This window comes from Malaclemys terrapin, chromosome 13, assembly GCF_027887155.1.
Source record: "Malaclemys terrapin pileata isolate rMalTer1 chromosome 13, rMalTer1.hap1, whole genome shotgun sequence".
Taxonomy (NCBI): Eukaryota; Metazoa; Chordata; order Testudines; family Emydidae; genus Malaclemys; species Malaclemys terrapin.
Genome location: NC_071517.1, coordinates 36,100,303 through 36,172,391, shown reverse-complemented (window position 1 = coordinate 36,172,391; position 72,089 = coordinate 36,100,303). Strand labels below are relative to the sequence as shown.

The 72,089-nt window shown below is 43.9% G+C and overlaps 5 protein-coding genes across 5 annotated transcripts; all 5 read right to left on the bottom strand.

The window, feature by feature from the left end:
* Positions 1 to 4,209: 4,209 nt before the first annotated feature.
* On the bottom strand, positions 4,210 to 7,098 carry LOC128848076 (olfactory receptor 5V1-like). The gene is made up of 2 exons (XM_054047835.1): positions 6,226 to 7,098; positions 4,210 to 4,275 (listed from the first exon to the last, which is right to left on the bottom strand). Exons 1-2 carry the CDS (start codon positions 7,096 to 7,098, stop codon positions 4,210 to 4,212), a joined length of 939 nt encoding a protein of 312 aa, XP_053903810.1.
* Positions 7,099 to 35,106: 28,008 nt separating this feature from the next.
* Positions 35,107 to 36,036, bottom strand: LOC128848214 (olfactory receptor 5V1-like). Its single transcript, XM_054048031.1, has one exon. It carries the CDS (start codon positions 36,034 to 36,036, stop codon positions 35,107 to 35,109), a length of 930 nt encoding a protein of 309 aa, XP_053904006.1.
* Positions 36,037 to 44,229: 8,193 nt separating this feature from the next.
* On the bottom strand, positions 44,230 to 45,195 carry LOC128847192 (olfactory receptor 10A7-like). The gene has a single exon (XM_054046554.1). The coding sequence runs from the start codon at positions 45,193 to 45,195 to the stop codon at positions 44,230 to 44,232; it is 966 nt and encodes a 321-aa protein (XP_053902529.1).
* Positions 45,196 to 49,997: 4,802 nt separating this feature from the next.
* LOC128848023 (olfactory receptor 49-like) lies at positions 49,998 to 50,930 on the bottom strand. The gene has a single exon (XM_054047731.1). The coding sequence runs from the start codon at positions 50,928 to 50,930 to the stop codon at positions 49,998 to 50,000; it is 933 nt and encodes a 310-aa protein (XP_053903706.1).
* A 16,846-nt stretch (positions 50,931 to 67,776) lies between these two features.
* On the bottom strand, positions 67,777 to 68,706 carry LOC128848142 (olfactory receptor 5V1-like). The gene has a single exon (XM_054047941.1). The coding sequence runs from the start codon at positions 68,704 to 68,706 to the stop codon at positions 67,777 to 67,779; it is 930 nt and encodes a 309-aa protein (XP_053903916.1).
* Between the last annotated feature and the right edge of the window lie 3,383 nt (positions 68,707 to 72,089).

Below are 72,089 nucleotides of genomic sequence, written 5' to 3'. Positions count from 1 at the left end.
TCTCAGCCTGCATATATATAGGTAGATGGTTGGATATCAACAGGGTGAGTGGATTGGTAGCTTGGCCTACCAGGAGGGTATAAAATGGTGTAAGTTAAAGTAGGCTGCTACCTATTTATTGTTCACCTTTTATGGCTCGTAAGATCTATGCTATGTCCCAACTTTTAAACAGTCCCTTGGAGAAACCCCTTCAGTGTGCCAGACCCCCAGAGGGTCCCACATTTCTTTAAGTCTTTGTGGCCTTTAACACCCTGAGCTCTGCACAGTGAGTCCTTGTGTTGGTATCGAGAAGCACAGCCTGCAGTCCATCCTGTTCCAGCCAGAGCGCCACCAAGCCGAGCTGCCGTGGAATCCATTTTTGTCTCTCTCCCTCAATGAGTCCTAGGTGAGGGCTGCTGAGCTGCCCTTAACCCAGCCACCTGACACCTCTTGGCCCATTCTCCTCCTCCTCCTACAGGCGCATGCTGAGTTCACATATTCCGCCTGATGGAGTTGCCAATGGGCAGGTGTCAATTGTTCAATCCCTGGGGCTCCCATTGTCTATCTGGATCCTCCATTGAAATGGGTCAGTTCCAGATGGTCCTTAATTACCCATTCCTTCCCCCATATGCAATGTGACACATACATACACACACACCATGTGTCCTACTCAGCCCCAAGACCATTTTAACCCTTCTGCATCCACTGGGTAGCAATCCCTAGTCACATAGTCACTGCCTTGCATGTCATTCATTACATTATTACAGAAAATTACCACTTCATCATACAAACTCTGACTGGACCCTATAGAATACACCCAAATCACTCTACACAACTTGTCCAGTGTAGCCTGATCTATAGGTTATGTATTAATTATATTGATCACTTGAGAATTTCTAGTTCTCTCTTTGAGGGTTGATAGGTTCTTGTCCCAAAACCAGTAGTATTACAATTACTATATGGTTGGGAACCCTGATGTGCAGAGTTTCAACAGTCACACTATAGGAAATCTTCTATATTTACAAATAGTTCATTATTACATTTAGCAAAGTCACAAACACTCTAATTTAGTAAGGTAGATAGAGAGACTACAGAATGTACATCTGAACATCCATATACTCACACAATCCCTTGCAGAACAACTTGAAATATTAGCCATTATCTTCAGTCTCATCAGCAGTGGCCATCATAGTGGCCCCTCCCAAGGGATAGATCTCTCTCTCCTACCATCCACAGACTGGAATACAACTTCTATAATATGTTATGCCAGAGGTTCTGAAACTGGGGGTCGTGACCCCCTCATACCCTAGGGTTTCATGTGGCTATTACATATGTCACAAGCAGACAGCCTCCACCCTCAAATGCCACTCCACCTCCAGGATTTATATTCATGTTAAATATTTATTTTTAAATGTGTTTTTAATTTATAAGGGGGGGGGTCATACTAAGAGACTTGCTGTGTGAAAGGGATCACCAATACAGAAGTTTAAGAACCACTCTGTTACACTGACACCACTATATATAATGCATATTCAGTAGGGTTCCCCACCCCCCTTTCCCTTATTTGTATTTCCTCATCCTACTAATATTGAGATGTCTTTCCTCTATAGGTTAGTATATTAATACATGTAACTACCATTTCAGCTCATGATCAAACCCATCACCCCTTGCTTAAGCGGATTTGCAGTGATTACTTCCACGTTCCTTGTGGCAACACTTACTGGAACATTCTAACTCCTGCCACTGAGCAAGCTCTTCTCAGTTCCCAAAATCTAAAGGTAAGGGTTGATCTGTGCCAAGGGTTACAGCCTACTTAACCACACATATGCTAACTAAAGCTTCAGCTAATATCTTATAGGATACAGGCCTGTAGGTTTCTTGCATTACAACTGAATATCATGAAAGTACTAAATATAATGAAGGCACTGAATATAGTAAAGGTAAGCTAGCCCTATGAGCAACACCGGTCCCATGGGATATTTGGAAGACTATCAATATCAGGACCTAAAAAAGGGGAGTCAGGGCCAAGGGGCAAAGCAGGGGCAAACCTGAGTCTAGGAGTAGCCAAGGAGCTCATAGTCAGTTCCAGGCCAGGGTCAATACCAAGTGTCAGAGTCTAAGTCAGGTTTCAGGGTCCGAGTCAGGAGGTAAAATCCAAAACAAGGCAAAGTCCAAAACAGTCAAACCAGGAGTTCAAGAACATAGAGCCAGAATAGTCATAGTAGCTACAGAAGATCCATACTGCTGCCTGGACACTTCCCAGAGCACCCCTTGGGTTTATATAGGGCAGGGAGCCAATCGGGAGCCATGGGGCTGCTGCCTATCAAACCCTTGGGGTAGAACTTCCCATGGCCTGTCTCCACAGCAGTCATGGGAAGTGGAGTGCAGGCTGGCTACAGCTGTTGCTGTCTAGCATTTTGGAGTGGTTAAGTGCCTAATACCTCTGCTGATCTGGATTCTGGATCCATGGGGTCTTAACCTTCAAATACATAGAAATAAGAATCTTGATCTGGTTCATGGTTTTAAAGTCAATGGGTGAATTAATGGGATATGGGCACCTCCCTTACAATCCTTTCAAATCCCAAACTTGATCTCTCTAACAACCAGGGTAAATCTTCATTGCTCACGTAGGCTGAACTGAGTGTTTTCAGTGCAAATTGGTTTTGTGTTTTCAGAAAACCTAAAAAGCCAACAAAAACCCCACACATGTATACAATAAAAGTCTATGGATGTGACCTATTACTCCGCAATCACCTCATTTGGGACCTCAGGACTGCAAAACCTAGGTAGGCTGTTTTTGCTAGAGTAGGAGTAACAGGCTAAGCTGGGGATGGTGGTCAGAGTGGGGGTGTGACCGTGTGGCCATTTTACACTTGATTCTAACCAACATGGAGAAAGTGGTTGCAAATCTGAAGGTGGAAGGCAATTTTGGGAGAAAGTGCTTGTGAAATGACAGATTTCATGACTGTAAGGAAAAGAAGGAGTTCTGCAATTTCATATCTGAGTTTCTTCAGGACTCTTGGATGAATGCCATCTGGTCCTCATGACTAATTACTGTTTAATTTATCAATTTGATCCCAAACCTCCTCTATCGACAGCTCAATATGGGACAATTCCTCTAATTTATCACCTAAGGTGAAGGGATCTCCCTCCCATCCTCTGCAGTGAAGATTAATGCAAATAATTCATTTAGCTTCTCCACAACAGCAATGTCTTTCCTGAGTGCTCCTTTAGCATCTTGATTGTCTGATGGCCCCACTGATTGTTTGTCTGGCTTCCTGCTTCTGATGTACTTGAAAAAAAAGTGTGGTTAGTTTTTGTGTCCTTAGCTAATTGTCAATCAGTTAGTCCCTGACTATGTGAGCAAGAACAACATAGGCAAACATCTGAGAGAGAAAACTTAGTACCACCTCAGAGACCTGGCCCATCCCATCCAAGATCTTATCTCCAACTGTGGCCATCCCTGATGCTTCAGAGGAAGGAGACCAAAAAAAAAAAAAAACCCTCCTAGACTACATTGGTGGGAGGAAGAAGCATTCCTTCATGAACCGTGGTGTCCGGCTGAAACCCTGAAGTATGACCTTTAGGAACATAAGACATAAACCAGAAGTGAGGCCCAGGGTTGCTGAACCCTGCCCCACACCATCACACCACCATAAATTTATCCAACACTTTTTAAAACTATTAAGTTGTGCATCCCTACAGCTCCTTTTAGAAGGTTGATCCAGAAACTCACCCTTCTGAGGGTGAGAAAGCTTTCTGTAATTTCCAGCCGGAATTTGTTCATGGTCAGTTATATCCATTTGATTTTGCACAAAAAAGAAGACAGAATTAGGAAGAGGAGCTCCAGCATAACTTTTATCCCAGTGGTTATGGTACTCATCTCAAATGTGAGGCTACAGGTGTCTGAGGAGGAGAAATGATTGAAACAGAGATCTGTCCCCTCCCAAGTGCATGCCTTGGCCACTGTGTTATGGGATCTCTCTCAATTTCTCCTGTTCAGGACCATTTGTGAGTCTAACTCCAGCACCCATTGGTTCCAATGGAGCTTTGCTGATTTACACATGCTGGGGATCTGGCCACTTGACTTCAATGGATCCGCACTGACTTAGACCAGTGGAGGATTTGGCTCAAAGTGTCAGTCTGTTATCTGAGCTGAGAATGTCCCAAACACTAGTTACCCACCAATCTATGCTTTCTGACTTAAAAAAAAAAAAGGGAGAATCAACACTAATTGAGAAACCTGAATTTCCCAAATATACTCCTTAGAGCTGTTTTCATCTCCTTGTTTTTCAGTGTGATGGTGTTGGGACTCACCACCTGGTGCCTCCTACTGGTTGTCTCAGGAATTAGCTCTGTCCAGTGGAGCGCTCCCTCCTGGTGGTGTCCCGTCCATCATCTCGCCCTCAGTTGGCGTCTGAGCCCACGTCGCTGTCCAGATTGCGGAGCCCTCTTCTGGACCACTGCCCTCCGGCAGTGCCCCTTAGTCCAGCCACACCCCCTTCTGGGGGGGGAGGGGGGTGTTTGATCAGCAGTCCTCTGTGCCCCAGCCACCATGTACAACCACACCCCAAAGTCTAATTCCTCTTGTCAGGGATCTGGTGTAGTCCTTGATGGACACTTCCTACAGCCGATGGCTGCGTGTACTGCAAGGGGAGAAAGGGGGGGATCCAGGCTCGCCTACTACTCTGGGTCCCAACCCAGGGACCCTATAGTGGCAGCCATCCTGCCTTCCTTCTCTCCCTCAGTCTGTCCACGTCCCTGGGCCGCTTCCCCTTTGGCCCCTCGCACCGGCTAGGCCCTTCCCCTCAGGGCCTGCAGCCTCGCAGACACTGGGCTGGAGTTCTTTTCTGCTCCCCCAAGGCCTGCCCAGCACTGCACTGTCCCAGGTGCTAATCTAGCACCCTGGAGATAGACCTTCTCCTGTCGAAGGCTTGGGACAGACTCCCTGCTCCTGTCCTGAGCAGCCTTTTTATAGGGCTGAGCCTGGCCCTGATTGGCTCCCTCCAGCACTCTTTCTTTAGATGTCCCTGCTCCCCACAGACACAACAAGCTGGGGGCCCCCCTGTTACTCTCACAGAGGGGCCTTTTCTGGGTGGGGCCTCTCTGCCCTCTCCCAGTAGGGACACTCCCTCCTGAAGTGGCCCTTTCGCCCACAGGTGAAACATTTCTTGAGCCCAGGCCCTGGCCTCTCGCCTTTGGCGCCTGGTCTCCTATACAGTCTGGGTGCCCACTCCCGCAGCAGCAGAGCACCTCCCTCTGCTGCTCGGCGAGCTGAGCCACTGAGGCCCTCCATTACAAGTCTTTCTTCTCCATCATCTCGCCTCAGTCTCTTAGTCTCTCAATGTGGCACAATCTGCCTAGTCCTCACTGTGCCCCTTGTGTCAGGGGTGGACCGCTCATGCCCACATTCTCCACCACGTTTAACGGGGTGTTGGGACTCATCACCTGGTGCCTCCTATTGGTTTTCTCAGGAATTAGCTCTGTCCAGTGGAGTACCCCCTCCTGGTGGTGTCCCGTCCATCATCTCGCCCTCGGTTGGCGTCTGAGCCAATGTCACTGGCCAGCTGGCGGAGCCCTCTTCTGGATCACTGCTCTCCGGGAGTGCCCCTTAGTCCAGCCACACCGCCTTCTGGGGGGGAGGAGGGTTGATCAGCAGTCCTCTGCATCCCAGCCACCATGTACAACCACACCCCAAAGTCTCATCCCTCTTGTCAGGGATCCAGGGTAATCATTGATGGCCACTCCCTATGGCCGATGGCTTGGTGTACTGCAAGGGGGGAGGAAGGGGGATTCAGGCCAGCTCACTACTCTGGGTCCCAACCCAGGGACCCTCTAGTGGCAGCCGTCCTGCCCTCCTTCTCTCCCTCAGTCTGTCCACGTCCCTGGGCCTCTTCCCCTTCAGCCCCTCGCACCGGCTAGGCCCTTCCTCTCAGGGCCTGCAGCCTGGCAGGCTGGAGTTCCTTTCTGCTTCACCAGGCCTGCCCAGAACTGCGCTGTCCCAGGTGCTAATCTCCCACCCTGGAGATAGACCTTTTCCTGTCGAAGGCCTGGGACAGACTCCCTGCTACTGTCCTGAGCAGCCTTTTTATAGGGCTGAGTCTGGCCCTGATTAGCTCCCTCCAATTTGGGCCCTCATTGGCTCCCTATAAGGCCTCTTCTGATTGGCTACCAATCTGCGCAGGCCCACTGGCCTGCTGCAGCCTAAATTCTCCTGGAGTGGGGCAGCAGCCCCACTACATTCAGGCTGTAGACAATGGGGTTTAACATGGGGGTCAAGATGCTGTACTGGATGGAAAACATTTCATCCAGAACCACAGAGGAAACTGAGCTGGGTTTTGTGTACTGGAGAAAACCTATCACGTACAACAAGCCAACAACAATAAGGTGGGAGCTGAACATGGAGAAGGCTTTATGCCTGCCCTCCACAAAGCATATCCTCGGGATGGTGGAGATGATATGAATGTAGGAGATTAGGGTGAGGAGGAAGGAGCTCAACCCAAAGACCACAGCAGAATTAAGAAGCATGACTTGATTGGTGAGGGTCTCAGTGCAGGACAGTTGTAACAGAGGAGGGAGCTCACAGCTGAAATGGCTGATTTGATTGGGCCCACAGAAATGCAACTTGAGAGCAAAAATGGTGTTAAGAAGGGCATAGAAGAAGCCCATGATACATGCACCACTCACCAGCTGAATACAGATCCCTTTCCTCATTGTCTGCACATAATGCAATGGGTCACAGATGGCAGCATAGCGGTCATAAGCTATGGCTAAGAGAATGAAAATGTCAGCACCAACCGAGAGGATAAAAAGGAACATCTGTGCAATGCAGCTATTGACAGAAATAGTTTTGTGCTTTGCTAGGAAGTTCATCAGCATATTAGGCACCATGACTGAGGAATAGCAGATATCAACAAAGGATAAATGGAAGAGAAAGAAGTACATAGGGGTGTGAAGGTGAGAATCAGCTCTTATCACCACCATGATCACTATGTTACCACTCAAAGTGATTAGGTATACAACTAAAACCACAAGGAAGAGGAAAAGCTGCATCTGTGGGTCACTGGAAAGTCCCAGGAGGATAAATTCGGTCACTGTGGTTTGATTTTTCATTGTCATTTAATCAGGAAAAATATGACCTAGAGACCAGAAAACAAATGAAATTAACACTTATCATAAAAATAAATTGAAACAGTATGTGCAGATCATCTGTTCCATAGGATGAATGTAAAGAGAGTCCTATTCCATTCTGTAAAACGTGTGTTTTGAGTAGACTAAATTTAGAGAGAGAGAGAGAGAGAGACGCAAAATGTTATTTGTGTGTTTTAAATAGACAAATTAGGCTGGATACACAAAAGGACTTGGGCACCTAACTGCCACTTTAGACGCCTAAATCCCAGAATCAGATCCTATTGGTATTCACAAATACCCTGTTCAGCTCTGACTAAGAGATAGTCTGATGCGAGGCTCCCTCAGTCTCTCTGTTTCTAAATCATAAAAGAGGCAGTGCAGGGTTACTGGATACTTGGTCTTCTGCATCCGGGGTGAGTGTTCAGCCACCAGGCTATAGAGGAATTTATTCTCTCTCTCTCTCTCTCTCTCTGTAATCTGGCCTTACGACTTCAATAGAGCTACAGCTGCATTACACCAGAATGGAATCTGGCAGATTGGGTGAAATGAAACTATGGCCAATTTACACTAGCTGAACATCTGGACAAATCTATAAAAATAATCTCCTTCTCTAGTACAGTCTGTCAGTTATTCTACACTATTTGTTGAAAACACAGATTAATATTTGTAGTATATAATTGGATTCTTACCTATTGAAATCATTAGGATTTTTCAAGAAGAAGAAGAATCACAGAACTGGAAGGGACCTCGACAGGTCATCTAGTCCATTCCCCTGCACTCAAGGCAGGACTAAGCATTATCTAGATCATCCCTGGCAGCTTTGTCCAACCTGTTCTCTAAAAATCTCCAAAGATGGAGATTCCACAACATCCCTAGGCAATTTATTCCAGTGCTTAACCACTCTGGCAATTAGGAAGTTTTTCCTAATATTCAACCTAAACCGCCCTTGTTGCAATTTAAGCCCATTGTCCTATCCTCAGAGGTTAAGAAGAACAATTTTTCTCCCTCCTCCTTGAAACAACCTTTTATGTACTTGAAAACTGTTATCATGTCTCCTCTCAGTCTTCTCTTCTCCAGACTAAAGGAACCCATTTCTTCAATCTTCCCTCATAGGTCATATTTTCTAGACCTTTAATCATTTTTGTTGCTCTTCTCTGGACTTTTTCCAGTTTGTCCACATCTTCCCTGAAATGTGGCACCCAGAACTGGACACAATACTCCAGCTGAGGCCTAATCAGCATGGAATAGAGTGGAAGAATTACTTCTCGTGTCTTGCTTACATCACTGCTGCTAATACATTCCAGAATTATGCTTTTTTTCGCAGCAGTGTTACACTGTTGACTCATATTTAGCTTTTGATACACTATGACCCCCCAGATCCCATTTCACAGTACTCCTTCCTAAGCAGTCATTTCCCATTTTGTATGTGTGTAACTGATTGTTCCTTCCTAAGTTTAGTACTTTGCATTTGTCCTTATTTTATTTCATCCTATTTACTTCAGAACATTTCTTTTGTTTGTCCAGATCATTTTGAATTATAATCCTATCCTCCAATTCACTTCCAACCCCTCCCAGCTTGGTATCATCCTCAAACTTTATAAGTGTATTCTCTGTGCCATTATCTAAATAATTGATGAAGATATTTAACAGAACCGGACCAAGAACCAATTCCTGAGGTACCCCATTTGTTATGCCCTGCCAACATGACTGTGAACCACTGATAACTACTCTCTGGGAACTGTTTTCCAGCCAGCTATGCACCCACTGTATGGTAGCTCCATCTAGGTTGTATTTCTCTAATTTGTTTATGAGAAAGTCATGAGAGACACTGTCAAGAAGAAATTAATTTGACCAGTAAACATTATCTCGACACAGTGACATAATTTTGAAAAGAGGGGCTTGATAGAAAATCAATTGGACTTTTGCTCCTAAGTCATTTAAACTCCAACTCAATGGGATTCTTGACGCAATTTTCAGCATGTCTGAATATCAGGCTGTACATACAGTAGAGAAATTATCCTGCACTCCTGGAAGTGAATGGCTATTTTTACATCAGTTATTAATAGAAAAGGGAATGAAATCAATGTTCTGTCCAATGTCAAAATTATGTTTGTCCCCATAGAACCCTAGAGAGAACCTTAACCTTTCCTCCATTATCAGGTCATGAGACAAATGCATAAGCAAAGAGATGAACCTCGTACTTGAACCTGAATGTCAACACAGGTGGATTTTGTGCACTGGGAAATTCAACTCCCAGTGCATTTTTCAGACAATGCCCTTCCCCTGACTCCCCCTGCCACACATACACCTACCCTGCTCTCAGCTATCTCAGTCATGCCTTGAGAAAGAGAGAACTGGGTAATTCAGGTAAATCAGTTTCGCCCAGCATGGTCTCTGTGCTGTAGCTGAGTCTGTGTGAGCAGACCGCTGCAGCCAGGCAGAAGTCAATGGGACTGAAAAGACTCACCCCTAGAAAAGAGGGGCAGAATCTGGTCCTTTGAAATTGTCATAACTATAAAGGGAAGGGTAATAGCTGTCCTGTGTACAGTACTATACAACCCCTCCTGGCCAGAGACTCCAAAATCCTTTTCCCTGTAAAGGGTTAAGAAGCTCAGGTAACCTGGCTGGCATCTGACCTAAAGGACCAATAAGGGGACAAGATACTTTCAAATCTTGGGGGGGGGGGGAGGCTGATGTTTGTGTCCTTTGTTTGGGAGTGCGTTCGTTCTCGGGACTGAGAGGGACCAGACATCAATCCAGGTTCTCCACATCTTTCTAAACAAGTCTCTCCTATTTCAAACTTGTAAGTAAATAGCCAGGCAAGGCGTGTTAGTTTTCCTTTGTTTTCTCAACTTGTAAATGTACCTTTTACTAGAGTGTTTATCTTTGTTTGCTGTACTTTGAACCTGAGACTAGAGGGGAGTCCTCTGAGCTCTTTAAGTTTGATTACCCTGTAAGGTTATTTTCCATACTGATTTTACAGAGATGATTTTTACCTTTTTCTTTAATTAAAAACCTTCTTTTTAAGAACCTGATTGATTTTTCCTTGTTTTAAGATCCAAGGGGTTTGGATCTTGATTCACCAGGAGTTGGTGGGAGGAAGGAGGGGAATGGTTAATTTCCCCTTGTTTTAAGATCCAAGGGGTTTGGATCTGTTTTCACCAGGGATTTGGTGAAGGTTTTTCAAGGTTTCCCAGGAATGGAATCTATTGAAATGGTGGCAGCCGAACCAGAGCTAAGCTGGTAGTTCAGCTTAGAAGTTTTCATGCAGGCCCCTATATTTGTACCCTAAAGTTCAAAGTGGGGATCCAGCCTTGACATGGTGGCAGAGGTGGGATCATTTTAAACCCAAAAGCCAGTGAGATTTTTTTTTTCCTTCTAGCTGCTTGGAAAGCCGAGTTGGAAGTAGATAGATGCATATCTTATCTCTCCTTGCCTGAAGGCAGAGGTGTTAAGTTTTTTTAACAGGTCCTTTGTTAAGAGAAGGGTTCAATTAGCAAATGACTGGTAAAAGGAACTTACAAGCTGAATTGTGTTTTTTTTTTTCTTTTTACATCCTCGGGAGTAGCTAGTTAGAAAGTCTCTGTTAACTCAGCAGCAGCCAGAGCTGAGAGCTTCCCAGTTTCAGTCAACTGCAGAGGGGGTGACCCAGCACAAGAAAACAGGAAAATGACTACCAAAGAAGTAGCTAAAAAAATAGAACTGGCCAAACTAGAAGCAGAAGAAAATGAAAGAAAACATCAGAGACTGCTTCAATTAACAAAACTCGAGACAGAACAGAGAGCAAGAGAAGAAAAAGCCAAAAAGAAGGCCCATAAAAGAGAGATGGAGCTGGAAAAAGCCAAAGAGGAGGCTCACAAGAGAACTATGGAGCTGAAAGAAAAAGAGATGGAGCTGAAAGAGAAAGAGATGGAGGAGAGAGAAAAAGAAAGGAAACATGAACTGGAACTAGCAAAGGTTAAGCAAGCTTTCACCCCCATCCCTGTTCCTGAGCCGTCCACCAGGGACCCGTCTGTGTTACCGGAGACTCAGACAAAGGTGGTGGAACTGGATCCCCTGCCAACGACTGCAACAGCCGTAGTGAATCCAATCCCAGAGACCCAGCCAAAGCCAGTCCCAGAACCGGAACTGGCAACGCAACCAGCACCAGAACCATTGCCAGCACTGAGTCCAGCGCTTGCAAACCCGTCTACAACTCCAATGCCAGAGGGCACCAGCGAGCCTGACCTGGCAGAAGCAGCAGATAACCCTACCCAAGGGGCTCAGCCAGAGCCTCAGATACCACATAGTGCACCAGCGGACAGCGGTTCACAGTCAATGGAAACAGCCCCAGCAACTGCATTGCTTTCAGAGGGACCAAGCCCCAGTCCACAGTCCAAGGAGGAACTGATGTCTCCAACATCAAGGGAACAGTTCCAGGCCAAGCAGGAAGCAGATGACAGCCTTCAGAAAGCTTGGGCGGCGGCGCGGAGCACCCCACCGCCTCTCAGCTCTTCTAACCGATCCCGGTTTGTTGTAAAACAAGGACTTTTATACAAGGAGACTCTTTCTGGGGGGCACCAGGAAGACTGGCATCCTCAAAGACAGTTGGTAGTTCCCACTAAGTATCGTGTAAAGCTCTTGAGCTTAGCCCATGATCATCCCAGTGGCCATTCTGGGGTGAACAGAACCAAAGACCGGTTGGGGAAGTCCTTCCACTGGGAGGGAATGGGCAAGGACGTTGCTAATTATGTCCGGTCTTGTGAGGTGTCCAACGAGTGGGAAAGCCCCAAGACCAGGTTAAAGCCCCTCTCCAGCCACTACCCATAATTGAGGTCCCATTTCAGCGAGTAGCTGTGGCTATTCGGGGTCCTTTCCCAAAGAAGACACCCAGAGGAAAGCAGTACGAACTGACTTTCATGAATTTTGCTACCCGATGGCCGGAAGCAGTACCCTTAAGCAACACCAGGGCTAAACGTGTGTGCCAGGCATTAACAGACATTTTTGCCAGGGTAGGTTGGCCCTCCGACATCCTTACAAATTCGGGAACTAATTTCCTGGCAGGGACCATGGAAAACCTGTGGGAAGTTCATGGGGTGAATCACTTGGTTGCTACCCCTTACCACCATGAAACCAATGGCCTGGTGGAGAGGTTTAATGGAACTTTGGGGGCCATAATACGTAAATTCATAAATGAACACTCCAATGATTGGGATCTAGTGTTGCAGCAGTTACTTTTTGCCTACAGGGCTGTACCACATCCCAGTTTAGGGTTTTCACCATTTGAACTTGTGTATGGCCGCGAGGTTAAGGGGCCATTACAGTTGGTGAAGCAGCTATGGGAGGGGTTTACGCCTTCTCCAGGAACTAACATTCTAGACTTTGTAAGCAACCTACAAAGCACCCTCCGACACTCTTTAGCCCTTGCTAAAGAAAACCTAAACAATGCTCAGGAAGAGCAAAAGGCCTGGTGTGATAAACATTCCAGAGAACGGTCCTTCAAAGTAGGAGACCAAGTCATGGTCTTAAAGGCGCTCCAGGCCCACAAAATGGAAGCATCGTGGGAAGGACCATTCACGGTCCAGGAGCGCCTAGGAGCTGTTAACTATCTCATAGCCTCCCCCACCTCCAACATAAAGCCTAAGGTATACCATGTTAATTCTCCTAAACCCTTTTATTCCAGAGAATTAAACGTTTGCCAGTTTACAGCCCAGGAAACAGATGACGCGGAGTGGCCTGAAGGTGTCTACTACGAAGGAAAAAAGGATGGTGGCGTGGAAGAGGTGAACCTCTCCACGACCCTTGGACGTCTGCAGCGACAGCAGATCAAGGAGCTGTGCACAAGCTTTGCACCAATTTTCTCAGCCACTCCAGGATGGACCGAACGGGCATACCACTCCATTGACACAGGTAATGCTCACCCTATTAGAACCCCACCCTACCGGGAGTCACCTCATGCCAAAACTGCTATACAAAGGGAGATCCAGGACATGCTACAGATGGGTATAATCTGCCCCTCTAAGAGTGCATGGGCATCTCCAGTGGTTCTAGTTCCCAAACCAGATGGGGAAATACGCTTTTGCGTGGACTACCGTAAGCTAAATGCTGTAACTCGTCCTGACAACTATCCAATGCCACGCACAGATGAGCTATTGGAGAAATTGGGACATGCCCAATTCATCTCTACTTTAGACTTAACCAAGGGGTACTGGCAAGTACCACTAGATGAACCCGCTAAGGAAAGGTCAGCCTTCGTCACCCAGGCAGGGGTGTATGAATTTAATGTACTCCCTTTCGGGTTGCGAAATGCACCCGCCACCTTCCAAAGACTTGTAGATGGTCTCCTAGCGGGATTGGGAGAATCTGCAGTTGCCTACCTCGATGATGTGGCCATTTTTTCTGATTCATGGGCAGAGCACATGGAGCACCTGGAAAAAGTTTTCGAGCGCATCCAGCAGGCCTGACTAACTGTTAAGGCTAAAAAGTGTCAAATAGGCCAAAACAGAGTGACTTACCTGGGGCACCAGGTGGGTCAAGGAACTATAAATCCCCTACAGGCCAAAGTGGATGCTTTCCAAAAGTGGCCGGTTCCAAAGTCTAAGAAACAGGTCCAATCCTTCTTAGGCTTGGCTGGATATTATAGGCGATTTGTACCCCACTACAGCCAAATCGCCGCCTGCTGACAGACCTAACCAGAAAGAAACAGCCAAATGCAGTTCAGTGGACTGATGAGTGTCAAAAGGCCTTTAACCAGCGTAAGGCAACACTCATGTCTGACCCTGTGCTAAGGGCCCCAGACTTTGACAAACCGTTCCAAGTAACCACAGATGCGTCCGAGCGAGGTGTGGGAGCAGTTTTAATGCAGGAAGGACCGGATCAAGAATTCCATCCTGTCGTATTTCTCAGTAAGAAACTGTCTGAGAGGGAAAGCCATTGGTCAATCAGCGAAAAGGAATGCTATGCCATTGTGTTCGCGCTGGAAAAGCTACGCCCATATGTTTGGGGACGGCGTTTCCAACTACAAACAGACCATGCTGCGCTACAGTGGCTTCATACCGCCAAGGGAAATAACAAAAAACTTCTTCGGTGGAGTTTAGCTCTCCAAGATTTTGATTTTGAAATACAACACATTTCGGGAGCTTCTAACAAAGTGGCTGATGCACTCTCCCGGGAAAGTTTCCCAGAGTTAACTGATTAACAATTGTTCTTGGAATGAAACATATTGTTAGTTTTTATATAATCAGTAGTATGTCTAAAGGTACATGTGTCTTATTAACTCTGTTTTCTCCTAGAACTCCAGGAAGAAATCACAGCCAGTGTGGAACCGAACATCCAACACTATCTGTGATTTGGGGGGCGTGTCATAACTATAAAGGGAAGGGTAATAGCTGTCCTGTGTACAGTACTATACAACCCCTCCTGGCCAGAGACTCCAAAATCCTTTTCCCTGTAAAGGGTTAAGAAGCTCAGGTAACCTGGCTGGCATCTGACCTAAAGGACCAATAAGGGGACAAGATACTTTCAAATCTTGGGGGGGGAAGGCTGTTGTTTGTGTCCTTTGTTTGGGAGTGCGTTCGTTCTCGGGACTGAGAGGGACCAGACATCAATCCAGGTTCGCCACATCTTTCTAAACAAGTCTCTCCTATTTCAAACTTGTAAGTAAATAGCCAGGCAAGGCGTGTTAGTTTTCCTTTGTTTTCTCAACTTGTAAATGTACCTTTTACTAGAGTGTTTATCTTTGTTTGCTGTACTTTGAACCTGAGACTAGAGGGGAGTCCTCTGAGCTCTTTAAGTTTGATTACCCTGTAAGGTTATTTTCCATACTGATTTTAAAGAGATGATTTTTACCTTTTTCTTAAATTAAAAACCTTCTTTTTAAGAACCTGATTGATTTTTCCTTGTTTTAAGATCTAAGGGGTTTGGATCTTGATTCACCAGGAGTTGGTGGGAGGAAGGAGGAATGGTTAATTTCCCCTTGTTTTAAGATCCAAGGGGTTTGGATCTGTTTTCACCAGGGATTTGGTGAAGGTTTTTCAAGGTTTCCCAGGAATGGAATCCATTGAAATGGTGGCAGCCGAACCAGAGCTAAGCTGGTAGTTCAGCTCAGAAGTTTTCATGCAGGCCCCTACATTTGTACCCTAAAGTTCAAAGTGGGGATCCAGCCTTGACAGAAATGAAAAGGATACAACAATTAAAAAGGAAAAAAAATATGAATCAACTCACCTTCCTTTTAAACATGTCATAAATATGGTGACATCATTCTGACCTGTGATTTTTTATTTTCTTAGTCTATCTACCTCCTTATTGCTTTGTCTATCTAGTCTCTCCATCTATCTCTGGAATACAGCATCCAAGGAGATCCAATATTCTTTACCCGGAGCAGTAAAACCCCTCAAAGTGTGTAGGGTAATCAGTGAGAGTGAAGTGAAGAGCTTTTCCTTATCTGACTCCAAGACTAGGAGCTGATTCTTGAGAGTTGTTTAAATGCTGTCTTGTTCCCCTTGGGACAATCCCTGGAGTTCACTCTCTGTAGCAAGCTCCCAGTAACATTGTGCTGTGTCAGCCCTTAAGCAATGGTCTGTGGTACCTAAGAATGATAGCATTGAGGCTTGGGTTATCATATGCATCCAAGTGATTTAGGTACCCAATCTCAGTGACAGTCAATGAAAAAGGCATGTATTTAAGCTCAGATTCTCAAAGCAGATGAAGGAGTTAGATGCGCAGCCAGCAGAACATTTCCTCTACCTAGACTCCTTTGAAGGTCCTAGTTTTAATGTATAATTATCACAAGTGCAGCAGAGGAGAAAGAATGGTGAATGACCAGCCATCCTTTAAAAATCACCAATTGCTGGATACACAGGTTAAGGAATGAGAAAGGAGACAAATAGACTGTATAACATGGCAGGAAAGAACAGGAGATGAGACAAAGGAGGAGCTACTCTGAGTACATCTGGGTAAAATGTTTCAGACAAGTAGTTTATTCACTGAAAAATGCAGTTTGGTTGACCCAATACTATTTGTGAATTTGAAAAAAATTGTTTCATCCAGGGCAAAACAAACAAACAAACAAACCAACCAACTAACTAACTAAAGTCACAAAGCAGCACAGGGCACCTTAGTGCCTCCCCAGTACCTTTAACCTAATGGTTAGGGAACTCACCTGGGACATGGGAGATCCTCATGCAATTCCTTCTCTGTCTGATGTACAGCAGAGATTTGAAGTTAGGTCTCCTATCTCTCAGGAAAGTGTTTTAACCTTTGTGCCTTGCTGGAAACCTAAGCCGAAGTAACTGTATTAACCAAAGGTTTTGAACCAGAATAGCAATGCACCAGGTAAGCCCATTCCTGACCAGAGAGAATTGTACAAAAACACACAGCTCTCTCGAGTAACTACGTAAACACATTCCTAAGAGATGGTACAAGAACACACCGACCCCTCATAAAGATAAGGATGGGATGACAGGATAATAGGTGAGGATGTTTTGTTCTAACTAGGAGGTACGAGTATAAGGGTGGTATCTAATAATATCCGGAGTGTAATACGGCAATTGTTTGCATCAATGTATAAAAGGAGAAATCCTATGAGGGGCATCTTTGTATCGGCCCAAGGGACAGGACCCTGGTGTCCTATCTTTTCACAGAAATACTTGTGTTAGTGTCCCTGTGACACCTTGGACAGGGCGCTAGTACCGTGCTTTGCTGACAATAAACCTGGCTGAGGACCTTTGCCACAAAACCAAGCCTTTTCTTTATGAATAACATTGAGGTCTGCTGAATCGGTAAGCTGCATTCCCTGCTCATGCAGCTGACACCAGAGCTCCAAGAACAGCAGCACTGAGCAGCCTTAACAACTCTCCTCAGCACTAACAACTTGATCTATAAGATATTTTGTAGCAGGGCTTTCTCAGTCTCTCTTAAGTTGTTTTGCTTTGTAAAGTCAGCAGTGCATCATCAGCAGCAGAAACACATGGCTGTAACGCAGCCATGGTGGTACGTAGAATGGGTGTCCATCTTGAATGGTCCTTTGCAAGTCTTCTTCCTTTCACAAGAGTCAGGATGGGATGATTTAGGTTTCGGAAATCCCACAAAATTGCATCTTTCAATCTCATTCATGGTTGCACTTGTGCTCCACTTCCTTCTACCTCAGCCTTTTAAACCTTCTGTAAAAGCATACGGTCTTCTGAACATTGTGCATACCCCCACCATTGCAGTCGTCTTCTTCTCAGTTAATGCAAGTATTTCCATTTAAGTATTTCCCTGTTTGTGATAATATCAAATCTATGGATGTCAAGGATATGGCATAACTTTTGACACTGAAAACTGTTTTATTTCCTCTTCTCAGCTGTTTCTAATTAATATTTTTCTGCTCCGTATAACAGGGTTGTCATCACTACCATATTGAATACGTGTCTCTTAGTTTTCACATAGACATTCTGCCTCCCAAACAGAGGCCCTTGAAGGTGCTGAAATGTCACTGGCACAAGACCCATCAATTGTGTGACTTCTTCAGATATAGAAACTCATGCTGTCAAACAACTACCCAGATACAAAAGCCTATTCACCCATTCAATGTGGTTGCCATTTATATGCACCATCAGCAGGTCATGAGTAACCCCATGTCAAAAGAAATTGCCCATCCAAATTATTTGTCAAAGCATTCAGAGAAATGAGGATGAGTTCACAAATAACTCAAGGCCAACATTCACCGCTAACATTTGACTGACTAATGAACAACATGTGTCTATGCCTTTTTCAAGTGATCACAAACTACCCCATACATTTCTGAAAATTTCCTCATGTGATTGCTATACATAATTTTGGATTGTATAATATGTTATGTCACAGTACACTATCAGCATTATTTATCTTTGTTCCTCTCTGTGTGTCATTTATCCTTCCATCAGCATCTATCTAATCTATCTATCCATCTATCTATCTATCTATCTGAGTGACAAGATAGGTGAGGTAATATCTTTTATTGGGCCACTTCTATTGGTGAAAGAGGCAACCTTTCAAGCTACACAGAATTTTTCTTCAGGTCATTGTGCAATGGGTAGGACATCCTCTATGAGGCAGATACTCCATATCTTGTGGACATGAATTGAGCCAGCACCTCAAGGGAGCTAAACCTGCATTGGGAGTACATTGTTTTCCCTAGGAAAGGGATCATGGGGCTGGGAACCAGCAACTGGATAGCCACTCTCACGGTCTGCTGAATGTGGTTTGCTCCTTACATGGATCACATTGTAAAATGACTGTCATAGTTCAGACCAGCTGCACCTGTATTCTCCCCTATGGTCCAGCCAGAGCACCCACTCTCAGGCTTCCCACTCCCCAGCCGTTGCCTTTCTTAAGAGGAGACCCACATGTCTCTCCCAGCTGGGGTGGGTATTTTGAGGATGACCAGTTCCCAGCCTTCAATTTGTTATTTCCAGCAAAAGATAGCCTGCCTAACAGACCAGCTTCACTTCTCTCCTTACAGACGCTAAAGAGGGTAATTGCTATGTTTTTAAGTTACCACACAGCTCTTTCTAAGCAAGCATGTTTTAATTCATTATTTCTCAGTACAGAGAAAACATATTAAAAATAATAAAAGAATCTACACATATGCTAATAAGCTTAACAGTGATCACCCCAACTGCAGCCTGGGCTCTGGTAGAAGTTCTCCTTCAATCCCCACCCGGGATTTTTCCTGCTGTTTCAAGTATATCACATCCTCAGCTCAGAACAAGAACAACTCCTGGCTCTGTGAGTGACTCATTTATCCACTTTGGCTCTTTGAAGAGACCTTGAAAATGTAATCAGTCAGACAATAGGTCTCTGCTCAAAGTGCAGGGTCAAAATGAGGGATTCCAGAAGAGTCAGTTGCATTCCCTTCCTCCCTCCCCTAGAATTTCCATGAAAATCCGCTTCACATGTCTTGTCCACAAATGTCCCTTGAAGTTCCTAATGTCCCCCAGAGATTACAATAATCAGAACTTCCTCCTAAATGAGCTCCATAAAATACTGTAATAGTACATAAATATTTGCATTTTTACTACCACCAACTTCAAAGATATTTATCTTAATTCAATAACGTTTAACTTAATTCATTAAGGTTTGTGCAGGATGTTACAGGACACTTTCATATCTGTCACAGTGACAATCTTGAAATATAGTGTCTCAACCTTTTACTGCACTTACTGGACTCCACCCTTCTTCTAGCCTTACTCCCATCTATACGGGATTGGCTCTTTGTGTCCTTCTAATCCATTCCAGTCTGTCTTGAATGTTATTCCTCGGAAACTCTACAGCTAATCATATCCTTTACTATGACATCCATCCACCTAGTTCTGGGTCTACCTACCCTTCTCTTACCCTCCCCTTCTAAATTTAACCCCCTGTTATCCAATCTTCTTTTCACATGGCCAAACCCTCTAAGCTTGGAATCCCTCAGCATTTCTATAACTGGTACCACCTTCACACTTCCCCTACTTTGTTCATTCCAAACATGGTCAATCCTTGTAACTCCAAACACCCATCTCAATGGTTTTCTTTCCACTGTCTTCAAGATCTGTTCCTGTCTCTTGCTCAGTACCCAGCATTCAGAGCCCTACCAAAGTGCAGGCCTAATTACCGACTTGTAGATCTCACTCTTCACTTCAATAGGCTTCGTGAAACCTCAAATGTTCATCTAAATATTCACATAGTGCCCAGTCTTGCAAAAGGCTCACTCCAGTGAACAGATAGAATAAATGAGTAATTGAAATTAAGTGGGAGTATGGACCACTGCCATCACTGTGAATCTGTCTGCAGGATTGGGGTCATACATAGTGTTGTTTGGGCTCAAGCATGCAGGTGGTCTAAAAGTTAGAGTCCTGCTCTTCTCAGCCGGATACCTACACGCAGAAAGGCTATGGAGATCTGTCCATTTAGTCTAAACACTCCAGTGCATGCAGTACCATATATATAGAGAAGAAGAAATGCACAAAAACCAGAATAGCTGAATGGAAAAAGCCCATTCAGTCAGGTCATCCTTTCTTTCTTTCTATAGAATCTGCATAAGATGAGGTGGTGATTTGGTGCAGCAGTGTTGGGATGGTTTTCCATGCATGTGCAGAAGGTATGAAGAAGACATATGATTAGATTGTGGAACTCTTTGCTACAGGGATACACTGAGACCATAAATGTAGTAAAATTCAAAAAGAGATTGGGTATGAAAAATATCCAGAGTTCTTATGATTAATTATGATAACATTACTGGACGGGATATTAAATATCATGTCTATTGTGAGTTTCTTGAATCTGCCTCTGAACATCTTTCCTGATCACTGTCATAAAAGGGATAGTGGATTTAGGTGGCGGGTCCGTCTCAGCATGGCTATTTTTATGGCTCTGTGACACAGACAATGGCATGACAAGAAGAGAGCCGTGTTCTTTAGTAGCAGCCTTGTCCCAGAGATTTCAAAATACTTTATGCGCATTAATATATAAACCTCTGCAATACATCTGCCCATTTATTTTCCTCAAATTACAGAAGATTATTACTATCAAGCATCTGTTAAACACCAACCAACTTCTAGGCTTTGTGCTTAAGATAAAATTCAAGAAAGTCCATGACCCAAAGGACTTAAATATAACAAAGAACCTGGAAATACCACTTCTTTTATTATTATTTATTTTATATTACAGTTAGGTGAGATTAATACCTTGTCATGTTTGGTTCTGTACAAATGTTAGAGATGGTCAGAAAAAGAAATTTCTATCACTCAGTAAATTCCATATTTCAACATTTGTTTTAAACCCAAAATAGGTCAGAAAGTTGAAATGTCAAAATTTTTGTGAAAGGAAAAATCATAAAATATTTCAATGCAGAAATATCTAAACATTTAATTTTGTCCATTTTGATTGACACAAACCATCCTTTGGAAGTGTCGATTTCATTCTCAATCAATATTTTGATCTAAATTACATTGAGATGAGTAATTGTGTCATTTTCAATCGAAATGTCAACTCATTTTTTTTTATTTCAGCTTGACATTTTGAAAGAAAAATCTATCATTTCATTTTGAGAGGTCAAATTGAAATGAAATTTTTGTTTAGATTTTTCCAATGCAAAAAGCAAATATTTTACTTCAAAATTCAGATTTTCCAGCAAAAAAAAAAAAAAACATGCTATCATGATGAAACCACACTTTGAAATTTGAAAAACAATGATGGTAGAAATGTTGACCAGAACTAACAAACTTAAAAGTACCCATGATTGCTGCCATGAAGAACTTGCAGTACAACAGAGTGATGCGCAGTAAGCAGGACACTCTGAAAAAAAAAAAACGAGTAGCTAAATAGAGCTATTATTTATTTAGTAAGCAGGTTGAAGAAGTTTTGAATTTGCATAACAAAGACGGACATGGTTTTCTTCATGAAAATAGTCCCATTGTTCAACTAGTTATATTTATTTTATTTGAAGAATATGAAAGAAGAAATTCTCACTGTGAAAATGGGAGCAGAGGGTGGTGTCTTTCTTAAATGGGACAGAGAGTGCATGCCATCAGTACTAGGATGGGATGGGAAGAGTGATGAAAGTGGGCACATTTATGGAATTGTGGCTGAACACACTAGAGAGGGAAGGAAGAGATCGGGCTTCCATGTCTTGCTCTCCACAGACTTTCTGGCTGACCTTGTGCATGAGGGACTAAATTATTCCCATCCAATAGGAGTTGGGCGCCTGGTTGCCCTAGACTCTTTTGAATAGCTCAACCTGTTGGTTGACTCTTCATTTACCCCAGACAATAGTTCTATAAGCCAAAGATTGGCAATGGGTAAATTCAAAGTCATTTTTTTTCCACTGAGATGAGATCCTCAGCTGGCATGTATCGGAGTAGCCCTGTTTATTTCTGTGGAGCTACGTGCTTTTCACCAGCTGGGGTTCTGCATCCAAAGGTGATTTCACTTGGGTGCAGAGTAGCAGTAGCACTTCACACAATATTTATGATGTCAGTGGACACTTAGGGTTACACAGGGCTTTCCAACTCAACAGTGAGTGATATTTGAGGAAAGCAAAATCACTTTAAAATATGAACACTATGGTTAGAGCCTCGTTTGATGTAAATCCATGTACCTACATTGACTTAATGGCACCATGTCAATTTACACCAAGGGATAGGTTCACATAGGGACATGGGTGTTGTGATGCTGAGCATTGCAGTGCCTAACTTTGAGGTGCCTGGAAAATCACAGAGATTCACAAAGCCAGAACTTGGCACTCTGGCTCCCTCCACAATGGAAGAGGAGAGATTTGTACCTACGAATGGAATTTGAAAAAGCCAGCTTGATTTGGTGGGTCACATCCTAAATTAGCCAATGGGAGATGCTGAGGAGATGGGTGTGCCCTAATCACCCCAATCTTTCAAGGTGTGCATTACCTTAATCCCCGGGAGGGAAATACTTTTTCTGCTTGGGATTCCCATCTGGGAACCCTCCAACCCCAACTAAGGTGTATTTTTCAATAAGCCGGAGTGTGGTGGGACAGAGAAGACTGAAAAGGAATTAGGAGGAAGAAGTCCCTCCTTAGTTTTAACTCAAGGTTCTGGTAGTCACCCAAGAGGGAGGAGACCCCTGGTTCAAGGGCCTGATGAGGAGAAGAGAATTAAAAACATTGACACTACTTGAGAGACTTGAATTTCCTCCAACATTTTCCCTACAGCTGTTTTCACCTCCTTGTTTTTCAGGCTATAGATGATGTGGTTTAACATGGGGGTCAAGATGCTGTACTGGATGGAGAACATTTCATCCAGAATCATAGAGACTGAGCTGGGCTTTGTATACTGGACAAAACCTGTCAGGAAGAATAAGCCAATCACAATCAGGTGGGAGCTGTAGGTGGAGAAGGCTTTATGCCTGCTGTCCACGAGCGTATCCTCGGGATGGTGGAGATGATGTGAATGTAGGAGACCAGGGTGAGGAGGTTGGAGCTCAACCCAAATATCACAGCAGAAATAAGAAGCAGCACTTGAGTGGTGAGGGTCTCAGTGCAGGACAGATGTAACAGAGGAGGGAGCTGACAGCTGAAATGGCTCCACGTAATGCAATGGGTCAAAGATGGCAGAGTAGTGGTCATAAGCCATGGCTGAGAGAATGAAAGATTCAGTACCAGCTGAGAGGATAAAGAAGAAAATCTGGGCAATGCAGCCCTTGACAGAAATAGTTTTGTGCTCTGCTAGGAAGTTCATCAGCATATTAGGCACGACACCTGAAGAATAGTAGATATCAACAAAGGATAAGTGGAAGAGGAAGCAGTACATAGGGCTGTGAATGTGAGAATCAGCCCTTATCACCAGCATGATCACCATGTCCGCCGAAAGGGCGATTAGGTAAATAACTAAAAAAAATAACTATTTTGAGCAGGGGGTAGGACTAGATGAGCTCCTGAGATCCCTTCCTACCCTGATATTCTATGATTCTATGAGTCTAAGTGAAGCACCTTCCCAGGACAGAAGGCTGTGGTCACCCTGTCCCAAGAGACCAAGAAGGAGGGCACAAAATATAGGAAGAGGCCTTGGGGAGGAGAACTGGGTCAGCTTGTGGCTACAGAGGGAGACAGTTCCTTTCCCAGGGCCAGGGCCCATGGGAGAGCGTAGTGTCATAGATTCAGCCAGGCACTCCCTTCCAGCCACCCACACGAGTGTGCCCTGGATCCCTGAGTCATTTAAGCTTTCAGAGCCTGAACAAAGTCCAGCCAGTGCCCCTATCCTGTGGGTGTGGGTTCCCCCATGCTACCACCCTCGTAGAGGGTGCAGCAGCCCCTGATATTAAGGGGAGGAAAGGGGATTAACCAGAACCAAGGAGAGCTCAAAGCTGAGACCAGGAAGAGATGGGCCAAAGGCTGTTGTGTGCCCATCACAGATTTAGGATGGAAGATTGGTGTTTTCCTTTGGACTTTGATTGCATCAGAATGGATGGGGCAGAAGGTTTAGCTAGAGGGCTGAGTCACCTCAGTAACTGAACTGTGCTGAAAGCCAGGAGAGTCACTGATAACCCAGGAGGGAAACTGAGGCAGGTTGACTGCAGTGCCACACCATGAGGGGGTGTGCTCCAGGACTGCACCCGGCTACAGGTCTTCTTGAAAATCCCAGTCTTGATGTCTACTCCATTCTTTGGACTTCAGAATACAGGCTACCTCATATCAGGTAAAAAGGAAACAGACTCAGACACCACAATAACGGGGTTAACTAAATAGACAGACCTATAGATGGGGATCTGATCTCAAGCCATTGTCATATATCAGATGTTCAGGTAAGTGCCCACATTGATGGCTTTATAAACAAGCAGAGTGGAGCCCATACGTAAGCCTTGCCTCGCAGATGACAGCACACTCTAATCCTTTTGCTCTGAAATAAGGGAGGAATGCACGTGACCCTTCTTTGCCCAAGAAAACGTATCAATTACCGGCCTGAGGGGCCTGAACCTTCATACAGCTGTGTGACACGTATGAGGCACCACCTCAGCAGTGGGAAGGGGGCAGTGAGTCCTAGTGGATGAGAAAAGGGGAGTTATACCATATAACGGGCATTAGGGCCAGCAGTGGGAGAGGGATGGGGAAGTGAATTAATTTATTTTGGTTTACACCTGCTCAAGTTCTGGTGGTATACATTGAAAATATGGGAACTGGGACTTCTTGACATAAATCAGGAGGAATTCCATTCACGCACATACGTTTACACTTGACAGTCTTCTAAATTAATTTGAATGGAAAATTAAATCCTAAGATTACATATGTGAATTAATGGGAATGTATGGGTGGGGAAATGAATAACCTCACATGTGTCAGTGGAAGGACAATGAAGTGAGGTGTGTGAGCCAGGAAATAATTGTTTTATTTGGTGGTGTATGTGCAAGGCCCTTTGTTTTCATTTTTTTTATTTTGTAAAACATTTCCTGGAAATTTATAAGTGTTTATTATTAAAAAAAAAAAAGAATGAAACAAAACAAAAAAAAAGGTAAAAAATCAATGCAAATAAATTAACCTCACAGTTTCTGGGTAAATATTGAGGTTAATATTGGAGGGTGGGAGAACAGAAGAAAACAAATAGAGAAGTCAGAGTATAGGAAGTAAAAGCAGTTTAATGCTGTGGTTTATTTAATGAACAGTACATACACATATGCACATGCATGTTTTTGTGTGTGTGTACCTTCCACTACATTGCCTTCATTTAACAGAAACTAATTTATTATTAACACAAACATCCATCTAATGTAATGTACTAGAGTTTCTTGACATAATCAGTATTTTCATGTTCTTGAGAGGTGCAAAATTCAGATGAAAAATGGTAAAAAAAAATAGTTTTGGGAAAATCTGGGAATTTTTCAGTAAAAATTGGTAAAAACTGAAAAAGAAGGCCCCTTGCATATGTTACAGTAATACTGGGGGGGGGGGGTCCCTATATATGCACCTCCTCATGTGGAGTGTGTGTGTGTGTGTGTGTGTGTGTGTACCCATGCTTATGTGTATTACTGTATGTGTGTGTATCTCTGTGTCTGCCCCGTGTCTGCATGTGTATCAGTGTGTGAGTGTTGGGAAACAAATGCTTGGTTAGTATTCATGTGTGACTGCTCTGTGCATGTGGGTTGTGATTTGCTGTGTAACAGAGAACTGAAGCCAGATCCTCAGCTGGTGTCAATGAATGTAGCTTCACTGAGGATAACCAAGTTAGCTGGTGAAAATGAGTGTGACAATCTAGCCCGACGTTCCAATGTCTTTCTGATTTCTCCCCTGTACCACTAATGTCCAGGCACAATTTTGCTCCACAGTGCAGTCACTGCAACTGGCTGATGCTAAATGCACCTCTTCCTAATACATCCATGGGGTCATCTGCATCACTGGCAGCAGCTGTGTATTGCCACTGTCTTAGACCTCTGTCCAGGCCTCTCTGTGAATCACTTGGTGGTCTCAGTCTAATTCATAGCAGCAATGGGCCTGAATGAAGCTTCCTGGACTTCAGGAAGTGAGAAAAAAAAAAGCTCAGATCCAAACACCCCCAATTAATGTGGTGAACTTCAGAATCCAGAACTGAATTTCTCAGTCCTGGTCATTCGCTTGTCATTAGTTGGACAAGCAGCCACATGAAAACCACAATCCTGTGGACCACACCGCTTGGCCTCCTTACTGGCAGGCTCACAAGCCACATTAAGGGACAATAGACATGGAGGGTGAACAAACTTCTGGGTTCTGACCCAGAGAAATGATCACCTTGAGGCACTTATGCAGCACACTGCCTGATGGGGGCAGCGAGGGGGGGGGTAATGACAGTGGGAGAAAGCATGTGCACATGTATCTCCATTGATCTACCTAATCATCTCTTTATCTATCTCTTTATCAAACTATCCATCCATCCATCTGTCCATCTGTATAATCATCTGTCCATCCACCTAATTGTCTTTTTTTGCTGTCTGTCTATCCATCAAGATGTCTGTCCATTTTTTCCTCCTTCTGCTCTTTGTCCATCAAATTATCTACCCATTGGTCTGGCCAATTGTCTGTCTACACTTCTGTGAATCTGCCTTGCACACTGTTCATTCTTCTAATCATCTCTCCATCCACCTGGCTAGAGGAGTTTACATTCCCCTTATCTAATTTACCACTAATGGACCCATCCCCATGGAAAGTGGACTTCAGTGGGCAGGGGCTGCTGAATGGGGACATGTCAAAGTCAAAGGCATTACATTCAATTTAAAGATATATCCTGATTTTTGGTAACTAAGGAACATCCCTTCTCATTCTGTGCAGCTAATTTCACAGTCAAAGCAGGTGGGAATTGGAGCCAATGAGCCTTGCAATGTGACTAACACTGTGCAAAGGACAGCAGTGGCAAGGGGATAGTCTTTAACAAGTGCTCTGTTGGTCCCTGGTGACTGATCAGAGAAGTGGCAATGAACAGTCTGTCCATGGTGCATAAGGTGCTTGACCTTAAGGATGCAGCTGTTTCTCTAGATCTGATCACAGACCTGGGACATTAGCAGGACCCTGATCAGTTTTATTTGGAACAAGTTAATTTCACTGATTCTTTGCTCAGATAAAAATAATGTAAAAAAATAAAAGCTACTTCATTGTGTGCTTGTTAAAACCACCCTGATTAGCAACACACCTACTAAAAAGAAATCTCTCCAATTAAACATGCATCACCGGTGACTCTATAGAGATGTACAGGTGGACACACGGGTCATTAAAACTTCTCTTGCCTTAATCAAGCACTCTGAGGAAAGTTAAACCCAACTGAGACCTGGGCACTGGCTGGAGATTTAACAAACCTCTCAAGGAATTATGGGCCAGGGGCAGAAACAAAGTTACTTGTTATTTTAATGAGTCCCATTGAGGGCCATTAGAATGGAAAAGCTGCTGGGAAATGCAGGTCTCAGTGGAAGTCCCGTTGCGGCTGATTAGAAAAGAAAGTGAGAGGCATTGATAAAAGTTAGACAAAGGAAGGGATGGGTCTGTTCCTATGTCAAGTAGCCCTCAATGGTTAAAGTGAAAGGGGTCAAGCCGTTCATTCCCAGCCCCTGTGAACGGTGATCCCTTCCTTCATAAATTCCATCAGACCCTCAGGTAGTGAGGGAATGTAAGGGGGAGAGATGACTGCAATGAAACTGACATGTAAACAAACCTCAGATTCCCTCTAGGTTAGCGAAGACAGCCCGGCCCAGGTGTGGTGAGCAAAAGGCAATTCCAGGTTTCTAGGCCTCAGTGACGGAGCTCAGGCAATGTACCTGGGTTGTGACAGGCATTGCTGTCCGGCCCATGAATCCCAGCTCTGCCGATGCCCTGAATCCTAACCCACAGCCCCCTCCATTGTTCCATCTCTGGGTTCTCACACACACAGGTCTGATGATGCACCTCAATGCCAGCCTGCAGCCCCTTGTTATCCCAGCCCTGGGTCCCCCCTGACACAACTCTACTCATCCACTTCAATCCTGATCTGCAGCACCCTGAGCTCCCCCCATCCATGCACAGTTCTGTCATTGCCTCTCAGTCATGAATTGCAGCCCCTGCTATCCCAGCTTTAGTGTGTCCCCCCCACCAATCTCTGCTGAAGCCCATTAGTCCTGACCCACAATCCCTCTGCTATCCCAGAATTGGCTCCTTTCACAGCTTTGGTGACATGCCTCAGTCCTGACTTACATTACCACTACTATTCCTGTCACAAAACTGCTCCCCTGCTCTGCCAACACATCACAATAATGAGCTACAACCACTCTGTCATTGCTGTCCTACCCCAAATGCACACCGCTGACAATGCTCCTCAGTCCTGACCCTCTGTTAGTCAAGTTCATGCCCACCCACACACCCCTCTTTGAATTCACTGATCCTGACCCTTGCTAGCCCAGGCCTGCCATCTTCAGAGCTCCGGTATTTCTGCTGATTCTGATCTGCCAGTCCAGTCCTGGGACAGTACTGAGCTGTCTCAATGCATCACAAAGAAGCTTGCACTTTTCATCTCCTATGCGTGTGCACTCACACGCACATACACTCACACTCTGCTATGCTAGTCCTGGACCCCACCTAGCTGCATCAAAGTACATTGGTCTTTACCTGTAACAGCCCCTATTATGCTTAACTTCCACATGCGCATGGAACAACAAACCTATGTCAATCGGCAACCCAGGCCACCTGCCAAAATACGCCACACTGTACAAAACTTTGATATTCATTTTGGATGTGTGCACACACACACACAGATTGCAGTCCATCCAAAAAGGGCAGTAAGAGTACACACACACACACACACACACACACACACACACACAGCAAATCTTATTGCTTCCAGAAAGGGGTAACAAGACACACATACATACACTAACACAATACACATACACACTGAACAGGATTCATTTTTCCACCGGGGGCAGGAATCACACACACACACAAAACCTACTTCCCCCAACATGGCAATAACAGACAGACACACATGCACACTGAAACACTCATTCCATGCAGCAGGACACACACACAGGGAGAGAGAGAACAGGACTGGTTTCCATCATCAGGACATAACACTGACACCCAGTGATCCCTGCACAGAGATGAAGGCTGATCTTGGGTTTAGGGCACTCGACCGGCCCATAGAACTCTCAGCTCAGTTCCTGGCTTTTCCCCTGACACTGCATGTGGCACTGAGATGGTGACTGAGGTAGATGTTTACAAACCAAACCAGGCTAGGAAAATGTCAGTCTTAAACACCATGGACCAGACCTTCAGCTGGTAGAAAGTGGCCATAGCTTCATTGGGTCTGTGATGGTGTACTCCATAAAGCTTCATGGGAATATGCTTACGAATGTATATATAATATAACTAGAATATGATTTATGCTACATATGCCATGTAACATAACTCTGTAAAGGTTATGATCTACTGAATCTATTAATCCTATTTGTATGCATGTATCATTTTTGTATTTGAAGTTATGAATATTGGCTGGGCACTGGCTTGATTTTTAAGTAGCCTTTGTAAAGCATTTGGTCAGCTTCTTAAGAAAGGAATGTGCAAATGAAGTGCCCAATCAAGAAGCACTTAAGGGACAATGGCTCTTGGGAGGCTCCAATCCACATAAGAAGTCTACATGAGGACGTTCAAGGTAGCAAGTAAGCCATGGCTGCCGCCTGTAAAAACTGAGTCATGCATGGACATGTGACTTGCCCATGTGACTCCAAAATTCCATCTTGGAGCTGGACTTTGCATAGGAGAGAGGAGTGGGTCTCCACCCACAAGATAAAGTCTATTTAAACCTTTGGGAGTCCCCTCTAATTTGTCTTCAGCTGGTTAAAGGGATAGCCTCTCCGCCCCCACAGATACCTGAAAGAAACTGGAACAAAGGGCAGTAATTACAGGGGATGTGAGTGATTGCGGGGCCCAGACTAGAAGGAGACTAGTCTGTAAAAGGAAGCTTACTGGAATTCCTCTATGGGTGAGGTTTTTATCTGCATTCAAATTTATTACTGTATTAAGCTTAGATTTGCGTGTTTTATTTTATTTTACTTGGTAATTCACTTTGTTCTGTCTGTTACTACTTGGAACCGCTTAAATCCTACTTTCTGTATTGAATAAAATCACTTTTTAAATTATTAATTAACCTAGAGTATGTATTAATACCTGTGGGGGGCAAACAGCTGTGCATATCTCTCTATCGGTGTTATAGAGGATGAACAATATAAGCTTTATACAGGGTAAAACAGATTTATTTGGGGTTTAGACCCCATTGGGAGTTGGGCATCTGAGTGTTAAAGACAGGAACACTTCTTTAAGTAGCTTTCAGTTAAGTCTGCAGCTATGGGGCACGTGGTTCAGGCCCTGGATCTATGTTGGAGCAGACTGGTGTGCCTGGCTCAACAAGACAGGGTGCTGGAGTCCGAAGCTGGCAGGGAAAGCAGGGGCAGAGGCATGTGAGCTGGCCTTACAGCAAACCCTGCCAAGTGCACCATAGGGTTTACAGAGGCCAAATATCTTGGCTACATTGTGGGAAAAGGTCTGGTAAAACCCCAACTGAATAAGTTAGAGGCCACACAAAATTGGCCCCGACCAAGTCGCAACAAACAAGTCCAGGAATTCCTAGGTGTGGTGGGGTGTTACCGACGATTTATCCCCAACTTTACCACAAGGGCAATCCCCTTGACGGACCTAGTGAAGACTCATGGACCTGATCTGGTGAGATGGTCTGACGCAGAAGGAAGAGCATTTGCAGACCTATGGACTGCACTCTGCAGTAACCCTGTACAGATAGCCCCAGATTTCACCAAGGAATCTATCCTGCAGATGGATGCATCAGAAGTTGGGTTGGGGGCCATCCTATTACAGATGGTCGGGGAGGAGGAACACCCAATTCTCTACCTCAGCAGGAAACTCCTTCCAAGGGAACAAAAATATGCTGTGGCAGAGAGAGAGTGCATAACTGTAAAATGGGCCAAGGAAACATTGCACTACTACCTGCTCAGGTACAGATTTGTCCTTGTGATTGACCATGCCCCTCTTCAATGGATGCAGTGGAACAAGGAGAAGAATGCAAGGGTGACCTGGTGGTTCTTATCCCTCCAACCTTTCCAGTTCTGTGTGAAACACAGAGCAGGGAGCCATCACGACAATGCCAATAGCTTGTAACATATGCACTGTCTGGCATCCCAAGCTGCCCAACCCCTTGGTGTTGAGCAGCAGGGAGGGATATGTGACAGACCAAGACCAGGGGGGTACAGGAGTCTAGTAGAAGGCAAATATTCTGGCCACTGGATGAATAGTTTTCTGTTTCCTGAGTGATCAGAGCAGGGGCTGCGCTAGAGCAATCAGGAACCTGCTAGAACCAATAAAGACAGGGAAGCTAATTAAGACACCTGGAGCCAATTAAGAACATACTAGAATCAATTATGGCAGGCAGGCTAATCAGGACACCTGGTTTAAAAAGGACCTCCCATCAGTTAGTGGGGGGCGTGCAAGGAGTGAGAAGGCGTGCTGCTGGAGGACTGAGGAGTACAAGTGTTATCAGGCTTCAGGAGGTCTGTTATAAAAGAGGATGGAGATAAATTGTTCTCCATTTCCACTGAAGGTAGGACAAGAAGTAATGGGCTTAGATTTAGGTTAGATATTTGGAAAATATTTCTAACTCTAAGGACAGTTAAACTCTGGAATAGGCTTCCAAGGGAAGTTGTGGAATCCCCATCACTGGAGGTTTTTAAGAACAGGTTGGACGAACACGTAACCAGGCTGGTCTATGTTTCCTTGGTCCTGACTCATCACAGGGCTAGTACAGATGACTTCAGGAGGTCACATCCAGCCCAACATTTCTATGATTCTGTCATTTGTTACCCTGTTAAACAGGGGACCATAAATGTTCATCTAGCCCCACTGCTGTTGTGGAGAGAGGGACTCTAGCAGTGGCCCAACTACCCCCTGCCTCTGGTGGAGTTTTAGTGCTGCAGTGAGTGTTGGAGTCCACAGATGCTTGTGTGCTGACACAGGAAAGACTAACGCTGTGCCATGCTTCTCCGTGGGTCACCTGGGGTGAGGCAGGCTCCTGGACTGTCTGCTTGGTACCATCCAGAAGAACTAGGGTTTAGCTTCACAAATTAACTTTTAGGTGCCTAGAAAACACTGGGAGTCTGGGATTCACAAAGGTTGAGTTCAGCTCTCAGGCTTCCTGTGCAATGAGTGAGAAGCAATAGGTGCCTCAGAATGGGATTTGCAAAAGCCAGAATGCTGGTTAGGGAGTCAGCTAAGGTAACCAATGGGAGATGACAAGGAGAGGAATGTGTGCTAATCCCCACCCCTCTCAGGGAGTTCAGCACCTAAGGTGACGTTTTGCAAGCGGGGGAAGGAGGAGCTCCCCCATAACTTTTAGCCTAGTGGTTATGAGATGCACCTGGGATATGGGAGACCCCAGATTCACATCCCCCATGCACCTGAGTGACAGAAGGGATTTGAACAGGGCTCTGCCACCTCTCAAACCACTGCCCTATGGGATATTTTGGGCTCACTCAATCTATCCTGTTGGAGTCATTTCAGTGTGAATAAATAATGAAAGTCATTGGAGCAGGGGGACTGGATTCTGGGTCTCCCAGCTGAGTGCTCTAACCACCAGGCTACAGAGTCATTCACGGTCTCTCTCTGTCTGGCCTACCCAGAGCAGAGCAGGAATACTCCCTCTATATTCATCTCTAGGGAATTAGCACCTGCTCAGCTGTAAGCCTCCCTTTCCCCAAGGCCTCTTCTGCTCTAGCAGGGATGGGGTAGTCCCGTTTTGTCTGAGGATACCCTCCCCACTCCTGGAAATTCTGTGCTCAGATCAGGGCCCCAGAATGCCAGAAGCCTCCCAAATAAAAATAGACCCATGTGCAATGGAAAATCCTCACTGCCTTTTCTGAGCTACTAGTGAGGAGCTCAGGTACTATGGTGAGGGAAGTCATATAATTAGATTCATATGCCAGAAGGGACCTTTGTGATCAGCTAGTCTGACCTCCTGTATAGCACAGGCCGGAGAACTGCCCAAAATAATTTCTAGATATCTTTAAAAAAAAATTCCCATCTTGATTTAAAAATTGTCAGTGATTAAGAATGTACCACAACCCTTGGTAAATTGTTCCAATGGTTAATTACTCACTGTAAAAACCTTATTTCTTGATGGCATAGATAGGATAGACTAGATAGATACTCAAGAATAATATTTTATTTTATGTAACACCCTTTCAGACAAAATATATCCCACTCATTTTGCAGAGAAAAAAAAATACATGTAACAGGATTAAATAGTACACAAAAGCAGAGGGAAATGGACATAATTAGTATAACTTAATGAGAAATAAACACAGGCAAATGAGAAATACCAGAACTAAACTTTTTTTGTCACTTTGGGCTTGTCTGTTACAAACTCTTGGCTGGGATTGGTGTGTTGGCAGAGCCCTATAGCGACATAGCTACACCATCTGCCTGATGACAAACTATGGCATCAGGCACACTCTTCTCTCAGCATAGTTGCCTCTACATGATGGATTTGGTGGCATAGCATGTCAGTGAGGGGCTGTGACGTTTTTCACACTCCTAGCCCACATAGCTATTTGGCAAACTTTACAGTGTAGACCAGACCTTCCATAGCATTTCTCATTTAAAGATATTAAATGACTTTACAGATAAAAAAGCTTGGGAAGTTTGTTTTTGTTTTTTTGAAGGAGGCTAACTCCCAATGGGAAATGGGCATCTAAATCCTGTTGGCTCCCATGAAAATCCAAACATCAGCCTTTGAGGGAGCTAGGCAATAGGGAATGTTCAATTCACTGACTACTAATATGCACCCATATCAGGGATGGAGCATCAAAGCTCTGTAACGAATGAAACACAGCAGAGGAGTTTACAGGCCTGTGGACTCTTACTCCTGTGAGTGAAGGGATTCATGTGCATTGGCAGCAGGGGAGAGGATGTAAGTCAACCAGACAATTATTTATGGCTGTGATTTTAAAAGGGCATAAAGGAGTTCATTGAAAAAAAATCAATGGGAGTTGGGTGCCTAATTCCCTTAGGCTCCCTTGGAAATCTGAGCCTACATGCTTAAGTAGTTGAAGGACTGGCCCCCAAAATTTTTTTTTTAGTCAAATGTATATCATAGAATCATAGAAATGTCAGGCTGGAAGGGACCTTGAGAGGTCATCAAGTCCAGCCCCCTGTGCTGAGGCAGGACCAAGTGAACATAGATAAGACCTGACAGGTGTCTGTCCAACCTGTTCCTAAAACCCCCCAATGATGGGGATTCTACAATCTCCCTTGGAAGCCTGTTCCAGAGCTCAACTCCCCTGAGAGTTAGAAAGCTTTTCCTAATAGCTAACCTAAGTCTCCCTTGCTGCAGATTAAGCCCATTGCTGCTTCTCCTACCTTCAGTGGGCATGAAGATCAATTGATCCCTCTCTTCTTTAGATGAGCCATTAACACATTTGAAGCCTGTTATCAGGTCCCCACTCAGTCTTCTTTTCTCAAGACTAAACATGCCAAGTTTTTTTTCACCTTTCCACATAGGTCAGGTTTGTAAACATTTCATCATTTGGGATACTCTCATTTGGACTCTCTCCAATTTGTCCATATCTTTCATAAATAGTTAAAAGACATTCAAGGCACAAAGCAACTAACATTATGTTTACAAATTAAGGTTCAGTTTAATTGTAATGTTCTATTGTTGGATCCTTTCTCAGACTTTCCTAGTGACTGTCCTCCACATTTAATAATAACACTTAGCACCCCTATAAAAGCTTTCATTTATAGATATGAAAGCTCTTTGTAACCGTCCAGGGATTTCAACTCCACTGCTCCAATCCCTAGACCTATTCCCCTCCAAGACCCATCAAATATAACCTAGGATCTTGACTCCCAGCATCCCCCCATCTCTAACCACTAAAAGCCACTCCCTTCCCAGACGGCCAGAATAGAACATATGAGTCCTGACTCCTAGATCCCATATGTTCTAGCTTACTACATCCCACTCTTGTAAGTATATACCAATGCCAGTATTCTTGATTATCTTAGAAGAACATTTTCTTCACAAGGATCTTTTTCATGGCTCTCTTCACATCCTTGTTCCTCAGAGTATAGATCAATGGGTTTAACATGGGGGTGATGATGCTGTACAGCAGGGAGATTAACCTGTCATTATCCAATGAGTAACTAGAGAGGGGTCTAACATAGGTGAAGATACTACTCCCATAGTAGAGCAGAACTGCAGTGAGATGCGACACACAGGTGGAGAAGGCCTTGCTCCTCCCCTCACTGGAATGTATCTTCAGTATCCTTGAAACAATGTATCCATATGAAAGTCCAATGCACAGGGTGGGGCTCCACCCCAAGAAAATGCTCGATACCAGTATCATGGTGACATTGAATGAGATGTCTCCACAGGAAAGAGACAGCAGGGGTGGGATGTCACAGTAGAAGTAGTTGACCTCGTTGGCCTCACAGAAGGGCAGGCGGATGGTGAGGAATGTGTGCAAGGCTGCATTGAGTATGCCACTCAGCCAGGAGACCGATACCAGCAGAACACAAAACTTCCTGTTCATGAGCAGCGTGTAGCGTAGGGGTTTGCATATGGCCACGTAGCGATCATATGCCATGGTGGCCAGCAAAACACACTCAGCACCCACAAAAAAGAGGAAGAAGTAGAGTTGTGCTGCACACCTTGCATAGGAGATACTGCTCCTGCCTGAGAGCAGGTGTACCAGCATCTGGGGGAGAGTGGTGGTGGTCTGGCAGACGTCTAGGAGGGAGAGGTTTCCCAGGAAGAAGTACATTGGGGTTTGGAGATGTGGTTCCACGAAGGAGAGGAAGATGATGAGCATGTTCCCCAAGATGGTGAAGATGTAGATGATGGAGATGACCCAAGAGAGTAGGAAACGTAACCCCTGAATATTATGAAATCCAAGAAGGATGAATTCAGTTGGCATGGTTTGATTCTTCATGATCACATCTTCTCTTGGCTGCAGCAGAGAGGAGAATGGTCTATAAACAAGGAAAAAGGAGTTATGATACAAGAATTTGCACATTTCAGTTTGGTCACTGGCAGAACCAGGAGTCTAGAATTTCTTTCCACTAATCCTCTCTAACCATTAGATCCCATTTCCCTCTCAGATCCAGGAATAGAGGCTAGACATCCTGACTCCCTGACCCTGATCTAACCCCTAGAACCTGCTTTCCTTCTGGAGTTTGTACTAGATCCCAGGAATGTCACTGCTAGAGCACACACCATTCCCAGGGCTGAGGAATGCTCATGGCTCCTAGACCTCACTGTTCTAACCACTACAAAACACTCCCTCCCAGAGCTTGCAATACAATCCATGAGACCTGTCTCCAAGCCCCCTGTGCTATTCCCCACTCACCTGTCAAAACTTGGAATAGAAACCAATCTCTGCTTCTCTAACCAATAGACCCTACTCACCTCTCATAGTTGAGAAGAGGACCCAGGAGTCCTGATTCGGAGTCTCCCAAATCACTAAACAGTAGAGGGATAGAACTCTTTCTGAGCTTGGGATAGAACTCAAGAATCCTTCCCTCATTGGTAGATCACATACCTTTACAAGTACCTGAAGGAGGACATAGGAAAGCTCCTGATTCACCGTCTTTGCTTTAACTCTTAGATACGAGTCTTTCCCTTAGCCAGGGCTAGTGCTTGTGTATTGTAAAACACTGACAGTGGAGAGACAGATTATTACCACTAGCTGGTAAAATATAAAAATAATCTAATCTTCATTTCTTTAGCTGCTATACATTTCCAGATTTCATTCAAAATAAACATTTAGAAAAGGATAATAGGATAAGTATGAAATGTATGTGCCTGTCAAAGGCATAGTAGGTTACAATGTCTTTCTACTAAAGAGCAACTGTAAATTTCAATTAACTCAGATAGATTAAGAAACACAGAGAGATGCATGTAGATGGAGAGTGAATAATTTGGTGAGAGAGAGAGAATGATGAGGAGTATAACTTATTCTTAATTAATAAAATATACAAAATATACAATCATTTTATTTTCTCTTTAACTGCTTTATATTTCCACCATGCAAAATATGTCAGTCCACTTAGAATTGGGATCCATTTGTTTTCAGTTTAGCTAAATGATAAAAATTGCAGTTTCTCATGATTGCATATATGAAATCTACATGCCCATCAATGGTGTGGTAGGTTAATACAAGGCTTTACAGAAAAGGCGTATTCTACCTCCACAACACCGGAAAGTTTTGAATATTCCAACAGAGAGACAAATGGTCGGTTAGATAAAGACAGAAAGAAACACAAAAAGAGAAATGGGAAAATAATATTATGACAAGAGCTAGATACCCACCTGATTTGATAGATTCGATACTGACTGTGAGACAGAGATGATGGTGATGGTGAAGATGATGATGATGATGAATGCTTTTATTAAAAGCATTAGTAAAATATAGTAGTAAAATATAGAATCACCCTATATTTTATTTTGATCTATTTTATGTTTCCAGATTTTCAGCATACAAAGTGCCAGAGTCCAATTGATATCAGGATCCATTAGTTTTCTCCTTACCTAAATCAGAAAGATTATACTCTCTCATATTTGCAAGTTAGCTGTACATTCAGAAACAAAAACATAACATAAATAAAGTGTTTATATTCAAAATTTCTGTGCCCTTCAGACACTACAGAAGAGTGAAATTGTGCACCCCACAGCACCAGAAAGTTTCATATAACTCACTAAAGCGAGAAATGGTGACATAGATAGACTAGATAGATGAAGGAGATTCAAAACATCCATGAAAGAATGAACATCCAGAATCGTTAAAATAGCTACAGCAATATGTGAAATGCCTCTCACCTAACAGTTCAAAGAAATAAATGATGCTGGCTCTGCATTACTAACAATGGGGACCTTGAAGGAGAACTTAAATATATATTCTTTAAAAGGACTCTTGAGAACACATCCCCAGAGCATTTGTATTCAAAGATGAAGCTGGTTTGGGTGGAATTCCAGTGGGGAGGAGGGGGAATGGGAGGGAGATATTGTCAGTTTGTTCTCTGGTGAAATGCCTGTAACTGTACTGTGTAGTGGTGATGTAAATTGTATTTGGAAATAGTAGTGTTCATGTTGATGTACATCTATACCCACTGATATCCAAAGCCAGATTGTAGCTCTTTGGAGTGGAGCGTAGATCACAGACATTTTTCTGGTGTCTTTGACAATTTCTGCAGAAATAAGCATCTAAGCCCTACGGATGGAAAATAAACTCTCCATATAAGACCCTGATAAAGGACCCTGTAGGGCTGTGAGCGGAAAGAGGTCTTGATCATCTACAATTCTTAAGGGTCATTTGGAATCCCCAGAGAAAAATATCTGTTCTTTCATCATTTAAATCAATGGATTTATGCCAGGGATGAATTTTTGCTCCATTACTTCTCAGATAGGGTGATGACTCTGAAACCTACTGATGACATATTGGACCAGATTTTCAAACTTGGTTTACCTAATGGTAAGGACTGAGATTGGGATTTTCAAGAGGCCTAAGGGAGTTAGGAACCCAGCTAGCTTTGCACTATGTCCAATGGAAGCTGGATGCCTAACTCTCTGGGGTCCTTTGAAAATCCCAGGTACAAATTTTTATTTGAGCAACTTCATGTCAAATTCTACTTTGACCATTTGACAGCAGAAACTTAAAGCGCTTATTGGATTTGGGGTAGAGTATGGTATTTTAGTTGGAGACTGGGATATGGGTGTGGTGTGAGCAGAGACACCAGACTCCATTTGCCTTAGCCGAGAACTAGAGAATGCCCTCCTACCATAAGATCCACACATTAACTTTGTCCTACAGACTTTCCTAGACTGCTCTGGAAATCGGAGGACCAAGAACTCTATGAATTCAAATCACCTCCACTGCTGATCAAGCTTCAGTAGCATACCACCACTTTTCCCCATTCTAAAATGACTCCTGCCTCTCTTTCAGGAAGAACCACGTATGCTTTAGGGAGTCAATAGCACTTATTTGTACCCTGTGATGTGTGACTAAATTATAACAGTTAGATATAATAGTGTGAGGTGCTTTACAGAATTTTTAGTTAGGGGTGAATTTGAGCCTAGAGAATTTAGTTTTGCCTTGAACCTGCAGGAAGGGAGTAACACCCCCAAATAGAATTTAGCCATGATAGCAGGGTTGACAAAAGAATTTGGCAAAATTTTAAGCAACCGAAAACGGGGGTGTAATGGGGTTGGGGTTCTCACCCCTAGCAAGGGCCATTGGTCGAGTGTGTACAGGCTCGCACTTTCTCTCCCTGTAGCCCTCCTTGGGCTCAGGTCTTTAATTAGTCCCGTAATCTATCAATGGTTTTGGCCTTGGTGTTGAGCCATACTCCCAGGGCTTTTCCCAGGAGGCAATGTCCTCATCTTCTCTGGGCACCTCAGGCCCCAGGTCTCTTGCTGGGCCACTAAGGAGTTCTGTTCCCCTTCTGGGGTGCCTCAAACTCCAGGCTACTACTCCCCCAGTGGCTAATGGGGGTGGGGAACCCAGGCCCGTCCACTACTCTGGATCCCAGCCCAGGGACCCTGTTGATAGCAGCCATCCACTGTATCCCTTTATCTAAGTCATACTGCTGCTTTAATTCCCTGGGCCACTTCCCTACAGCCCCGCACCTTCTTCACCCTTACCTCAAGACCTTGTCTGAATAGGGTCCCAGCTACCAGCCTAGAGCTCCTTCTCACTCCCTCATCCAGCCACACACCATGCACACTCCACCAGTTCCAGCAAGGAACTGACTCATTCTGGCCCTGCAGCTCTTCTTTTACTAGCCTGCTGGGCCCTGATTGGCTGTGTCCCACATAGCCCTTCTAGACAGCTTGGAAGAGCCTCTCCACTGCCTTTTTCAGGGGCAGGGTGTGGCAGGGCCATGAGGTCTTGAGCAGGGGGGCAGTTTGTAAAAGGATGAATTCTTCTGTTGGCCTAGCTACCATTTCTCAGAGAGGTGGATTAACTACCTCAATGGATAAACTCCTTCCACCAACAAAGTAAGGGTCTATGCAATAGCGACACAGCTGCAACACTGTAGCTGTAGTATTGACATGTGCATATCTTCATTGGAGCAGGGATTGAAACCTGGGTCTCAGGAGAATGCATTAGCCACTAGGCTATAGAGTTATTCCCACTCTCTCTATACCCTCTAGCACTCTACAGAGAGAATTGCTAGGACATTTTCCTGGGATACCCGCGTTCCACTCCCTGCTCCAATGAAGATGTCAGTACACAGAGTAGAACAGCTTCAACAGAAGAGATTGAGAGAGTCCTTTGAGCACAACTACCAGATTAGACAGAGTAACGGTGTTGGGACTCATCCCCTGGTGTCTCCTACTGGTTGTCTCTGAGAATTAGCTCTGTCCAGTGGAGCGCCCCCTCCTGGTGGTGTCCCATCCATTGTCTCGCCCTCAGTTGGTGTCTGAGGCCGCGTTGCTCTCCGGCTTGCAGCGCCCTCTTCCTGACCACTGCCCTCCAGCAGTGCCCCTTAGTCCATCTACACCACCTTCTGGGGAGAGGAGGGGGTGGTAACAAGAGTCTTTGCACCAGCCTCAGCAGCCTGCCACAACCCCCAAAGTCTAGCCCCTCTTATGTCAGGGGGCAGGTTGCAGCTTGATTCAGCCACTGCTCCATGGCCTGGGGCAGCACAAGTGGGGGGGACCCAGGCCCGCCCGCTACTCTGGATTCCAACCCAGGGACCCTCTAATGGCAGCCTCTCGGCCCTCCTTCTCTCCCCTTGCCTTCAGCCTTCCCTGGGTTACTTCCCCTCTGACCCCATCGCACCCTCTAGGCCCTTCTACTCCGGGCCCGCAGTCTGGCAGATATCAGGCTGAAGCTCCACTATGCCTCCCTGAACCTGCCCAGCACTGCACTGTCCTGGGTGCTGGTCTCCTGCTCAGAAGACAGACCTTTCTCCCTGAAGGTCTGGGATAGACTGACTGCTCTTTCACTGAGCAGCCTTTTTTGTAGGGCTGAACCTGGCCCTGATTGGCTGCCTCCAATCAGGTCCCTGATTGGCTCCCTATAAGCCCTTCCCCGATTGGCTCCCGGTCTGCACAGGTGCACTGGCTTGCTTCAGCCCACACCTTCAGGGAGTGGGGCCATCTGCTCCACTACAGACCCCCACAAGTGAGATACCTGATGGAGCACCAATTTTGTAAATGCCACTGGGGAGTTTGCATGAGTCAGGGCTGAGCTGCTTATTGGTGTCAGTAATTTGATGGCTTCCCACAGGCCCACTGGCAAAAATGTAGGCACCTCTTGGACTTTACTGGTGGAAAGTTAGGCACCTGAGGACATTAGACAACTATAGGGCAAGGTAGCAGGGGTTTCATGAATGTCAATGGTGTCTAAATGTTGGCCTTAGGAAACTAAGTTAGGCAGTAAGGCACCTAAATCCTCCCTGTGAATCTAGCCCTAAGTCTTTAGATGGTGTGGTGGCAAAGAAAACCTAGCAAATATGACCTGAGTGAAACCCCTGTGGCAATGCCTGCCTGAGTATATAGAGAGCCTGAAAAAACAGCTTGGAAGTGTGAACTGCCTCATTTATTTTAATGGGTGTTGTTCCAACCTGGCCTTGACCTCCCCCTGGTCAGACATCAGTCTGTTGTACTCAGACCCAAACTATGGTTCCCACATGATTCTAACCCATCTTGGTCTAGATAGTGACTGGTCACTGTCCCTAGCTCTGGGTCACTTTCATGCATATTGCCAGGTGAGGACCCCATGCATGACACCTTTCTTGGGCAGTGGGAGTCTGCAGTCCACCTGTCTTAGACCACAAAACAACTGACTCATTTCTTCCGTCCACCAGTTACTTATACCCATTCCTCCTCACCTGACAGTGGGAGCCCAGACAAATCCTTCAGGGACAATGCAGCAGGAAAGCAAGAGACGCAAACACTTTACAACACAACACCAGAGGTACAGAATTTAGGAAAACAACATCCTCAAGGCACCCCTCTCAGTCTGATCTCACCACCCCTGGCAGACCTGGTTCTGGTCAGCATCCTCAGGAGATGCTGAGTCTCACAGCCACATCCTGTTTCCAGGTGCTTTGCTCAGGGAATTTCCCAGCTCCAAATTGTACCCCTGTTTGCTTCTGTGTAGGGAGTCAATCAAATTCTGTGGCCCTGCCAGCAGAAAACCCATTGTTCCAGGATAGAAGAATCAGTATGTGTTGATGGCCAGTGATGGATCTCTCCCTGTGAGTGATTTCCAAGGCATCCTGCACTCTAGCAGGGGCAGCAGTGCTCAGAAAAGACTGATGCTGTCAGAATGGGCCGCTTTTTCACTAGCATCTGGATGTTCTAAACCAACAAGGAGGTTACAATGGAAAACAAAGGTCTCAATGAATAATCACAAAATTGCTAAAGCACATAGGCATGCTATGTCACCAGCCCTGTACAAATCTAACTCTGCGTTCATAAATTCTTTGTGAGTGAATTTCCCAGGTGTTTTTATTTTTGTTTGTTTTTTAACAGAAAATGCTGTTGGTAGGAGATTAGAAGTCATTTAGGCAGTTGTAGTTGTCAGACATTCATAGAAACGTAGGGTTGAGAGGGATCCCAAGAGGGATCAAGTCCAATCAAGTCCAGCCCCCTGTGCTAAGACAGGAACAAGTAAACTTAGAGCAGCTTTGCTAGGTGTTGTCCAACCTGTTCTTAAAAACCTCCAATGATGGGGATTCTACAACCTCCCTTGGAAGCCTGTTCCAGAATTTAACTGCCCTTCTGGTTAGAAAGATTTTCCTAATCTGTAAACTACATCTCCCTTGCTACAGATTAAGCCCATTACTTCTTGTTTTATCTTCAATGGACATAGAGAACAATTGATCACCTTCCTCTTTATACATACTTGAAGATTGTTGTCAGGTTCCCCCCTCAGTCTTCTTTTTTTAAGACTAAACCTTTCTTCCTGTCAGGTTTTCTAACCCTTTGATCATTTTTGTTGCTCTCCTCCAGACTCTCTCTAATTTGTCCAAATCTTTCCTAAAACATGGATGTAATAAAATACAGACCAGACTTTAAATGTGATCTGCCCTTCTGGATGCCTCCTTTGTAAGCTGCCCCTTTCTGAGACCCTTCTCCAGTCCCAGGAGTGAACCCCGTCCATGTGGTCAGCTCATGCCTCTACTTCTCTCTGGGGTGGGATCCTGAAATCCAGATGCACTTCAACGGGGTCACCAGTTTCCCCCTTCATGGGTGCCAACCCCATTACCTCTCAGGTCCAGATGTGCTTGGACTCTGCCAAAGTTCCCCTTTGGGACCCTGTAGTCAGGAATCATTTGCAGTGACACAGAACCAGAAGTATTTGTCTAAAACATGCACAGTGCTTAGAGAAGCAGATTTTTAAAATAACAAAATGACCTATAGGACCCATTGTCGTCCTTACGTTTGGCATTCCCCTCCAGCCCCCTGGTAGACATGACCCACCCTTAGTGTCTCCTGTTCTCTCTGGGCACCAAGTTACAGCTTGACCACTGCAGTTGCTGCCTCTCACTCTGTCCGTCTGTCTTTCTTCACCCTGATGGCTCTGTGTCTTTTTGTCAGGTTCCAGCAGAGCTGACCACTTCTTTTTTAACCCTCCAGGGTCTTTTCATCTCAGCCCTAGCCTTAGGAAGAGTAAAACATTCTCTTATGGATGGTACCAGCCAGGTCAGTTCTTCCCCAAGTTGATGACCCAGCCCATTGTTGTCTTAACCCTCTGAAGTGGGAACCTCACAGGCTAAAATATTTGAGTCATTGTTTTATCCTTCATGGGTTCCTTAACAGCACACTTTACAACCTCCTTTGCTTTAACATTACACAGTCATAAATCACAGGGTTGGAAGGGACCGCAAAAGGTCATCTAGTCCATGCCCAAAGGAGGACCAATCCCCAGACAGATTTTTGCCCCAGATCCCTTAAGGACCACTCAAAGATTGAACTCAGAATCCTGGGTTTAGCAGGCCAATGCTCAGACCACTGAGCTATCCCCCAGTTAGATGGCAATATAGTATTAAAAAGTGAAATGAAATTATACATCATATTGTTAAGCAATAATACAGATATTTTCCCACTTTGAGACACCTCCCAAGTTGAGATACTTTAATGGGGCTCAATGATCAGAAAAAAACAACTGTATTTATGAGAACAAAGAAATGTTACTCCTAGTCAAGAATTTCCTCAGAGCCTCCTTGACTTCTTTGTTCCTCAGGCTGTATATGATTGGGTTGAATGCTGGAATAATGACCGTGTACAACAGGGCAAGGGCTCGATTGGTGTCCACAGACACATTGGAACTGGGCCTCATGTAGGTGATAAAGCCGCTGCAGTAGAATAAGATGACTGTGATTAGGTGTGAGGAGCAAGTAGAGAAAGCTTTGCGTCTCCCCTCACCTGAGTGCATCTTCAGAATGGTCCAGATGATGCTTGCATAGGAGATGATGATTAAGATTAAGGGGACTATTGTGAACACCACAGTGAGGAAAGAAAGAATGGCATTGATGAGTGATTTGTCCGTGCTGACCAGCCTAAGCACTGAGAGGACGTCGCAGAAGAAGTGGTTGATTTGATTCGGCCCGTGGAAGGGTAACATGAATATGGCTGCCGTTTGCTCACATGCCACCAACTTGCCCATGATCCACACCACAGCTGCCAAGCTTAGGGTGACCTTTCTGCTCATGATGAGCGAGTAACGCATTGGGTTGCATATGGCAACGTACCGGTCATAGGACATAACAGTCAGCAGGCCACACTCTGTGCTGCCAAAGAAAAGGTAGAAGTACATCTGGACTGCACAGCCTAGGAAAGAGATAGCCCGCCTCTCTGAAAGGAGGTCGGTCAAGGTCTTAGGGATGACCACGGAAGTGTAGCAGATCTCCAATACTGACAAGTTCCTGAGGAAGAAATACATGGGGGTGTTGAGGGCCAGGTCAGCAAACGTGACAGCGATGATGAGGCCATTTCCTATCAGTGTGAAGAGGTAGATGAGTAAGACGAGGAAAAAAAGAAGGGGCTGCAGATGCTGGAGGTCTGAGAAGCCCAGGAAGATAAAGTCTGTCACTGCAGTTAGGTTTTCTTCCATTGCTCGGTCCTGTTGAGACCACATAGGTATTTAGATCCCTCTCAGGGGTTTGCATGGTATCTCATAATAGATAGATAGATAGATAGATAGATGATGATTGTGTGAACACAGATCAGGTGTTCCGTCTCTTGGATCTTACTCATCTCTGGTTGGCAATTCTGACACCATGTCCCACACTCACCTGAGGAACGGACATTGGTAGTTGCTGTGTCCACTCCAGAGGGGCAGTTGGGCCACACCTGAGTGCTGTTGTGACCCCGTGCACTTGGTCACAATGCCTGGAGTGGGGGGCTGGGGACATCCCCCGGGACAGGCACTGCAGGAGCCCCGACTGCAGGGTGAGTCATGGACACACACAAAAAGTCATGAACAAATGGGAAAATCACAGTGTCTGTGACTTCTTTCCCATTGTGACAGACATGCAGCCCTACGAATGATTATTAAAGAGCACCCGCACATTTGTTCCCACTTCCTTACCTCACACGGTGCCATCCCATTAATGAGAATGAGATACCAGAGTGTTGAGAGAAAAAGCACTAGACAAACCAACAATAAACAGCCTAGACACATGGCTGGTCTTGTCTAATCTTACACTTCACTGCCAGCTAATGTAGTTAGATTTACCTCTCACGTTACTGGAACTCAGCTGGACCAATTTCTATTCTTCTAGAAAGATAAGATTCTCTGGTGTGTCTGTGGGACTCTCAAATCTGGGTAAGACGAGAGACAATCCTGTAGATGAATATATTGTAGGTGTCTTTGAAAATGACATTGTAAATAGATAGAGTTGATAGGCAGATAGATGAATCATTCATTACCATTAGTCACCTTGATAGAAAGATGTTATGCATAATACCTTTGATAAAACAGAGAGAAAGAAATTAAGAACAATTCTGTAGATTAGATACATAAGAGTAAATTAGATTGAGTGATTAGATGAGAGAGAGTGAAAGAGGTTGTCTATTTTTCCTTCAATTCTGGAGATAATTTAGGTGTTGATGACGCCATAAAATGAACTTAGGGTCATAATAGTAAAGAAGGAAAATGCCTCAGACTGTCCCACAAATACCTTACTCTGAGCAGTCAAAACTTCCCACTTCTGAGCAGTTCCATCAGTTCCGAAACTGACTTATCTTGACAGAAGCTTCTCTGCTAGTGAATATCAGACGTTGATCCTTTCTGCACTGTTCAGTGACCACTGGGATAAAATCCCCAGGGTTCTCTCTGACTATGGGTGCCTGGGAGTATTAGTAATTGTATTCTGTTTGTAAGCACTTGGATCAATTAAATCAACTCAGCAATAAAGAAACTACCATTAAATTCAGTGATGGTGGGATCCAAATTGCAGTGTCAACTGTACTTGTTGATAAAGGTCAGAATATTGGTTTACTGACAGTTCACCAAGCATTGACAGTTGACATATTCTTCATCATTATTAAGATGTATTTGTTGCAATAAGGACCTAAGCCCTTAGAGCCTGGAAAATTTATATAAGCTTCTCAGGAACAGGCTCCTGAAGGACATGTAATAAAGATGTATAAATTGTATCTACAAATGTCAAGAACAAATATAATTGATAGGTAGGCCAAAAGCTTTTAGCAATAATTGCCAGTGATCTCAACAGCATAGATCTTGGTGGAACTAGTGTGAGATCTGACTAGTCTTTAAAGAGACATGGTGTTCACTTCATCATGATCTCAACATCCAACTTGGAACACATTGATCTCCATTGTTGGCACGCTCAGGATGGAGCTGAGAACTCACTGGACCATGGGTAGTTATTAACTCCCCTCTCATCCCTTGAATGAGTTCTTAAAGACAGAGTTGAGGCACACTGGTCAAGAGTGTGTGTAGGGAAATTCACAGGGCCGTTTCCAACCTGTGATAGATCTACAGGAAGCCAAGAACAGCATCCTCCATGGATGTCAGCTCTTCCCACCATTAATTTATAAACCTCCAGTTCAGATCTATCCCCTGGCAGGCGTGACTCCAATTTGTTACCACATGATGGCTACTTGTTGTCTCATGTGAAATGTATGCAGTGGTTCCCAGACCAGCTCCCAGTGAACAAGTCTCCATGTCTAAAATATATTCACGAACAGCCTTGGAAATAATTTTCAAACTTCTTGGTAAATTCATCTCAGTGGCCAAGGGCTAGTGGTGAAATTCACTCCAGTGTCATTCCCAAGCCATTCCCATTGGGGGTAACTTTCAGTGTGAACTGGACAATCATCTCCCTTTCACTCCTTTGAAAATCCTAGCCTAAACCTGCAAAGGTCTTGAGTGGTGCACAGGCCTGGAGTGTATTTGACATGGAAGGATCATGGACATTGAGCTAGCCTGGGACACCTGGATGCAGGCTCCCCAAGACAGGGCTGAAGCAGGTTAGTGGGACAGTGTGCTGGAACTGTCAGTACTTCAGCCTTAGCCTGAGCTGTTTGATGGGCCACTGGAGGAACTCTGTCCTCATCTGCAGAGTTGCATTATTGCCTTGTTTTATAAGGGTTTTCTTCACCTTCCTCTCAGACATCAGATCTTTGCAATTGACAAAGTTATGACACTGATGGCAACAGTGTCAGCCTTTAGAGCCAATCTTTTCTTGCCCATGATTTTCACCAATCATGATTATTAAGAAGAGGCTGTATACGAATAATAAAACCTCTGATTGATAAATATGTTTGTGAATAACATAGTAAGGACACTTCTCCAATGACCTGAGAGAAGTCTGTTCCAAGAAGATCGACTGTTATAGCAGGTAGCTGAGCATCAGTTTTTCTGGGTTCAATTCCTAGCTCTGGGAGAGGAGTGGGTGTAGCAGTTAAAGTGTGGGGTGGGTGTCTTGGGGGCAGATGGGAGTCAAGTTTTTTAGAGAACAGGGCACATCAGGGAGCTGGCTCTGAGTATTTATGTATTTCATAATCTCTCTCCTCCTTCCTGTGGAGGCCAACTATATTCTTTAATTGATAGCTCTTCAGTGAAGGCACCAATTTTCAATTATACCCTTATTATGGGCAAATCAATATATCCCCGGTCTTTATTGGATCATCTGAGGATTGATATCACTCCCTACATGGTTGTAGAGTTGGATTTTCAAAGGAGTCTGCTGGACATAGGCTCCCAAATGCAAATCAAAACCAAGAGGAGTTGGGTGACTGACAATCTCAGCCTTTATTATTTTAGCCATATCATCAAGGTCTACAAAAATGACTGAGTGACCATAGGCTGGTGGACAGAGTCTGTGATGGTTTCATTCCCCTGAAGAAAGTCTCAGTTTTCAACACTCTGGGAAGCACTGGGGAAATGGATTCTTATTCTGGGATATGATTCCATTAAAACACAAAGGTGAATACTCAGAATCATCCAACTCCTATTGACTTTGAATGGCATTTGGGAACCTCCTCAATTAGAATGTTGTGAAAATCCAAGCGGGTTGTCAATATAGTTATGGAATACACATCTTGCACATCTTGATAAATTTCTTCACACCCCTCCCGTCAAACTTTTCACACTCCAGATGTCAAAATCGGTTCTCGCCCCTCAGTGCTGGTTGGTCAGGGGGCAATGCTAAGAGAGTTGTTGGGGGCAGTGCTAAGGGGGACATAATGTAGGTCCTGCACCCATTGAGCATGTGCTCTGGGGCACAGGCAGGAACTTTTGCTGGTAGTTCCTCCTCTCCCCTTGACCAATCAATACTGAAATCCAGAAATCACAACTGTCAATATCTCCTGAAACCACGCTTCCCAGGGCATTTGTCATGAGTGTTTGGTTTTATCTCCAGCCCCCATGACACCTTCTGAATCCTGTCCACACTCCTATCTGTCTGTTGGTCTCAATCTAGGGCTCCGTGCAGGTCCCATGGGAGTGTAAGCCAATTGGTGGGGCCTTGTGGCAGTGGGGCCCTCAAACCCCAGACCAACCTGAGAAGGTATATAGGTCAGAATCCTGACCTCTAGTCAGTCAAGTGTTGACAACTTTTGCATCCCCAAACTATTTTGAAAATCACCACCTCAATAGATAGAGTCAATAGGTAGATAGATGAGTCACTTATTTCGATGACAAGTATCAGAGGGGTAGCCGTGTTAGTCTGGATCTGTAAAAAGCGACAAAGAGTTCTGTGGCACCTTATAGACTAACAGACGTATTGGAGCATAAGCTTTTGTGGGTGAATACTCACATGCATCTGACGAAGTGAGTATTCACCCACAAAAGCTTATGATACTATACATCTATAAGGTGCAACAGGACTCTTTGTTGCTTATTTCGATGAGTTAGCTTGAGAGAGATCATGATGCACAATCCATTTCACCATGATTGCACCATCGCACTGCCATAATATGTGTACCCCATAACCACATCTACATAACTGTCATGTATTTCATAGTCTTTATTATTTATTATTTGTATTTCAGGATCAACTAGGATCCCCAGTAATAGACCAAGACAACATGAGCTAGATTCACAAAGGGACATAGATGTTCCGGTGCTGATAATTGAAGCAACTGATTTTTAGGTACCTAGAAATTCAAAGGGATTCACAAAGCCTCAGTTTAGGCACCCGGCTCCCTACACAATGAATGGGGAGAGGTAGGCACCTAAAAATGGGATTCACAAAAGCCAGCATGCTCAGGGGTTGCTCATCTAGGCTAGCCAATGGGAGATTCCAGGGAGGTGCCTAACTGTCAGCTGTGAACACTTTCTTGGGGTAAGGCACCAAAGGTGTTTTTCGCAAGAGGCCTGGGGAATGAGAAGGATGACTCATTCATCACTCTTAGCTCAGTCATTTGGGTACTCAACTGGGAGGCGGAATTTCAATTTCCCCCTCTGCCTTAGGAGAAAAGGGATTTGAACAGGGAACTACTCCTCCTCAGGGAATCTTTCATCTGCTGGTTCCTCATGCTGAAGATGAAGGGGCTCATGAGAGGGGTCACCACTGTGTTGAGCAGGGCCACCAGCTTGTTGAGCGAGGTGTCGCTGCCCGAAGGCCGGACATACATGAAGATGCAGCTGCCATAGCCCATGGTGATGATGATGAAGTGGGAGGAGCAGGTGGAGAAAGCCTTCTTGCGTCCTGAGAGGGATGTTATCCTGAAGATGGTGGCAACAATGTAGGTATAGGACACCACCGTCAGGATCAAGGAGCCCAACAGGATGGCGGAGGAGGTCATGAAACTCAGCAGCTCCACAAAGCTCGTGTCCACACAGGACAGCTTCACCAAGGCCAAGCTGTCGCAGAAGAAGTGGTCGATCTGGTTGGCATTGCAGAAGGGCAGGGTGATGACCAGGATGGTGGGGGTGATGGTAGCCAGGAACCCCATTGCCCACGACCCCACCACAAGCTGGAAGCAGTGCTGAGCATTCATGACCATGGTATAGTGCAGTGGATTGCAGATGGCCACATAGCGGTCATAGGACATAACGGCCAGCAGGACAAACTCGCTGCAGCCCAGAAGGAAGTAGAAGTAGCACTGAGTGATACAAGCCAGGTAGGAGATGGACCTGTCACCCTTCAGGAAGCTGACAATCACCTTGGGTAGGACAGAAGATGTAATAAGGATCTCCAAACAGGAGAGGTTCCAGAGGAAGAAGTGCATGGGGCTGTGGAGGTGACGATCTAAGAGGATGATGGCGATGATCATGATATTGCCAGACAAGATCAGCAGGTAAGAGGCCAGGAAGCCAACAGCCATGAGGCATTCCAGATGGTGGGGGTAGAGGAAGCCCATGAGGATGAATTCAGTCACGTTGGTTTGGTTCCACATGGGTACATTGGAGCTATCTGTGCGGGGTAGAGGGAGGATGGATGGAATAGGGAATAATGTGTCAGATGAACAGGAGAAAAGAAAAGTAGAAAAACAGAAGAGTAGAGAAGAGGAAAGAAAAGATCAGAAGAGACTATAAAAGGAAAAGGAAGAGAGATAAGGAGGAAAAAATGATAAAATGTAGAGGAGGAAAGCAAGGGTGAAATAAGAAAAGTGAAGAAGACAAAAGAACAATACAGCAAATAAAAATTTACCCTGTGGTCAAAGGGTGGGATGGGAAGAACAACAAGTCAATGTGAGCAGGGAAGGGAAGACAATGAGAAGAGGAAATAAATGGCAAACAGAATAGGAAAGAAAAGCAGAGGAGAGAAAAGCCCAAAAAATAAAGAAGAGCAGAACTGGGTGGAATTGTTTCCCTGTCCAAATTTTTGACTTTTTTAGAGGTATGGGGGAGAGAGAGGAAGAAATAAGAAAAGTTTTCAGCTGAAAACTCTTCAACTTTCTGATTTTTATTTTCTTAATGAAAAGTCAAAAATTGTCCACAGAAAGCAGACACTTACCACAAAGTTTTTAGTTTAATTGAACCCCCCCCCTTTTTTTTTTTTGGTAAAAAAAAAGTTTTGATAGAAATATTTGGACTAGGCTTAAAAATAGGGAAAGAAAGAAAAAAGTAAAAAAAAAGGAAAGGAGAAGTAAAAGTTAAAATAAAGGAATAGAGAAAAGCAATAAAGGAAATGAGAGGGTGAAAATTAAAGTAGAGAAATGAAGAATGAGAATAAAAAGGAAAGGAGAAAAAAGATAAACAAAAAATGTAGGAACCAAAAAAAATCAAAGTAAAAGGAAGGAAAGAAAAAAAAACAAAAAGGAAGAAAAAAAGATGAGTGAAAAAAAGAAAGGAGAAAAGGGAAATGAAAATATAAGAAAAAAGGTTATCAAAAATGGAGATAAAAGATATTAAAAAAGAGAAGAGGGAAAAGAAAAACAACAAAAGGAAATAAATAAATAGAAGAGGGGGCAGAACAGTTACTCACGTTAGTCTAGGACTGTGATGTTAGGAAGATACCATAATGCCAAACCGGCTAGACACAGATTGAGCCCTGTGCCTCAGTCATCAACAACTACTGTAGAACAAATTCTTGTAGGATAATTTTTAAATTCTAGTCCCTGCTCTTTTGGATTAAATGCTAAAGTAGTTTATTCTGAACTTCTTCAAAGACTGTAAAGAAGTAATCATTCTGATTTTTCCCTTCATGTCAAGTCGTGAGAAGCCCTCAAAGAGCACCCGCAACATCAGGGTCTTTTGACTTGTCCAGTGGGTATTGTCACATCTAAGCGAATTGTACTTTTATATGTTGACTCTAGTTCTTCTGGTCTCAGGAATGATCTACTTGCCATTCTCTGTGAAGTAGGTCTGCCTCAACTGGGTGAGGCTGATTAGTTTAAATGATCACAGGTACCCCAGGGGATCCACTCACTGGAGAATCCCAGACCCACTTTTTGAGAGGTATATGAAAAGATAAAAAAACATGACACTTTCTTTCCAATACATTTTAACTAGGTTACCATCTGTGAACCCAACTACTAGTACCTTTCAGAATGTTTTAGTCTTTGTCCATATGTCATAGGCTCACTTGTGATGGCAAAGACCTTTAATGTGTCATTTAATTCATTTCTTGTGCCTCCTACCATATAATTATTGTGTTCCTTACACTTCTTTGTTACGCAGCATAGTCCAGTGGGTTATGCACTGGTGTGGGCAACAGGAGATGCTCACTTCTAATTATATCTATTCCATTTACTCAGGGCAGGTCCTTTAGCACAAAGACCCAGATCCACAAAAGCATTTCGGTGCCTAACTACTGCTGTGACAATTGGGCCCATAATTTTTGGCTGCTTGGGAATTAACTATGGAAAGTTCACTAATAAATGTTATCAACAGGTTAAGTCCCAAACACCAGGAACTTTAACAATAACAGCTCCAGCCCATCTCAACTAATTTCTTTACTTTCCCTCCAAAGGACAGTTATTATCATCTTTGATGCCATCTAAGAGACTGATGGACAAGGGTTGTTGTTTTTCCTTCTATAACTCTCTTCAGCTAAAGTGACAGGGAGCGAGGGACGTTGTTAAAATGAAAGCCTTATTTAATACCTTACATTTCAAATGCTTTAACTGTGCTTTCTTTTTTTCTTTACCTTTAATAAAAGGTTAAAAGGATTTTAATGGTATCTTTGCCTTGGGATTAAGCAGGCTGAGGCCTGTGTGTATCAAACCCTGAAATTTGTTTAACATTGTTTGATGTTGGCCAGTGACAGGGTTATGCTAACACCTCTGACTTTCTGTGCCCACATAGTCCATCTTAATTAACACAACACTACTACTTTAGACACCTAAGTTCAAAATTTAGGCATGACTGAGATCCTCAAAGCCCCCACTTAGCTGTTGCCTAACCCTGTAAGTGCCTTAATTCACTTGATGCCTAAAGTTTTGCTGCAAAAGTCCCCTATGTGCTTATGTTTCTGCCTCTAGGCATGCACACTGCTGCCTAACTTGAGGTGCCTGGTTGCCTGTCTCAAGTCTAAGCCCCAGCCAGATCCTCAAACCAGGTGAACATAGGCATTACTGCACTTTTTTCTCCTGTGGAACTTGATCTGGTTGGTGGGTTCTGAGCATGCCAAAATCCACACAAAACAGTGGAGGGGGGAAGGAGGATTTCCTTCATAACTAGGCTAGGAGGGATTCGATTTTTATTGGTAAATATTAATGTCAATTTCACCAAAGACCCACAAACTGAAAAAAAAAATTCAATCGATAATCAAAATTGACAGATAGGCAAAGGAAAAAAATGCTACCTGAGAACTTATTACAATTTTATTTAAGGATATTTACTTTGTATATTTTCACATGTGATGTGACAATGTGTATTATAACATTTTATTAATCTTTATCTTTTTGAAACTCAGCATCTACTGTCATTAAATAATTATTGTATGATCCCCTCCACCATAATTTCCTGCATCTGTGAAAATTTAAAAAGATAAACATTGTGGGGATGGGGGGGAGCTTAAAACCCCTGATTTTGCACAACTGTGAAATCCTAAATCAATAACAATTGGGGGGATCGGGAAGCTTAAAGATAAACATCAATAATATTGCTCAAAATTATTTTTTTTAAATGAATTCTGCCAACCTGACTCATAACTTGTAACCCAGGGGTAGGGACACACACGGGGGATGAGGGACCCAATGTTCCTAACCTCTTGTTTCTGGTTTTCAGTGGGTGGCCAAGGCCCAGATCTACAAAGTGACTAAGGCATTGCAATGTGTTGCAACACCTAATTTTAAGACACCAAGACAGCCAGTGGAATCCACAAGTCCTGATTTAGGCACCCAGGCTCCCTATACAATGAATGGGAAGAGATAGGCACCTAAGAATGGGATATCCAAAAGCCATTATGCTAGAAAGAAAGAAAGAAAGAAAGAAAGAGGCAGGAATAAAAATATGGCTACTTCCATGCCCATGAGGTCAACAAACTTGGGTTGCAGTGGGGGAACAGTCAAGCAATTCCAAAATCAAGGGATATTTGCTGGAAATGAGCTGCCCCCAACCCAACATACTGGAATTCTATTTATTCTGTAATAAACTACAACAGATAAGTTTATTTATTCTAGGCCTATGGTCCAGAATTTTTAAGGTATTTAGGGGCCTAGTGGGATTTTCAAAAGCATCTAGGTGTCCCTGATCCTTTGTAATAAATGGGGTTTAGGCACCCAGGTGCTTTTGAAAATCTCGCTAGATGCCTAGATAGCTTTACAAATCTGGCCTCAATTCTCTGATGCCCCCTGCTGCTACCAACTCACATCCAGGCACCAGTTTGTTATTATGTTCTCTGTCATTGGGTGAACAGCTCATCCTAGATACACAACAATGTCTAGTAGCAATCCCATCACTGTTGTTCCTGATGTGGCTGGCAAAATCAGGGATAAGAACACACTAATGGACTTATCCCAGGCCCCTCACTGACACAATACATTCCCAAGTTGCTGTTGAACTGGGATGCAGGAATCCATGGACACTAATTGTACTTTGGCTGCTGAGTCCAAAATTGACAGTGTAACAAGCCTTGTGGATGGGGGGAAGTGGTAGATGTGGTATATCTTGACTTTAGTAAGGCTTTTGATACTGTCTTGCATGATCTTCTCATAAACAAATTAAGGAAATACAACCTAGATGGAGCTATTATAAGGTAGGTGCATAACTGGTTGGAAAACCATTCCAAGAGAATAGTTATCAGTGGTTCACAGTCAAGCTGGAATGGCATATCAAGTGATCCTGCAGGGATCAGTTCTGGGTTGTGGTCTGTTGAATATCTTCAGCAATGCTTTAGCTAATGGCATAGAGAGCACACTTTTAAAGTTTGCAGATGATAACAAGCTGAGAGGAGTTGCAAGTGCTTTGGAGGATAGGATTGAAATTCAAAATGATCTGGACAAACTAGAGAAATGGTCTGAAGTCAATAGGATGAAATTCAATAAGGGTAAATGCAAAGTACTCCATTTAGGAAGGAAAAATCAGTTGCACACATACAAAATGGGAAATGACTGCCTAGGAAGGAGTACTGCGGAAAGGGATCTGGGAGTTATAGTTGATCACAAGCTAAATATGAGTGAACAGTGTAACACTGTTGCAACAAAAGCAAACATCATTCTGGGATGTATTATCAGGAGTGTTGTAAGCAACACAAGAAGAAGTAATTCTTCTGCTCTACTCCGCACTGATTAGGCCTCAACTGGAGTATTTTGTCGAGTTCTGGGAGCCACATTTCAGCAAAGATCTGGACAAATTGGAGAAAGTCCAGAGAAGAGCAACAAAAATGATGAAAGGTCTAGAAAACATGACCTATGAGGGAAGATTGAAAAAAATGGGTTTATTTAGTCTGGAGAAGAGAAGACTGAGAGGGGACATGATAACAGTTTTCAAGTACATAAAAGGTTGTTACAAGGAAGAGGGAGAAAAATTGTTCTCTTTAACCTCTGATGATAGGACAAGAAGCAATTGGCTTAAATTGCAGCAAGGGCAGGTAATGTTGGACATTAGGAAAAATGTCCTAATTGTCAGGGTAGTTAAGCACTGGAATAAATTGCCTCGGGAGGATGTGAAATCTCCATCATTGCAGATTTTTAAGATCAGGTTAGTCAAACACCTGTCAAGGATGGTCTAGGTAATACTTAGACCTGCCATGAGTGCAGGAGACTGGACTAGATGACCTCTTGAGGTCCCTTCTTCCAATCCTACAATTCTATGATTCATGAGATTAGCTCTGTCTCATCAAGCTTGTCCTATGGCAGCTGCTCTGATGTGAAAGACATTTTCTTTAAGCAGGTTGGAGCTGGGAAGTGAAGATTGGAAAAAGGCGAGGGAAGTGCCCTGATCTGTGGACATAATCTCAGTGAGATTCCCTGCACCTAGCTCCTTTATGCCTCTTTGAAACTCCATGATGGGGAGGAGACATGAGTTAACCAGGGTCCCAGAAAGCATCTGTAGTAGGGCAGAAATTGAGTCCAACGCCTCAGAATCTAAGAGCAGTGCTTTACCTACTAATACATGCTCCCTCACCATGCACAGCAACAGATCACTATCCTTTAAGGTGAGATTTTTAGGGTTGGTTGACATTTATTAGCACACACAGAAAAAAAAAACAGAAATATGAGCTTTTCCACAAAACCAAAATTTTACATAGGAAAAATGTTACTTATTGATTGATTGATTTATTAATGGAATGTTTAATTTCTTGCTTTTTCAGAGGTGGCTAAAATAAAAGACATTGTCATTCCCCCCATGCACACATGATTTTCTCACATATTTCCTGCCCCCCTTCACTCCACATCTCTTTTTTTCCTTTGGAGAAAGTGAGGTAAAGTAAAAAAAAAAAAAGAGAAAAAAGTGGGTAGTGGGAGAATGAAGGTAGCATGACCACTCCTATACAGAACTGGACTGGAATTCAGTAAAATCTATGTTTTATTCCTGGCTCTCCCCTCCCTGCTTTGTGCTTCTGGTATTCTATCTGTAAAACAGGGATAATGATAGTAACGTGCTTTGAGATCTATGGATGGAAAGCATTATACAAAGCAAGCTATTATTAAAATTGAAAACTATTTTTGTTTTCCAAAAAAGAAATTAAAAGGTAAATTTCTGTTAGAATTTAATCTTTAATGTTTAAAATAGAAAAGAAAACTTGGATTAGAATACCAGTGAAATACAAACTTTCATTTTCTTTGCTTCAGAAATGTAACCATGATTGTTTGTTGTTGTTTTTTTCAAGTCAAATATTTAATTGAACTTTTTTGTTGGGAAAAAGTGAGTTTTTCAACCACCTCTAATGATTTTCAAAAATGTTAATGGGAGTTCAGCATCCATAATTCCATGGCAGCTTTGAATATTTCACTCTAGATGCGCACTTGGAAACATTTATGTCTTCACCGTTTTCAGATCTGGTGCTTAAAGTTCGGCACCAAAATCCATGAGCACCATAATTCAGTGACTTAATTTTTCAGAGATGTTGAGTACATGCTATTCCTGCTCAGATCAATCAGGCATAATTCTTTCTCTTCATGGAGCAACTAGAAGGGGTAAAAGAACAGCATTGTATTAAGGTGGGTTCAGATGTTCAGTACATCTGATATCAAGGCAAAGAATTGGGCTTCGGAATCCCCTGAATCGGTGATTCTCAATTTTCCATTGCAATTCCCCTTGCATCTTGTGAAGATCTAGCTGGCATCTCCCTCTTATTTAGCATCTGTGATTCCCATGATCAGAACCCCTGGACTCTGAGAATCTCCACCTAAGTGCACTCCCTACAAATCCACATTCTTCCCAAACCAGAACCTCTACACCCCATCACTAATCTGTGGACCCTGGGAGGTGTGCACCATCAAGGATGCAGGAAGATGAATGGAGACAGTGGTTAGTATGGGGCTTGTTTCACAATGTAGACCACTCCTGTTCGTTGGTGGAGATCCTAACGTCTATTAAAGCAGGATTACTCAATATTGGGGATGAGGACAGAGATATAGAATTTAGTAAACAAAGGAAAACCCAAGCAAATGTGTTTGTTAAGGTGGAGTTAATGTTAATTTAATATCAATAATGTACTGGGATTACATCATAATTATATCATCACTGTTCTCTCTGCAGGTATATTTTGAGGTTAAAAAAATGGAGAAGAGGAACCTCACCACCCCAGTGACAGATTTTTTCCTCTCGGGCCTCACCGAGAATCCTAAGCTGCAGTGATTCCTCTCTGTGGTTTTCCTCATCGTCTATGTGAAAACCTGGCTGGGACACTTCACCATCATCACCACCGTGATCACTGACCACCAGCTCCACACCCCCATGTACTTCCTGCTGGCTAATTTTGCTTTCCTGGATGTCAGTGACTCATCAGTAAATGCTCCATATTGTGGTTCTTTTGTCTTTCTCGAAAAATTCTATATTTTCAAAATTTAAGTACTAAAGAGGTTGTTCTACAGTCATAATCATTTAGGCACTTCTTCCTCAACAGGTCTACTCCTCCTATGTATCAGAACTTGATTTTCAGATCCAAAAATGAATTATAACTATTGATACTCCTGTTAAGACCTCCAGTATAAACACTGCTCTGAGAGAACAGCTTCATGCTATTTCTAGAGAGAAAAGCTGGATGAGATCATTTCTTTTATTGGACCATCTTCTTTGGGTCTGTGAAACAAAGTCGGAGTGTCACAGCTAAATACCAGATGTACTCCTGGGGGAATTCTGTGACAAAAAAAAAAAAAAAATCTGCACATAATATTTTAAAATTCTGCATATTTTAGTTGTCAAAATAACAGAATATAATCATGCCAGTTTCAATTATTTTCATAATTTATTTCAAAATACCTATCAGCAAGTATGTCTGTAACAATACAGATTAAAAAAAAGATTCAGAAAATGTTTTTTTGACAAATAGATTCCTTACTTGACATATTAATACAGAACTTTGAGTAATTCATTTAAACTACAATACAGAAACATATTTCCTGCTCCCCTCAGAAGCAGTGCAAAGACTTGGGGGAGTAAGGGGTAATGGAGGAGCTGAGGGAAAAGGAAGGAGCCTGGGAGTGGACCTGGAAGGTTATTGGGTGTGGGTGGGTGAAGTATGGAACAGTTTATTTTGGGGAGGGATTGTTAGGGATTTAGGGAGCCTCCCCTGTGCAGACTCTGGCTAACCCCGAGCCTCTCCCATTCAGTCAGGCACATCTGCCCCTGTTCCCGTGTGTCCTTGCACCCCCCTGTCCCCATGTAGCCCTGGAGCCTCCCTCCCCCGTCTCCATGTGGCCCTGGAGCCCCCTTCCTATTCAGCACCTGGCTTGAAGCTGTCATCCCACTAGCTCCTGAGCCTGCACCCCAGTCTGTCCCCACAACTAGCCCTTCTGAACCCCAGTCTGTGACCCCCACAGCAGCCCCATGTGCCCCAGTCTGCCAACTAACCTGGCTCCACCGGCAGGCTGCTGCGAGGAGCCAGCTGCTAGTTGTTACTGCCAGTCAGCTGGCACCACAGCAGCCTCTGGTGGGCAAAAGGCAGAACTGCAGCACTTCTTCAGCAGAAAGTATTTTCTACATAAAAAATTCTGTGCATGCGCAGTAGCGCAGAATTCCCCCAGGAGTAAAGATAGAACAGATAATTTAGCTTAAGTAGTTGACACACATTGCAAGGGATCATTCAAGGTGAAGTGGCCCATTAACACCCCACCAGTCATAGGAAGGAAAGGAAGAGGGGGAACATTAAATGCCCTAAAGCAACTATGTGCTTAAAACCAGACAATCATTACTCTCTCAAATGAACTCACACAGTAAACGGATAAAGGACAAAAACACCACATCACCTGTGGGTGAACACTTTTCACAAAGCAATCACTCTATATCTGACCTATTAGTCCTCATCCTCAGAGGAAACCTGCACAACACTGGGTAAGCTCAAAAGTTTGTCTCTCTCATCAACTGAAGTTGGTCCAGTAAAAGATATTCCCTCCCCAACCTTGTCTGTCCAACATCCTGGGACTGACACAGCTACAGGAACAGTGCATACTCGTTATTTCTGCCAGTAATATATTTAAAAAAGCACTGTCAAACAATTTCAAATTAATATCCCCTATATCCCCTTGTTATCCCAGCCCTTGTTTCCCCCCGACAGAACTCTACTCATGCACTTCAGTCCTGATCTGCAGCACCCTGAGCTCCCCCCACCCATGCACAGTTCTGTCGTTGTCCCTCAGTCATGAACTGCAGCCCCTGCTATCCTAGATTTAGTTCCCCCCCACCACCAATCTCTGCTGAAGTCCATTAGTCCTCAGCCACAATCCCTCTGCTATCCCAGGATTGGCTCCTTTCACAGCTTTCGTGACATGCCTCGGTCCTGACTTACATTACCACTACTATTCCTGTCCCAAAACTGCTCCCCAGCTCTGCCAACACATCACAATAATGAGCTACAACCACTCTGTCATTGCTGTCCTACCACAAACGCACACCACTGATAATGCTCTCAGTCCGGACCCTCTGCTAGTCAAGTTCACACCCACCCACACACCCGTCTTTGAATGCACTGATCCTGAACCTTGCTAGCCCAGGCCTGTCATCTTCAGAGCTCTGGTATTTGTGCTGATTCCGACCTGCCAGGCCAGCCCTGGGACAGAGCTGAGCTCTCTCAGTGCATCACAAAACAGCTTGCACTTTCCATCCCCTATGTGTGCGCACACACACACACACCTTACTTCCTCCAACATATCAATAACATACAGACACACATACACACTGAAACACTCATTTCATGCAGCAAGAAAACAGGGCTTGTTACCACCATCAGGGCATAACACTGACACCCAGTTATTCCTGCACAGAGACGAAGGCTGATCTTGGGTTTAAGGCACTTGACTGGCCCTCAGAACACTCAGCTCAGTTCCTGGCTTTGCCCCTGACACTGCATGTGGCGCTGAGATGGTGACTGAGGTTGAAGTTTACACAGCAAAATTAATGGGACTTGTATCTCCAAACTCCACAAGCAGGCTAGGAAAACCTCAGTCTTAGATACCATGGACCAGACCTTCAGCTGGTAGAAAATGGCCATAGCTCCATTGGAGTCAAAGGGGCCAGATACCCGCTGGTGTCAATGGGCCATAGCTCAATTGAAGTCAAACTCCTTGTGTGATTTACGTAAATCACTTAATCTGCCCTGTGCTTCCATTTCCCCATTGGTAAAACAGGGATAATCGCACTTCTCACCCTCACAAGGGTGTTATGACATTAAAGTATGTTCATGACTGTGAGATGATCAGACACCACAGGGATGAGTCCTATGTAAATACCAAGAACATATAGATAGGTGGATTTGCAGCATCTGAGGATACAGTCTTCTGTGCCTCAGTTCCCCTCCCTTTAACATGGGGCTAATTCCATCTCCCTACCTCACATGAATGATGGGAGGTTACATTTATCATTGGTTGTGGAGTGTTCAGAGTCTACCATGCTTAGAGGCATTTAGTTACTTACATAGATATTGTAGTCCGAAACAATGGGCCCCAACCCCACTGAGATCAAAGACCAAGCTCCCATTGGCCTCGGTGTTACCAGGACTGGGGCCTACGTGTGGTACTTGCTGATGAATTAACAATACAGAGGCAAATCTCTGTGGGTGCCTGAGGCACTGCAATCCCATCCAAATTTCAAGTGTCTCCAACATAGCTAACGAGCTGTTTTGGTTTAGCAATTTTAGACTTCTACTTTAGGGCCAGAAGGGACCATCATGATCATCTATTCCGACCTCCTGCACATGGCAGGCCACAGAACCTCCTCCTTCCCCTCCTGTAGTAGACCCATAACCTCTGGCTGAGTTATTGAAGTCCTCAATTCTTGATTTAAAGACTTCAAGTTACAAAGAATCCATCATTTACTCTAGTTCAGATCAGCAAGTGACCCGTGCCCCATGCTGAAGAGGAAGGCGAAAGTGGGTGAGACCCACCTATCTATAATAATTCTCTGAAGCCTTCTTCATCTGGTGTCCCATCTCTGGCCATTGGAGCTATTTGCTAATAGCAGTCACAGATGGGCCATATGCCATTCTGACCGACAGATGGGAAGCATTTGGAAATGGATCGTGATAGAAAAGTAAAAAGAAGAGCCTGAGAGTACGGCTCATATCAAAGAGATTCTGTTTCCTTTATGTGATCACTAGATGGCAGCACAGGGTCACAAATGAGTAGGAAGCAGCATTATAGGAAATGGATGGAAGGAGACAATAATGTATAGGTTTTAAGGCCAGAAGGGACCACTGTGATTGTCTAGTTAACCTCCTGTTTAACACAGGCCATAGGACTTCTGCGAATTAATTCCTGCTTCAAATCCAATAGTTGTGATTGAACTAGAGCAGATCTTACAAAAATAAATTCAGAAAGAGGCAGATCATCTATGAAATGAGAATGATGAATATGAATAAAATACATTGAACATCACATTACTATTGTTAAAACAATGAGGAGTCCTTGTGGCACCTTAGAGACTAACACAATTTATTTTGGCATAAGCTTTCGTGGGCTACAACCCACTTCATTAGATGCACGGAGCGGAAAATACAGGAGCAGGGCCAAACTGGACAGTCTCCATGCAAAAGGATAAATGGACACAAAGCTGACATCAGGAATCATAACATTCAAAAACCAGTAGGAGAACACTTCAATCTCCCTGGTCACTCAATAACAGACCTAAAAGTGGCAATTCTTCAACAAAAAACTTCAAAAATAGACTCCAACTGCAGAACTGGAATTAATTTGCAAACTGGACACCATCAGATTAGGCCTGAATAAAGACTGGGAGTGGTTGGTTCGTTACAAAATCTAAACCTAATTTCCCCAATACTAATTTCCCCCTATTGTTACTCACACTTTCTTGTCAACTGTTTGAAATGGGCCACTCTCATTCCCACTATATAAGTTATTTGTCCTCCCTTGGTATCCTGCTGTTAATTGAATTGTCTCGTTAGACTCGTCAGCCTCTATTTCCTAGGTAACTTTAACCACTATAAGGAACAGCCAGCATGTATTTGTCAAGAACAAATCATGCCAAACCAACCACATATCCTTCCTTGACAGGTTACTGGGTTGGTGGATGAGGGAAAGCAGTAGACGAGATATATTTTTATTTTAGTAAGGCTTTTGACACAGTCCCACATGACATTCTCATAAACAGACTATGGAAATGCCGTCTAGACAAATTATTATAAGATGGGTGCATAACTGGTTGAAAGACCATACTCAAAGAGGAGTTATGAATGGTTCACTGTCAAAGTAGGAGGATGTATCTAGTGGGGTCGCACAGGGTCAGTGCTGGGTCCAGTACCATTCAATATTTTAATTAATTACTTGGATAATGGAGTAGAAAGTATGCTTATAAAATTTGCAGATGACACCAAGCTTGGAGGGGAAAAAAGCACTTTGGAGGACAGGATTAGAATTCAAAACAACATTGACAATTTGGAGAATTGGTCTAAATTAAACAGCATCAAATTCAACAAAGATAAGTGCAAAGTTCTTCACTTAAGAAGGAAAAATCAAATGCACAACTACAAAATGGGGAATGACTGGCTAGGTGGTAGTACTGGGGAAAGGATCTGGGGTTATGGTGGATCACAAATGTAATATGTGTCAACAATATGATGCAATTGTGAAAAAGGCTAATATCATTCTGGGGTGTCTTAACAGAAATGTTGTATGTAAGACACGGGAGGTAATTGTCCCACTCTACTCGGCACTGGTGAGGCATCAGCTGGAGTACTGTGTCCAGTTCTGGATGCCACACTTTAGGAAAGGTGAGGACAAATTGAAGAGAGTCCAGAGAAGAGCAACAAAAATGATGAAAGGTTTAGAAAACCTGACCTATGCAGAAAGGTGAAAAAACTGGGCATGTGTAGTGTTGAGAAAAGAAGACTGGGGGGACCTGATAAGGGCTGTTATAAAGAGTATGGGGATCAATTGTTCTCCATTTCCACTGAAGGCAGGACAAGAAGTAAGGGGCTTAGATTTAGGTTAGATTTTTTGGAAAAACATTCTAACTCTAAAGACAGTTCAACTCTGGAATAGGCTTCCAAGGGAGGTTGTGGAATTCCCATCACTGGAAGTTTTTAAGAACAGGATGGAAAAACACCTGGCAGGGCTGGTCTAGGTTTCCTTGGTCCTGCCTCATCACAGGTACTGGAACTGATGACTTCAGGAGGTCCCTTCCAGCCCAAGAGTTCTATGAATCTGTGATTTATTACCCTGTTCAACAGGGGACCACAAGTGGTCATCTAGCCCCACTACTGCTGTGGAGAGAGGAATCGTAGCTGTGGCCAACTACCCCCTGCCTCTGGTGGAGTTTTAGTTCTGCGGTGAGTGCTGGAGTCCACATATGCTTGTGTGCTGATACAGGGAGGGCTAATGCTGTGCCATGCTTCTCCATGGGTCACCTGGGGTGAGGCCAGGCTCCTGGACTGTCTGCCTGGCACCATCCAGAAGAACTAAGGTTTAGCGTCACAAATTAGGCATGGGGACACTGAGTGTCACCAGGCCTAACTTTTAGGTATCTAGAAAACCACTGGGAGTCTGGGATTCACAAAGGCTGAGTTCAGCTCTTACGGTCCCTGTACAATGAGTGGGAGGTGATAGGCATCTCAGAATGGGATTTGCAAAAGCCAGAATGCTGGTTGGGGAACCAGCTAAGCAGGGCCGGCTCCAGGGTTTTGGCCGCCCCAAGCAGCCAAAACCAAAAAAAAAAAAAAAAGCCGCGGCCGCGATCACAATCGCAATCTGCGGCGGCAATTTGGCGGGAGGTCCTTCACTCCGAGCCGGAGTGAGGGACCGTCCGCCGAATTGCCACCGAATACCTGGACCTGCCGCCCCTCTCCCGACCGGCCGCCCCAAGCACCTGCTTGAGAAGCTGGTGCCTGGAGCCGGCCCTGCAGCTAAGGTAACCAATGGGAGATGACAAGGAGAGGAATGTGTGCAAATCCCCGCCCCTCTCAGGCAGTTCAACACCTACGTTGTTTTTTTGCAAGTGGGGGAAGGAGGAGCTCCCCCATAACTTTTAGCCTAGTGGTTATGAGACGCACGTGGGATATGGGAGACCCCAGGTTCACATCCCCCATGCACCTGAGTGGCAGAAGGGATTTCAATAGGGCTTTGCCACCTCTCAACCCACTGCCCTATGTGATATTCTGACAGGGGGCTCACTCAATCTCTCCTGTTGGAGTCATTCCAGTGTGGATAAATAATGAAAGTCATTGGAGCAGGGGGACTGGATTCTGGGTCTCCCAGCTGAGTGCTCTAACCACCAGGCTACAGAGTCATTCCCGGTCTCTCTCTGTCTGGCCTACCCAGAGCAGAGCAGGAATACTCCCTCTATATACATCTCTAGGGAATTAGCACCTGCTCAGCTGTAGGCCTCTCTTTCCCCAAGGCCTCTTCTGCTCTAGCAGGGATGGGGTAGTCCCGCTTTGTCTGAGGATACCCTCCCCACTCCTGGAAATTCTGTGCTCAGATCAGGGCCCCAGAATGCCAGAAGGCTCCCAAATAAAAATAGACTCATGTGCAATGGAAAAACCTTTCTGGAAAGGAAAAACTGCCTTCTCTGAGCTACTAGTGAGATGCTCAGATACTATGGTGATGGAAGTCATATAAGTAGCTATAGATTCATAGGCCAGAAGGGACCATTGTGATCAGCTAGTCTGACCTACTGTATAACATAGGCCAGAGAACTGCCCAAAATAATTTCTAGAGATCTTTTCAGAAAAAAAAATCCCATCTTGATTTAAAAATTGTCAGTGATGAAGAATGTACCGCAACCCTTGGTAAGTTGTTCCAATGGTTAATTAATCTCAGTGTTAAAAATGCACACCTTATTCCTTGATGGCATAGATAGGATAGATTAGATTGATTTCATATTCTTCTTCAGTATCTATTTTATTTTATGTAACACCCTTTTAGACAAAATATACCCCATACATTTTGCAGAGAAAAAAAATACATGTAACAGGATTAAATAGTACACAAAAGCAGAGGGAAATGGACATAATTAGTATAACTTAATGAGAAATAAACACAGGCAAATGAGAAATACTATAACTAAACTTTTTTTGTCATTTTGGGCTTGTCTATTACAAACTCTTGGCTGGGAATGGTGTGTCAGCAGAGCCCCATAGTGGCATAGATACACCATCTGCCTGAATGACATAAACTATGGCATCAGACACACTCTTCTGTCAGCATAGTTGCCTGTACACCACGGATTTTGGTGGCATAGCATGTCAGTGAGGGGCTGTGATTTTTTCACACTCCTAGTCCACATAGCTATTTGGCAAACTTTGCAGTTTAGACCAGACCTTCCATAGTACTTCTCATCTAAAGATATGAAATGACTTTACAGATAAAAAAACGCTGGGAAGTTTTGTTTTGTTTTTTGAAGGAGGCTAACTCCCAATGGGAGATGGGCACCTAAATTCCTTTGGCTCCCATGAAAATCCAAGCCTCAGCCTTTGAGGGAGTTAGGCAATAGGGAATGGTCAATTCACCCACTACTAATATGCACCCATATCAGGGATGGAGCATCAAATCTCTGTAACAAATGAAACACGGCAGAGGAAGTTTACAGGCCTGTGGACTCTTACTCCCATAAGTGAAGGAATTCATGTGCATTCGCAGGAGGGGAGAGGATGTAAGTCAATCCAACAATTACTTATGGCCATGATTTTCAAAGGGGCATAAGGGAGTTCATTGAAAAATCAATGGGAGTTGGGTGCCTAATTCCTTTAGGAACCCTTGGAAATCTGAGTCCACATGCTTAAGTAGTTGAAAGGCTGGCCCAAAATTTCATTTTTTAAGTCAAATTTATATCATAGAATCATAGAAATGTCAGGCTTTAATGGACCATGAGAGGTCATCAAGTCCAGCCCCGTGTGCTGAGGCAGGACCAAGTGAACCTAGACCAGACCTGAAAGGTGTCTTTCCAACCTGTTCCTAAAAACCTCCAGTGATGGAGATTCCACAACCACCCTTGGAAGCCTGTTCCAGAGCTCAACTCCCCTGAGAGTTAGAAAGCTTTTCCTAATAGTTAACCTAAATCTCCCTTGCTGCAGATTAAGCTCATTGCTGCTTCTCCTACCTTCAGTGGGAATGAAGAACAATTGATCCCTCTCATCTTTAGATGAGCCATTAACGTATTTAAAGCCTGTTATCTGGTCCCCCCTCAGTCTTTTTTTTTCAAGACTAAACATGGACACCTTTTTTCACCTTTTTTCACCTTTCCACATAGGTGCTAAACCTTTTATCATTTGTGTTACACTCATTTGGACTCTCTCCAATTTGTCCACATCTTTCATAAATATGTGAAACACATTCAAGGCCACACAGCAACTAACATTATGTTTATAAATTAAGGTTGAGTTTAATTGTAATGTTCTATTGATGGATCCTTTCTCAAACTTTCCTAGTGATTGACCTCCACATTTAATAATAACATTTAGCACCCCTATAAAAGCTTTCATGCATAGATATGAAAGCTCTTTGCAACAGTCCTGGGGCTTCAACTCAGCTGCTCAAACCCCTAGACCCATTCCCCTCCAAGACTCATGAAATGTAACCTAGGATCCTGACTCCCAGCATCCCCCTTTCTAACCACTAAAACCCACTCCCTTCCCAGAAAGCAGAATAGAACCCATGAGTCCTGACTCCCAGAACCCTTATGTTCTAACTTACTACATCCCATTCATGGAAATAGATACCAATGCCAGTATTGTTGATTCTCTTAGAAGAACATTTTCCTCACAAGGACCTTTTTCAGGGCTCTCTTCACATCCTTGTTCCTCAGAGTATAGATCAATGGGTTTAACATGGGGGTGACGATGTTGTACAGCAGGGAGATTAACTTGTCATTATCCAGTGAGTAGCTAGAGAGGGGTCTAACATAGGTGAAGATACTACTCCCATAGTAGAGCAGGACTGCAGTGAGATGTGACACACAGGTGGAGAAGGCCTTGCTCCTCCCCTCAGGGGAATGTATCTTCAGTATCCTTGAAACAATGTATCCATATGAAAGACCAATGCACAGGGTGGGGCTCCACCCCAAGAAGATGCTGGATACCAGTATCATGGTGACATTGAATGAGATGTCTCCACAGGAAAGAGACAGCAGGGGTGGAATATCACAATAGAAGTAGTTGACCCTGTTGGCCTCACAGAAGGGCAGGTGGATGGTGAGGAATGTGTGCAAGGCTGCATTGAGTGCACCACTAAGCCAGGAGACTGAAACCAGCAGAACACAAAACTTCCTGTTCATGAGCAGCGTGTAGCGCAAGGGTTTGCATATGGCCATGTAGCGGTCGTACGCCATGGTGGCCAGCAAGATGCACTCTGCACCCACAAAAAAGAGGAAGAAGTAGAGTTGTGCTGCACACCTTGCATAGGAGATACTGCTCCTGCCTGAGAGGAGGTGCACCAGCATCTGGGGCACGGTAGTGGTGGTCTGGCAGACGTCTAGGAGGGAGAGGTTTCCCAGGAAGAAGTACATTGGGGTTTGGAGACGTGGTTCCACCAAGGAGACGAAGATGATGAGAATGTTCCCCAAGATGGTGAAGATGTAGATGATGGAGATAACCCAAGACAGTAGGAAACGTAACCCCTGAATATTTTGAAATCCAAGAAGAATGAATTCTGTTGGCGTGGATTGATTCTCCATGACCACATCTTCACTTGTCTGCAGCAGAGAGGAGAATGGTCTATAAACAAGGAAAAAGGAGTTATGATAAAAGAATTTGCATATTTCAGCTTGGTCACTGGCAGAACCAGGAGTCTAGAATTTCTTTCCACTAATCCTCTGTAACCATTAGATCCCATTTCCCTCTCAGATCCAGGAATAGAGGCTAGACATCCTGACTCTCTGACCCTGATCTAACCCCTAGAACCTGCTTGCCTTCTGGAGTTTGTACTAGATTCCAGGAATGTCACTGCTAGAGCACACACCATTCCCAGGGCTGAGGAATGCTCGTGGCTCCTAGAACTCATTCCTCTGACCACTACAATACACTCCCTCCCAGAGCCTGCAATACAATTCATGAGACCTGTCTCCAAACCCCCTGTGCTAATCCACTAGCGCCCACTCACCTGCCAAAACTTGGAATAGAAACCAGGAGTGCTGACTCCCAACCTCTGCTTCTCTAACCAATAGACCCTACTCACCTCTCATAGTTGAGAAGAGGACCCAGGAGTCCTGATTCTGAGTCTCCCAAATCACTAAACGGTAGAGTTCACTCCCTTTCTGAGCTTGGGATAGAACTCAAGAATCCCTCCCTCATTGGTAGATCACATACCTTTACGAGTACTTGAAGGAGGACATAGGAAAGCTCCTGATTCACCGTCTTTGCTTTAACTCTTTGATACCAGTCTTTCCCTTAGCCATGTGTAGTGCTTGTGTATTGGAGAAAATTTGTCTCTCAATGGACCATACTGCACATATTCAAGTGATAAATAAAGAACTTTAATCTTCATGGACAGTAAATCTAATACTACAGTTAGAGGCATGGTACTGTGAAAACACTGACAGTGGAGAGACAGATTATTACCACTAGCTGGTAAAATATAAAAACAATCTAATCTTCATTTCTTTAGCTGCCATACATTTCCAGATTTCATTTAAAATAAACATTAAAAAAAGGATAAAAGGGTAAGCATGAAACTTATGTGCATAGTACGTTACAATGTCTTTCTGCTGAAGAGCCAGATTCTACCCTCCACAAAAACTGTAATTTTCAATTAACTCAAACAGATAGATAAAGAGACAGAGAGAGATGCATGTAGATGGAGAGTGAATAATTTGGTGAGAGAGAGAATGATGAGCAATAAAACTTATTTTTAATTAATGAAATATACAAAATATACAATAATTTTATTATTTCTTTAACTGCTTTATATTTCCACCATGTAAAGTACTACAGTCCACTTGGTATTTGGATCCATTTGTTTTCAGTTTAGCTAAATGACAAAAATTGCAGTTTCTCATGATTGCATATATGAAATCTACGTGCCCCTCAATGGCATGGTAGGTTAATACAAGGCTTTACAGAAAAGCCGTATTCTGCCTCCACAACACCGGAAAGTTTTGAATATTCCAACAGAGAGACAAATAGTTGTATATATAGATAGAGATAGAAGGAAACACACAAAAAGAGAAATGGGAAAATATTATGACAAGAGCTAGCTACCCACCTGATTCAGATAGATAGATTGATAGATCAATAGATAAAAAGATAGATACTGACTGCTGAGACAGAGATGATGGTGATGGTGAAGATGATGATGATGAATGCTTTTATTAAAAGCATTAGTAAAATATAGTAGTAAAATATAGAATCACCCTATGTTTTATTTTGATCTATTTTATGTTTCCAGATTTTCAGCATACAAAGTGCCAGAGTCCAATTGATATCAGGATCCATTAATTTTCTCCTTACCTAAATCAGAAAAATTATACTCTCTCATATTTTCAAGTTAGCTGTACATTCAGAAACAGAAACACAACATATATAAAGTGTTTATATTCAAAATTTCTGTGCCCTTCAGACACTACAGAAGAGTGAAATTGTGCACCCCACAGCACCAGAAAGTTTCATATAACTCACTAAAGCGAGAAATGGTGACATAGATAGACTAGATAGATGAAGGAGATTCAAAACATCCATGAAAGAATGAACATTCAGAATCACTATAATAGCTACAGCAATATGTGAAATATCTCTTACTTACCAGTTCAAATAAATAAATGGTGCTGGCTCTGCATTACTAACAATGGGGGCCTTGAAGGAGAACTTAAATATATATATACTTTAAAAGGACTCTTGAGAACCATCTGTTGTGTGTTCAGAGATGAAGCTGGTTTGGGTGGAATTCCAGTGGGGAGGAGGGGGAATGGGAGGGAGATATCATCAGTTTGTTCTCTGGTGAAATACCTGTAACTGTACTATCTGGTGGTGAAGTAAATTGTATTTGGAAATAGTAGTGTTAGTGTTGATGTACGTCTATACCCACTGACACCCAAAGCCAGATTGTGGCTCTTTGGAGTGGAGCATAGATCACAGCCACTTTTTTTTGGTGTCTTTGACAATTTCCACAGAAGTAAGCATCTAAGCCCTATGGATGGGAAATATGACCCTGATAAAGGACCCTGTAGGGCTGTGAGCGGAAAGAGGTCTTCAGCATCTACAATTCTTAGGGGTCATTTGGAATCCCCAGAGCAAAATATCTGTTCTATCATTTAAATCAATGGATTTATGCCAGGGATGAATTTTGGCTCCATTACTTCTCAGAGAGGGTGATGACTCTGAAACCTATTGGTGACATATTGGGCCAAATTTTCAAACTTGGTTTACCGAATGGTAAAGACTGAGACTGGGATTTTCAAAGAGGCCTAAGGGAGTTAGGCACCCAGATATCTTTGCTCTGTGTCCAATGGAAGCTAACTCCCTGGGGTCCTTTGAAAATCCCAGCTATAATTTTTTTTTGAGCTACTTCAGGTCAAATTCTATTTTGACCATTTGACAGCAGAAACTTAAAGCGCTTATTGGATTTGGGGTAGAGTATGGTATTTTAGTTGGAGACTGGGATATGGGTGTGGTGTGAGCAGAGACACCAGACTCCATTTGCCTTAGCCAAGAACTAGAGAATGCCCTCCCACCATAAGATCCACACATTATTAACTTTGTCCTACAGACTATCCTAGACTGCTCTGGAAATTGGAGGACCAAGAACTCTATGAATTCAAGTCACCTACAGAGCTGATAAAGCTTCAGTAGCATACCACCACTTTTCCCCATTCTAAATTGACTCCTGCCTCTCTTTCAGGAAGAACCACATAGGCTTTAGGGAGTCAATAGGACTTATTTGTACCCTGTGATGTGTGACTAAATTATTACATGTGGATATAAAAGTGTGAGGTGCTTTACAAAATTTTTAATTAGGGGTGAATTGGAACCTAGAGAATTTAGTTTTGCCTTGAACCTGCAGGAAGGGAGAAACACTCCCAAATGGAATTTGGCCATGTTAGCAGGTTTGAGAGAAATAATTTGG

Coding starts and splice junctions, on each gene's coding strand:
- LOC128848023 (XM_054047731.1), bottom strand. CDS start 50,930: ATGTGGAACCAAACCAACGTGACTGAATTCATCCTCATGGGCTTCCTC.
- LOC128848142 (XM_054047941.1), bottom strand. CDS start 68,706: ATGGAGAATCAATCCACGCCAACAGAATTCATTCTTCTTGGATTTCAA.
- LOC128847192 (XM_054046554.1), bottom strand. CDS start 45,195: ATGTGGTCTCAACAGGACCGAGCAATGGAAGAAAACCTAACTGCAGTG.
- LOC128848214 (XM_054048031.1), bottom strand. CDS start 36,036: ATGAAGAATCAAACCATGCCAACTGAATTCATCCTTCTTGGATTTCAT.
- LOC128848076 (XM_054047835.1), bottom strand. CDS start 7,098: ATGACAATGAAAAATCAAACCACAGTGACCGAATTTATCCTCCTGGGA. Junction 4,276..6,225: donor TAAACCCCATTGTCTACAGC/CTGAATGTAGTG, acceptor AACACCATCACA/CTGAAAAACAAGGAGATGAA.